The sequence below is a fragment of the Triturus cristatus genome, chromosome 7 (genome assembly GCF_964204655.1).
Source record: "Triturus cristatus chromosome 7, aTriCri1.1, whole genome shotgun sequence".
Lineage (NCBI taxonomy): Eukaryota > Metazoa > Chordata > Amphibia > Caudata > Salamandridae > Triturus > Triturus cristatus.
Window position 1 is genome coordinate 1,646,043,347 of NC_140590.1, and position 72,089 is coordinate 1,646,115,435.

The following is a 72,089-nucleotide window of genomic DNA, read 5'->3' on the forward strand; positions in this document are numbered from 1 at the left end:
AAATGCAGAATTAACGCCTGTACTGCTCAATGTGAATGTGCTGGAAGGTTGATTTCAGATGAATATTAGGCCTGGGATAAATTTTAATTACATCGGAGTAATTTCAGTAATTACGCATTACTCTTGTGATGTAAAAATACCAAGTTATGCAATTAGCCCAGCTTGAGTAATTAAGAGTAATTTGCAGGAAAAATCCTATGACAGGAGGACAGGAACAATGAACTAGGAGAGAGCGAGCGGATGCTGGCTACTGCTGGTCATGTCCTGTAGCATTTAATGCTATTTTCTTAGCGCAAAATGCATCATCGGGCCCTTTTGGATGTGAGGGTGCATTTGGCACTAAGGAAATTGCACTGACTGCTGGATTACGCTTCTCATGTAATTACAATTTGTGAAAATTACGAGTATTTACGCTAGCGAGAATTACGCCAGTTACGCCCACCCCTAAAGAATATTTATTTTTATTTTTTTGGAACAGTTGTACAACATTTGCTGACAATTAAATCCTAGCTATCATGCTGTGAGCTTTGATTGGCTATCATGGCACATAACAAAGAAGGGTTTAATTAAGTGTGGGATAAATAAATATTCATCACATATGTTACTGTTTCTTTGCATGCTGGCTATCCTGAGCTGTGAGGTGGTTGCAATGTTATAAGAGAGTCTGTTTTATACTGCAAATAGGTACAACATGTTCTTTTTCTGGGTATTTTCAGTTATGGTGCAAATAAATAGGTCTTTCAGTGCAATTTTCTAATATTTCATTAGGGTCATAAGGCCACATGTATGACCATCAGAATTTGTGACTTGCAAATTGTGATTTTTAGCAACTCACACTTTGTGAGTCACAAAATCTGATGTACGCACAAAACTGGGGCAATATTTTTTACTTTTCTAATGAGTACCATCGCAATACCGAAATCGCTATTAGCGAGTTGGCATCCGGTTGCACTTTGCACCCGTGGTCGCACTTTGGGATTGTGATTGCAAATTGTGAATGCAAGGTTTGAAAAATGTCTTTTCACTTCCTGATACAGGTGAAGGACCCCAAAGACAGGAAGTGGTGACCCTAGAGAAGCCTGGAGAGCAGTCAGAGTGCAGTGTATAGTCCTGCAGCGTACATCAACTAAGCATCCAACCTCCAACCCAACCTCTGTAATGGCCAGACGACAGTCTGAGAAGGCAGCAGGGGAGAGACGCAAGAAACTGACGTTCCCTTAGAGGGAACTGGAAATCGAATGCTGCAACAACCATGAACAGCTATTCGGTCGTGCCTCCATGACTGCTCCTGAGTCAGAAAAAAAGGAAGATATGGAGGAACATGCAGCAGCGCATCAATGCCCTGGGAGTGGCCAACCGTTCCATTGAGGAAATCAAGAAGCGCAGATATGACCTGTGCTCTCAGGCCAAAGAGGGGGGTGGTAGCATGCCTGCGGGACTTTCAAGGGGATGGAGGTGGTCCTTCAAACGTAGCCCCACCCTTAACAGCAGAGGCTATGGTTGAGACAACCCTTGAGCCTGAGGAAGTGGCTGGATTTGGATCCCTCGACATGTCTGCCCTCCACCAACACCAGGTAAGTGCAATATTACTGCTACTATGCCGGCATTCATGCTCATAAACCTAGTGTCTACATGCATGCAACACACCCGTACCCGGATATATCTGTATGGTCCATGAAGATGATTAAAAAGTAATAACTGGTGTATTATTGGAACTGTAGTTGTGTCCATAAACAGTGCAATTACTTTCCGACATTAGCTGAATAATGCTCTACGACCAATGAGATAGTGTTTCACACACAAATTTTACCATCTCCCCATTTGCACATATGGAAGTAAAGGAATAGGCTGCAGATGAGAGAGAAGACCAGGCACAGATGGAAGAAGGGCAGAGTGAGGTGCCTGTGACTCTCCCAAGTACGTTGCATGGCCAAGCCAGTACTGCGTTCAGCTCCAGACAGCCAGCTGCAGTTGATGTGCAGGATTTCCAACAGCCAGCCACTCCTAGATGCAATCCAGTCACCAGGGTCCAGCAGCAGCTCACCACTCAACAGGCATGTAGGCACCAGCAGACAGGGCAGGCATCTCGATCTAGGTGGCATTCAACAACCAGGAGGTGTTGTGCAGGTAGGAGGAGGCAATGCTGCAGGTTCAGCACCTGCAGCAGAAACACATGCAGTTGATCAACTGAAAACTCATGCAGGGATTTAACACTTTGACCCAGCAGTTGACTGACAGCCAGGCCCTCCTGGACTCTAAATGATGCCCTTACAGGTGCCATTGGTCAACTGTGCACTGAGCTGGCTGACAAGAGCCTGCAAAGGTGCAGGGAGAGAAGCCGAGGCATCAGGTTGGAGACCATGACATGGGCCTTAGGGAGGCTTACGCAGGCAACTACAAGTTTTCCTAGCGCACCATGGCCTTACAGGTTGAGATGGGTCACTACAGTGGTGATGTGTCACGGGGCCTGGCACAGATCAAAGCAGCCGTGGAGTCAATTCAAACAGCCCACATTGCTAGTGGGGTCAGTGGTGAGGCACCGGACAGGGAGGTATCAAGCCTCAGTAGTGTGTCAGCCTCAGATGCAGGTGTGCTGCAAAGGAGTAGCAGCCGCTAACCTGCTCCTACGCATCTCAACACATCCCATGCAGGACACACCTCTAAAAAATGAGTGCACAGTGACAGTCTGGCATTGTGTTTTATTTAGTATATTTCCTATTTGTGGAGATGTAACAGCACACCATGTGCAGCCAAAGAAGTTATGTTTTGTCTGATGGGCAGGCTATCAATGTGTTTGTGAACCCTGCCAGTAAAGGAAGCATATTTTGAGCATTCAAAAACTTGTTGTGTCATTTTGTGTGAGCATTGTGCAAATGGAGATGTCATACTCTGCAAAGTAATGTCTGGCTATGTGGTCCCTGCTCCTTCTCCCCTCTGCTGCTCTGCTTTCCTTGATTGTCTTCTGTCCAGGTGGGCCAGGGCCTTCATCCTCCAAGCTGAGCTGGTCACATCTATGGGTAAGCCTCTCCTGCAGACAATGTTGTGGAGTATGGCACAGGTTGCCCCAATCTTTTGCGCAGTCCCGGGCGCATACTGCAAGGCTCCCCCACTCTTGTGAAGGCACCTGAAGTGCGACTTGAGGAGGCCAAATGTGCGCTCAGTCACCGACCTAGTGCGCTTATGTGCAGTGTTGTAGTGCCTTTCACGTGGGTTTAGGGAGATAGGTAGGGTGTGAGGATCCATTGCCTCAGTACATGTGCACTGTCACCTGGTAAAGCAAGTATAAGTGTGAGACAACATACAGGGAGTAATGAACATGAAAATACATTAAAATTTTGACAGTACATTCCAGTACCTAGTAGGCAACCTACAACAAAACTCTTTCTAGTTCCTGGCATATGCCACTGTGCCTGAACGTGTAGAAGTAATGGCTGCTCCTTGGATATTTGGCCATAATGTCTGAGATGCTATTGTGTGCATTGCACACAACTTGGATGTTCAGGGAATGGGTGTTCCTGCGGTTCCTGAATATGTATTCCAGACGGGATGGGGGACATATTCGCACATGGGTCCCATATATGCACCTGATGACCTGTGGGAATCTGGCTAGAATTTCATTTTCAAATTTTGCATTTCCACTTCATTCCTGGGCAGGAGGATGTGCTGGTGTATGTAGAGGAGCATGGCATCTAGGAAATTGTGGAAAAAAATGCAAAAAAGTGCACTCTGCGATACCCCTCCGGCCACTGCGACCTCATTTTGGCAACTTCCACTGGCCAATAGGTGGAGGAAACACAACACCTGGTCATAGGTAGGCATTGCATTGCTGCACTGCATACTGTTTTTAAGGTGTGGCTTTGAGGTCGCTATTAGCTCCAAGATCACATTGCTACTCAGCCTGTATTGTTCATATATTTCTTCCTCTGTCTTCTCAAACATGGTCAGCCTGACTCAAAATATCCTCTCCTGTCTCCGCCTCTTCTGCTGAGCAGCCAGCATGTGCATCCTCCTCGCTATCATGCACAGGGAAGCCATTGTGGAACTCCCTGATGCATTCTGGGGCTGTTTTATAGTTTGGGCCCTTTTATCATCTGTTTGGAATTGGTGTTAAATAGCATGTGAAAACGGGCCATTTTACGACTATTCGCAATTTGTGATCGCTTGTACATGCTGTTTGCGACTGGCAATTAGGGAGTCCCTAATTGTGACTCTCAAAATCCGGTCACTATTGTTTGCGAGTCTCCAATCGGTCGTATCTCTATTTTATCTATTTTACTTTTGAGAATGCTTGTCGTACATCGTGCATGGCTGTTTTTGCAATTGCAAAACAGTTTGCGACCAATTTGCGACTCGCAAATCCATTGTACATCTGGCCCAAAGTTCTGCAATATGATTTCCTGAAACTTCTTCAAAATCTAAGGCAAGTGATGCAATTCCCATTAAAGACCCTGTCATCTGAATCCTAAATATGCCATCACTGGTAATGATATCAGCTGGGATATTTAATAACTCTGAAACCTAAAAGAACAGGTCTCTTTGATACTGAAGAATAATAAACAGTGCCACCATGACACCATGTAATGAAAAAACAATAACAATATCGTTTTCTTTTCCCCTGGGTTAACCATAAAGAAGAACCCATTAATAACACTGACTAATGTTAAAATGATGGCATAAATCCTAACCAAACTCTATCCCTAATCCAGATGTTAAACCTAGCTCTAACCCAAACATTAACCTACCCACACCCAATACAAAATCTAACCCTAATTTTAAGGTATAATCAATCTCTGAATTCATTCCAGACCTCTTTTTAATTAAAATTACATTGTGGGTTTTCAGATATTAAAATAATGGAAAGATTATAACCTGCAGCACTTGGAATGCCATTGATGGGACATCCATAACCTGAAGCACTTGGAATACCATTGGTGGGACATCCATTAAGTTTATGATGGAGTATCCTGTCTCCTAAACTTTAAATAAGTAAGTAAAATCACTTGTAAGTCACAAGATGACAATAATAATATGTGCAGCCCCGGCATGGATGTACCTTGTAAAGATGGAAATCATGATTGAGGTGAATTGTGGGCCAGAAGAACTCTTGCAAGAAAAATGTAACATACCTGATCATTGCTGTGTGTTTCCAGAGATGGAGTAAACAGATAGGCTGGCACTGTAGATTTGGTGTCCATTTTGAGTGGGCAGAGTTTGATAAAGGTATCTTGTCAGAGCTATATGTAAATCAAATGTAGAAAATTAGAGTGGTGTTAATTAGTGATGAAAAATAGAGGGGACTGGCTGTATTCTCGTTTTGGTACCTATTTTTTTTTTAACTGTACGAGGGTTCAATGCCAACCCCAGTGAATTTTCCAACACCACCAGGACACAGGCAGAGGGACCCACAATCCTCACAATCAGTCAGTGTGTGTGTGTGTGTGTCTGTGTGAGATCAGAGGTCTATACAATAGGGGACATAGCAGTCTCTCATTCCTCTCCAGCTACTCCCCCAGCTGCAATTACACACTTCAAGGACAGGCAGTAATTTATGTTGTTTTAATCATGTCCTGACTGAGAGGAGATTTTCCCCAGATTCCTCACCTCATCATCACAAAGACAGACTCAGCACTGTCACTTCAGAAGATAAAAGATAAACTGCAATCTGAAAGTGTTTATGACTTTCCCAACTTCTGTATCTAAGAAAGATAGAAACATCTCTGGGTTTCCTATTGGAAATTCACACGGTTGTGTTAAAACACTAAAGATAGCCATATATAAAGTACACAAAACAAACTAAATGGTTTTGTGGCACTTACTAATTAGCGTTTATTACTCTTCAGCAGAACCCATTTTATCAAACGTAGGATAAGGAAAAACAGAGTTCAAACGTAAAAGTATTCAAACGTATGTCTTGCAGATTACATGCAGCTACGTGGTGCTGGTGCATTAGACCCTCGGCGATTTTGGCTTCATCATTTGACCTTTGGGTTACACAGACTCCCTGCCACAAACTTATTAACCCACAAAGGTATGTTGCATAAGCATCTAATCCGAGAATTTATTTTTCAGAAGGCAGCTCAGTTTTTATGCTATTTTATTAAGCTTTCAGTTTATTACACACACAGGTATCTACAACACATGTATTTACCACATCAGTTATACTGGAGGTTTTGTAGCACAAACATGTCTGCGGTATATGTGTAAAGCCTCAAAGTCATAAAATGCCTCGAATATATCCAATCAGTAAGCTAGAAATGTTTATATCATTTTCATTATTACCAACTGCTTTGGTTGTAGAGTTTGTAAAAAAAAAAAAGTACAGCATGTCTACTGGCAGACAGTAGGCAAACTTGTAAACTTTCATTCACCTGCAACAAGCCATGATACAGCAGTGTCATACTTCGGCCACATGACTCCACCATTTATGCTTCTACACCTTTTTTCTCCCTCTTCCCTCCACCAACTAGTCTGTGAGATCCAAGGGCAATTTATTTCCATTCCCAGCACTAGTTGGAAGCAGTGCTTAATTTGAGCCGGTGGTTGCAGGTGGAGCCCTCAAGCACTCATTTGTGGGGACCAGAACTTATTTTTCATCATCAGGCTTTGATCCAGAACAAGAAATTCAGAAAAGAGTTAAAGACAGAAAAACAGTGACACATAGATAAAGCAGGGGGGAAAAGGTATCTTCCAGAGAGAGATTAATTTGGAGGGAGTGTCTAGCGTTTGACAAAAAGAGGCATGAGGTTGAATCAAAATTAAACAGCCATGGTAGTCATCACCCTGACATGGGCTTCTGAGCAAAACTTTGGACCCTGGCACTTACTATTCTACAAATTATGCTGGGTGATTGACTGATTGTGAGCCCACCAAGTGAAGCAACTTTTGGGATACACAGTACAGGTCCAAGGAGTCATGCTAAAACACATTTCCTCTAAATGATCTGCTTTGCCCTTTTTTTCTTAATACGATCCAATTTCTTCTACCGGAAATTGATTAGTGAACTCCTTCCTCCTTTGGCTGCAGAAATTGTGCTGCATCTTTTCACATCCATTTATTAATGTCACTTTATCTGGCACCTAATTGCCTAAAATTCTACCTCATCAGTCCTCATGATGCCAACAAACGGCGTCCTGCCACATGCATTTTATTACAAGACTGCCCTCCTTCTGTGTGTTAACTAGGGGTGGACATAACTGGTGTAATTCTCTCTAGCGTAATTACTCATAATAACTGCAATATTACTTATAATGATGCGCAATCATCTGAGAAGGGTAATCCAGCATTTAGTGATAGTTTCTTAGTGCAAAATTCACCCTTGTGTCCAAAATGGGCCAGAGGATGCATTTTGAGCTAGCAAAATAACACTAAAGGCCAGGGGCGTAACACAGGCACCCGCAGCCACCGCGGGGCGGCCCCAAGCTCCAGGGGTCCCCCTCAGCACAGCACTCTGGCTGCAGAGCTCCTGATTGAGCCCAGAGGGGGCCCCTCCAGGTGCCTTGCAGTGAGGCCCCCTCAAGTTTCGTTACGCCAGTGCTAAATGCTACAGGACACAAACAGCAGTAGCCAGCAGTCATTCCCTCTCTCTTAGTGTGTTGTCCCTGTGCTCCTGCTGTAGGATTTGTGCCCCAAATTACCCTTAATTACTCAAGCTGGCATAATCGCTTAGTTTCAGTAAAATTCAGTAACAAGAGGTCAAGGCGGCAAGGTGTATAAATCCATCATTTCCAGGTCAGACATTCTAGCAAGCCTAGAGGGGTCATAATGCGTTCTTGGACTCACGCCTACTCTCTAATAGGAAATATATGGATATGCCAGACAAAACATGCTGAGATATTTATTTCTTTAATCTGTTTTGAATAATTGTCACCTTCATATCACTTTTGGAAGCCTTAAGCTAACAGAAGTTCATACCCACAGTGGCACAGCTTTGTAAATAGAATGTTCCACGGGTTGCAAGATAGTTGCAAGTTTCTAAGGGCTTGGGTTAGACCAGTTCATAAGTGTTAAAAATCTGTGAGATAGTTTTCTCCAGTAAAGTATTAAGTTTCTATTTAAACTAAAGTGGTGTTATTGTACCACTAATACAATAGTATCACTTTATTGCACAGAAATACCATACCCATCAGAGGTCAACATATTGAGGACAGAAATATCGACCTAAGAATGTTCACAGTCCAAAATATTCACTAACACTATATCTTCTAGGTAAGCCTACATAGGAAAGTATAGATTTAGTAGTCTAACATCACATCGACTTACACTCACGATGTACTGTGAGTAGAGACTGTAGGGTTGATATAGGTACGGTTCAAGATTAAAACACTATATTTTGTTGCCACACAGTCCACCACCACCAGCACAAAGCTGTAAGGCAACACGTGAAAATACAATTTCTGCATTTTATTACCTAATGAAAGTTAAAAGTGCACAAACATCCTAATTACTATATGCGATGTTTCATTCAATTTATATTTTTTTGCAGTTATTGGAGTTCTGTCAACCTTAATTAAGTGTTCACCATTTGAGCGAAGGAGGAAGGGTATTGAATATTGAGTGGGGACCTTACTGTGCACCCATCACTGCCCTTCCAGCAATGGAATGGGCGGTGTCAAAAACAGAGGGAGGGGCTTCACTCTTGAGGCCTGGGAGGGCCTTAGGTGACTGCCCCCCATGAAACTTAAACTGATGTCCTGGGGAGGTTGAAGCAATGCAGTACCTCAGTTTGGCCTGGGACTTCTAGCTCACCCTGCCTTTAACTGTGTGATATTAGTTCTTCACTGTGGGACCGTGTGAAGAGAGTCGATATCATGTGACACACAGGAGCACTACGTTAGCTGAGTTGGAAGGTCTGATATTTATACATAATAATTTTGTAGCCTTCCTCATGGACAGTTAAGGGCTGAACATGGAGAGGATGTGGTCTAACGGCTAGGGCAGTTGATCATAAATCTGGGGAACTGGGTTCGAGTCTCGGCAACGACGCTCAACATCCTGTGATTCTGGGCAAATCACTTAATCTCCCTGTGCCTAACAACAACAAAAAATAAAAATTAACGTGTTCTTGTGTAACGCAACTGGTGCTCATGTAAAGCGCTCTGATACCTTCGGGTCAAGTTCATGCTATATACAACTCCGGAAAAACAAACATAGAATCAGATTATGTAACTTACTTATAAGGAGAGCGAGAGATGCAGGCATGTTTACAAAAGGAACTAAGAACAAATAAGACACCCAAATACGGAAGAAAGTCTGTAACACTGATATGGGATGCTACCACAAAAAAATACCATGTCTAAATGAGGGCGTCCGTGTACTCCAGGTCACTCCTCACTATGCAAGGGTAATGTAGGGATAGTAGGTATTGTAATTACAGCTACAGTAATCTTAAGTGATATGACCTGTACAAACTCAGAATGGGAGTGGACCAAAGAAGAGCTGTGGGAGGTTCGATGGCAAAGCTGTTGTGGGTAGAAAAGGGATGGATTGTAAGGAGTGGTGGAGGCACATAATGGCAGGGACAGATTTGAGAAGGGCAGACAGAGGAAGAGATGGAAGAGAGTCTGCCTTCTTCCCAGGTCCCACTATTACGCAGGTTACCAATCAATAAGGTAATGTTTGAAGGCAGGTTCTAAGTTTCTTTCTGAACTGGAGGGAGGAAACCTTGTGGGATGGCGTTCCATTTTCTAAGCACATAAGCAGCACAATAATAATTTTGCCCAATCTCAACAAGGAGGAGAAATGAAGCAAGAAGTGAAAGAAAATTAGAGTTAATAAGGAGCATTCTTATGAAAAAGAAAAAAAAAACAGACAAAGAATTGGCATTGAGACAACGGTCCAGACAGAGGACTGTGTTTCAAGTGCCCACCAATAGAAGCTATCTTCTTTTTTCAGTGTGGTACAGGTACAAATGACATGTATGGGCCCAGAGCAGATGAACTTTGAGTTTGTACACAGCTCCCAGACATAAGCATATTTTACACAGAGAATAGAAGAACGTCCTAGTTCCTAGCACCTGTCCCAGCACATTGTTGCCCCAATGGTGTAACACAAAATGACCGGGCACCCTACAGAATGTGATGAGGCCCCCCTGAGTGTCCCCATATCTTACAGATGGCCTTGGGCTCAATGGGGCCCCCTGAAGTGTTGGAGGCCCCTGTGCGTTGCAAGGGCTGCAGTGGCCTGAGTTACACCAATGACCAATGTACTAAAGATCAAGTGCCATATTATATAAAACTTCAATGAGATGTTAGAACAATTCAAAATAGTATTTGAAATATATCTTTCATAAAAATAAACTTAAGTATGTGAAGGAGTTCTTAACAAAGAATACCTAAATACAGACTAAAGTCAGTGAAAGTGGAGCTCACTGTTTTTTCTGTTTCTGCTACTTATATATATATGAAGCAGTGGAGCAAAGTGATTTTGAACTATTTTAATGATTATGCATTAACAAATGTGGCAAAATGGTTTTGTGCTATCTTTGAATTGGAGAAAACAAATTTACATCAGCATTAATCACATCATGCACAGCTGAAAAGTGTAGGAAATGTTTTGAGGAGTATTTAGTATGAGAACACAGCAAAACAGCGCCAAAAGTGCTAGCTCTATTCTTGCCATTTGTTAGAAACACAGGCCTGATTCCTGAACTATGCATCCATCAGACTTTCCTAACACTTCACTATGGTTAAAGAAGAAGCGGCTGCTCTCGGGAATCAATGGAAGATTGATAAGTATGCCAGACCACCCTGAAAAAGGCGGGGTCCTAGTTGACAACTCCAGAAGCCCATCGAATATAATAATGAACAGAGTGTTCCAAGAAATTATTTTGCAAGCAATCCAAGCAACTCAGAACTCTCTACAAGATAAAATAGGTGGGGTAGTCGTCATGGTGTCATTGCTCTGGCAGGATAGGCAAAATCTTGTAGATTTAACCAAAGAAGCAAAGGCTTGGATATCCACAGCAGAAGACAAATTCTGATTGATCACAAAAGAATGCAAACATTTTAAAAACACAAATTTACAATTGGAACTCAAGGTAAAAGATGCTGAAGGTAGATCAAAAAGGAATAATTTGCTATGAGTAGGAATTCCAGAGAGTGTGGAGGGCCCTAAACCTACCCAATTCATGCTGACCGGTTCATAAGTTGGATCCCTGAAAAGACTTTGTCTTCTTCTTTCTTCTTGGAGTCTTAGAGGGTGGCCACTTTTCACTAATACCTAGACCCCCACCTGGTAACCCCCCAACCAATGGTAGTCAGGGTTTTGAACCATGCCAAACATGATGCAATCCTAAAGGCTGCATTGCAAAATAAAGAGATGTGGTAGGACTCAACCAATATATTAATCTTGCATATTATACTAACAAGGTGCAACAACAGTGTAAGTCCTTCAATGAGGCCAATCAAAAATGTCATGCTATTCAATTGCAAAGTTATTATACCCAACCAACCTTAACGTATTTCACTAAGGAAAGTGACACTTCTTGGCACACCTGAAAGAGAATGAAGCTGGGAGGAGGAGCATATTCGCACCTGTAAAATGACTGTGGTCCAAGTTCCTCAAGGACTCTATCCAGTTGAGGGCGCTAGTCCCCCCTGCCCAAAGGAGAGACACCTGTGGCGTAGACACAAAGATTGTAGGCGCTCAAAGAGTGAAAAAACAATCAGATCCAGGAATTATCATCTTTCAGCTCCAGCAAAGATGAGGATCATGGAGTGGATGTGGGAACTAAATCCTTGTGGAACACAAAACCAGGTCATTCTCCCAACAGAAATGCTTAGATCATAGAGACTGTTAACATATGCAATAGGGAGCAGCACTAGACCCTTGCCTGTCAACAAGTGACTTATTGACTTGAATCCAAACAGCATATATGATTTAGCAGGCAGGTATGCAGCCTAACTGCATGGGGATCCTCAATTGTTTTGTTAAGGTTGACAGATGCTTTATGTTGGGAAGTATGGAGTGGGGAGGAGTTAGGAGTGGGGTTTGGTTATTTAATTTTAATTTAAATGTCCTGCACAGACAGGGCTTAAAATGGGCAATAGGTACAAGCATAAGTATCTTACAACTTGGATAGTATGGGGAAACTTGAAGGAACTATTATCATCTCATGGAAAGTTAACAAATTGACCAATAAAATAAAAATATAAGCTGTTCCTACAACTTCCACGGGGACAAGCACCAAGCCTGTTTTTTCTTCAGGTAGAACATTTATTAGGCACACGGTGCACTTCCAGGACTTTTACAGCTTTACCAGAGTCTATCACCCAGTATATACTAGGGGGTGACAATATGAATACACAAATCACTTCTTTTGGCTGTAACAGAAGTCTAACAAGATATCTTGTGACTAAATATGTGTTGATGTCAGTTAGTTAAATGGTACACTTTGGCCATTCATGAGCATTTATGTCCCACCAAATCTGATGAACAGTAAATTACAAATACTAATGGACCTGGCCCTATCTGTGCCCACAGGTAGATTGTTTTTCAGAGGTAACTTCAATTAGGTGATGAATCACTAGGGGTTTGGGGTCCGCACTACGGCAAACACCCACCTTCGCTGTGCCACCTAACTAGGATTGAGTGATTATTGGCAGGAAAAGCATGCAGTGGCTTGGGAAAAGACATTTATTCTGGGGCACAGTAGTCACATTCTAGGTTTTATCATTTCTTTGTACCAGCAGTGGAGTTACTAATGATCTGTGGATCAAAGATTCTGCCTAGATGTTTGTCGGATCACTCCCTAATTGAGATTTGTAAGAACGTAGAGTATTGGTTAAGGGGTGTGAGAACCCATCTCAAATATTAATTCAAGTCCTTATCAGGGTGAACCACAAAAGTCACTAAGTAAGCCCATGCCTAAGCCTCTGGCAGATTAGGCACAAAGCAGTCCAGCTTAACTTAGAAGCCACTGATAAAGTGCATTTTTTTTTTTAAAACAGGGTAAAGTTTAGTCAATTAAATGGCACCAAAATGACAGAAAACTTTTCTGGAAGTCTGATCTCCTTCAGCGGCACCAATCAGCAAGCTGAGGCCAACCGGCAATTCAACATCGATGGCTACAGCTTTGACAAATAGTGTGGTCTCCGTCGGTTTTACAGGCAGAAAAGTGGCAAAAAATGATGGCCACAGTCCACATTTTAAGGCTGACTACTGAAAACCAATCATTAATAAATCTGGATCAAAATAGATTCTTGCCACACAGAGAAACCAGACATTTCTTTAGGAGACTTCATGTTAATCTTGCTAATTTAGACAAAATCACGGAAACCACCATCCTGGTTCTAGCTGATTTTTTATAAAGCTTTTGATTTGTTTTTTCATTCATTTCTCCACCAATTACTGGAGATATTAACTTTTGACATAGGTTCCGGGCCTATGTGAGGTTACTCTATTCATCCCCCTGGGCATGGGTCCATATCAATGGCGTACTGTTGCAGCATGTTCCGATAAAGATAGGGACCCAACATGGTTGCCCTCGTCTTCCCTTCTGTTTCTGTTACTTAAGAAGCCACTGGTGAATGTGATTAAGGGAGATGTTCAGATCTGAGGAATTGATTATGGGAGAGGCTTGGAAGACTAAATTGAGCTATATGCTGATGATGTAATACTCAGTATGCAAAAACCCCAGCTCTCCATCCCTAGAATCATTCAAATTCTAAAAGTCTTTGGAGATGCATCTGGACTCCGAGATAATTGGCACAAATCTACTGTAGTGCCATTGACTGGTTATTAGATACCACTTCCTTCACGATCTCGTGAGATCATTTTAAATATTTAGGGTACTCATCTCACAGATCCTGGAGGAGAGCTGGTAGTTGAACATCATCCCTTTGCTCAAAAAAATGTACTGTCCGAAGGAGGCCTGGGGAATGATCCCAAATACTATAATGGGCAAAGGAACATTATACAAAATGATATCGCTGCCACAGATTCTTTATACTCTTCAGAATTACCTATACGATTTGCCCCCCGATATTACAGTCTACTGTGACATTCTTCCTTTGGGGTGGGGACATATGCAGCATTGTTGTAGTTTTGAGGTCGAGTGTCAGTGCACATGTGCTGTCTGCAAGACCTGTTGAAATGTAGTTCCTATAAATCTATATAGGATCTACGCGTTTAGACAACATAAACTGCAGGATCAGTCTCCAGACTGATTCCAGACACCCCCACCGGATATGTTCGCCTGTATACCAGCTAGCTCACAGTGCCACAATGAACCCCTCTAACCAAGGAGAGAATAGTTTCTGGCAACTATTTGAACATGACACCCCTGACCCCTGAGGGGTCGGGGAAGCAGTACAGTACTTTTTGCTCAATCAATCGTGCTCACTTTGTCTCAGAGAGATACACAGAATAAACGATGGGGACGTTTTCAATAAGCGTTTATTGAGCCGACAGCATCCTTCTAGTGTAAAATATGTGTGCTGTAACAACCATAAGACAGAAGCAGATATAAACGGTTAAAAGCACCAGAAGAGTAAATTAATGGTAGATATCTACCATAGTGCTAATACAATAGAGTATATGTAAGCATATATACACATGACAGTAATAATGCGCACTCCAACGATGCTAACCCTAACTAGATGTACCTAAATGTACCTAGCATGTATGTTAGTGTAGCCAAGAATCCCCCTAGGATGAAGCCAACCCCATTACCTGAAGTGAGAAACTGTAGGACCCCGTCTTGGTCTCTAGATGGACACCCCGCGAGGGATGTCGGACAACTGCATGCTGGAGTGTCTGCATGCAAGAGCTTCAGCGTCTCGCGTCCGTATGTCAACATGGAAGTCTTTCTCCTCTGCTGCCCCAGCAAAGATATGGTGTTTATATACCCAAAAAGGTACACTCAGGGTTTCTACCTTGCTGTGTCATGTTGGTCGAGGATGACGAAAGGGATGACCCTTATACATAGTTATTATACAGAAGAGTCCTGCTGTGATTCTGAGAAATCCTCATGCATAATAAATAGGGCTAGTTTTCAGAGAAAACCACACAACATTTATGCAGCACCTAACTAGGTAAAAGGTCAGTACCAAAGCGGTTATGTAGTAAAATGGAAGGAAAATGCAGGTGAAAGGTTGAGTGACTACCTTAGCCTATATTGGGGTACGTTTACGAATTATAACACTATGTTATTCAATAAAGCCACTTTATTCCCGCCGGCTACTTACCATTTGTTCCCTCCTCCGTTGCTCTTCTTTTCTGCCTCCTAAGTCGTTCACACAGCGACACATCACTTCCGGTCAAAGCTGAGAAGTTTTGTTTTACAGAACTTTTTTTAAAAAATTTTGCTTACAGCATTTGCAATATAAATGCCACGCTGCTGGACACCATTTTGATTTAATTTGCTACATTGCTGTCTTCCGGCCATCGCAGTTTGTTCTCATTTGTCCGGGTGTGGTTTTTGCCCTTCCACCCGTCGCAGTTTGTTTTGATTGCGCCGCCCTCATTGCACTCCCTCTTTTAGAATGTCGGTACCACTTTACACAGGCAGAGCTATGACTGTGCCACTGCATCTCCTCTGCTGGAGTCTGCAGCTCTCTCGCCAGGGAAGGGTCCACCCAGGGCTTTAAGTTGGCTGGGACCGGCCAGTGCTGAGCACCGTCAGTTCTAAAAAGCAGGTGCCGAAGCGGGCCCTTTCTGCCTCTCTTTTATTCACTGCTGTGCCCTCACAGATCCTCAAAAATCACAATTCAGCTCAATGTCACTGTCACAGTGCATGCTCCTTCCTGCATGGGGCTGCCCATCCCCATTAACCTGGCTAGTGTCATCCCAGCACATCTCGAACCGTAGAAGACATGGATCAAAAGACAAGAGAACACAGGCATGCCTGCCCATGGTCGTCAAGAGCCAACCCGCGCTAGAGATGTAGCACAACATAGCAAGGTTGGGGACACGACCAGAGCACCCCAACAGCATTCCACTCCATTATTTTTTATCATAAAACTCCTTTGCTGGAATTCAAATAAACCACAAGAAGCTAACATTTCCTGGATGAAGTACTTGCTGCTGCGCTAAAATGGTTAACCACCTTATTCAACTCAGCGCGAGCTCTACTCGAAGGTACAGAGGTCTCCACATGGGCACCAGTTACATCACACAACAATTTGTAACTGGGTAGAAATCCTGCACCCAGATATTGCCATGTGTAGGAACCATATCTGAATACTGGACATTAGGAGCCAACAGGCAGTGGGGTCAAACCTGTGGACTTACAAGTGAAAATCTCCTCCAACACTGCAGCAAATAAATATAAACAGAATATCCCAACATGTTGAGAGCATACTCGAACCCTCACCCTGTTGGCATCTCATTCAGCAAGAGACGGCACTGACGCTGCCCCAAACTGGCGTTACTCGTTTAGTAGGTGAAAACCACTGGCCCAGGTGTCGGAACATGAAAATGCGCACAAGTATTGAGCCCTTAACTTTATGAATGAGGGTCTATAATCTTAATGACCAAGCCATGCATGGCTCTTCCTGCAGAGGCAGAACACACCACGGCTACAACAATTGCAGCCCCCCCCCCGCAACCCTCCATCTACCAGACTCACCTTAACGAGTGTCCTGGAGCGAGCAGGCAAAGTCTGGTGCCAATCGCAAAATGCGATTTTTTAAGGATCGCAAGTTACAATTCAGTAAACTATACAATAGTACATCTGGCCCTGTGTCCCTATCCTTTGAGGAGCCTCCCTCATGAGGGGTTAACTGTGTTTCAAGCCCGTACACACCATGTCGAGATGCCTGCGTTGGCTCTGTTGGTCCTTTCAAATGTGTTAATTTCTTGGGGCTAGAGAGGGCAGGCAAAGGAGGGAAGCCCAGGCCTAATGTCCATGTGGGACTAGAACCTCTTGGCACACTAACACTCCCTAGTGGCTGGGAGTATTCGTCCTCTCAAACGTATCTCCTTAAATGTGAGGGAGCTCAATTCACCAAGGAAAAGACGTCTGATTTGGAGCTATTTATCAAGCAGAAGAGTCCTGCCAAGTACCACGCATCAGGCATTAGAGTAACGCATTTTAGTCTAGTGGTCTGCATCACCGCACTAAAATGTATTAGTCACGCATGATAGCGCCTTGACATCTCCTGCGCACTGTGAAGGAGAAGCTGTGAGTGACCGCAAGTGTCACTGAGGAGCTGCATTAACAGCAGCGCGGCCAGTGTGCGCTGTGCAGACTTGTACTGGCCTTATTCAATCAGGTCTGTGTGTAAAATGTCACTTTGAACATTAGCATCCTGCTCTCATCTCCGGCCGGAGTGTTGCGAGTTGGGCTCAGCTGACTGCATTTACATGTAAAGAGCTGAGACTTGCAGCAGCTGCCTCAGACCCGGCACAATGTGCCATCCTGCTTGCGCCAGTGAGTGTAGCCAGCCTTTAAGTGAATCCAGGGGTGGACCCACCCCACCCCCGTTAGTGCTACCGACACCTTCTGGTGGCCACGGGCTGCATTATATGCAGATGATCATGGGCAGTGACTGATTTTAGGTCTCGCCTTTAGGTCTCAGATTTGCAAGAGTTTAAGCTATTGGCATTGTACATGGCAATGCCTTTTGTTTATGTTTTAAAAACCAACACGTAAATAAAAGGCATTGTCATTTACAATGCCATTAGCACAAACGCTTGCAAATGTGACACATTGCATTGCAAATGCTTGTTTTATATTACAGTCTCTCTAACTCTCCCTCGGATAGGTGATGAAGCAGGCCCGATTGCTGTTTTTGAAATGTTGTGTATCAGTGCAGAAAAGTTCTTGCTCATTAGCTTTCATGCTTTGCTTACTGCAAGGTGATTACCTATGATTCAGCACAGAGTTCGACCTGCAGCCTTGCCTTCTGCCAGGGTCATTTGGGGTGAAATGCTGGATCGGCCAGCACTGGGAACATCCTTGGTAGCCTGAGGGTTAGGAAGCAAACGCCACCATTCATCGCTCCTACGAATAACTGTAGGCCCCTGCACACGTTTTTGACAAATTAGACTCCAGAGCATAGGGGACAGCAGGCATTGCAGAGAGCCGGAGGCAGGGGATCATGGATGCTGAGGGGAGGGACAAAGGACCAGACTGGCTGCTCTGGCATCCTCGGGATAGGCTGCAGGCTGCTTTCAGAGCTGGAGAGGCTGCAATAACAGAACATGTGTATTTGCAAAGCACATGCTCACCAGTAGGCATCTTGGCGCTGAATAACAGAAGTTTATTGTTACCCAACTCAATGGCATTCATTTTATCGACCTCAGAAGGATGATAGGCTGAGTGGACCAGTCGGGATTTGAGCATGTGACAATGAAGGCGGGCACAGGCCCCTGCAGGGGACGACTCATTAGTCTACTGAGCCAAATATGTACTGACCCAGCCACGAGAACCTCCATAGCACATAGTCCTGCAGTCAGGGCCTGACTTGCTGCAGTGGGCACTGGGCGTTTACCCGGTGGTCCAGAGGGGTGGGGGCCGGTTTTGTAGACGTGGGGGCCGGTTTTGCAGCAGTGCTGCAATATCGGCCCCCTGTAACAAAATAAATGCGGCAGCGGTGCTCGCAGCTAGAGCTTCTCAGTGCCACTTCCCCCCCCCCCCCCCCTCGTCCCCATCGGGGGCAGGTCGAGTCTAGTGGAGTTGCCGGGGAGGGTTTCTCTTTCAAGGCCGGCAGTGTCTGCAGTGTGGGGCTAATTTGAACATCTTGGGATTCTAGTCTGGCCCGGGGGAACCAAACGCCATTTTGCTGTCAGTGCGTATGAGGTCGGGTTAAAGGTAAGGGTGATGACCCCGGAACTGCTGACAGGGGAGAGGAGGGGGGGGGGGGGGGATGGTAGGACAAGAACAGGTATTGCTGACAGTGCCTATGAGGGCAGCGAGATAGGGAGAATGGCAGCTTAGAGCGTAACATCATGTTTACAAATTGCTGTTTAAATGGCATATTTGCTCAAACACTTTCTGCTCTGTGACTCGAGACCTGGCTCTTTCCGACAGTTTTTTTAGGGCAGGTACTGAAGCTGCGTCGCTAATTTCGCTGACATCGGGGGATTTCTCAGGCAAGTGCCGGAACTGCTGCCGAGTGCGGAAAAAAGGCTCTTTGCTTGCTCTGCAATTAATACAAACATAAATCAGCACGGAAATTACATTTCTTGAACTTGGTTCGCTTAGTAATTTTGGCATCAAATTCTCTTTTACTAACTCTGCGTGAAGTTTCGTCGCAGTTATTGATCTCTCTCCCTCTCAATTTACGAACCACTAAAATTGGCTGTAAAGACAGTGTTGGTGGCCTGCAAGGAATAGCAGACCACCACGCCTGTCATTGCATTTCCAAAGTGAAAACCTTTTTTTAAGCAGCTCAATTTCTTTAAAGGCAACAAGCCTTTAAAAAAACACACCCACAAACGTTTTCAACATTTTAGTGAGGGTAGGCAGAGGACCCCTTCACTTTTGTGAATGAGTTACCAATCAAACCTTTGAGTCTGTAATTTATGATTCATCACAAACCCTTGAAAGATAGCCTACCTAATAACAATTTGGGGCACTCTAAACATGCTCTTCCAAATTGTGCATTATTGTACGTTTCTACACCCATTTAGTGATTCGAGAAAAACTTTTCTGAATTGAAAAATGGATTTAGTGCATAAGAAAAAGGGTTTCAGAAGTTGCAGACCCTCTCATTTACTGAGTCACAGGGGTTTGCATATGCTAAAATCCTTCGTATATATGGTACTTCGTGTACAATGCACAATGTGTGAGGCCCTTTTCACCAGAGGCAATCCTACACTGTCTTCCTCCTGTAACTTCCTGCCACTTTACAGGCCCCCACCTAGCAATGCAACATTCTCGGACACACTTCTAGACACGGTTTCAAACCTGATAACACTACACTCCAACCTATGCATTCTGGGTGACCTCAACATTTGGTTTGACAAACCCAATATGCTCCATCCAAAAATGATCACCGCTGGCCTAGGCGCACTGAACCTGCATCAGGTCGTCCACAAACCCACGATCATCAGCCAAACAGACATGCGCATTTAAAAGGGCCTACCACTCCTCCCCCTGCCATGCCTATCAAACAGGATTGCCTGGCCTGCCCCACTGAAGACTTGCATCATCAGCTGTTAGATGGCAAAATTAAAATGATAATAAAATGCTTTTATTATCATTTTATTTTTCCTCTTTTATCAGGTGGGCGGCGCTCCTCCGCCATTATAGAGGAGTCGCCGCTGATAGTGAGGCCTGTCAACATACCCAATAGGGACCCTGGATGACGTAGTGTCCTGGGGCCCTGAACCTGGAAGCTTCCATGGCTAAAGCACTAGAGACCATAAAAGGAATAAAAAAGGGTAGGGCTGCACTCAGAATGCCGAAGCAATCGGACAATGAGTGGCCTTACCCCATAAATCCCGGTTGCTGCTTTGATGGTTGGGCGGTTCATGATGATGATGTGGGCAGCCTCCCAACAAGAAAGTGTTTCTGCTGACAGGTTCCCACCTTTGGGGCTGGTAGTTACAGGTAGCCTGAGGAAGAGGTGAGAAACAGCAGGGACACGTCTGAATACAGAAATTGCTGCAAAAATCTCATTTGCAATAATCCAGTACAAGAAATGTTTGGGCCTGTGGTCCGTCAATCAGTATGCATCTTGGAGGTGGTCCACCTGGGGGAAAGCAAGGTAGATTCTGTAGTAAGTCTTCCTTGGTATGGGTAGGAGCACATGAATGATCTGGAGACCTGCTTCAGGATGCAAGCAGAAGGTCGTGGCAGTAGGTTACAGTAGCAAAGGGTGGATAAAAAGGCAATCAACTCTTGCCATCAAGCATTAGAAAGAGCAGTGCAATACAGTCCCTCAATATATTACCAAGGTCCTTTTTAGGCCCTGGTGAAATTTCTGTGACACTCGCATGATCTTACAAAATGTTGTCAATTTTACATTACACTTGAACATTCGTGAAATTATGCCATTACGTCATGTTAGCACAGGAACAATGTGAATGACCAGAACATGCGTGGGTGCTCTTCATGGAAATTGTGTTTTTGTTTCATTTTTAGCTATAAAGGCTTCCTTGTGCCCAAAATGGATGTGAGAACACATTTTATGCTAAAATATAATGCTAAATCACGATTTGTATTTTGCTATCTTTTTGAAGAATTTGAGATATTTACGCATAAGCGTATTACCCATATTTCACAAAAGTCTAGTCCTTTCTAAATCAGGCTCCCTCAATGTCTGTGGTGGCAGGCAGAGGTTGGCAGAGGTTGGCAGGGAGTAAGCCAGATGATCGAGTTACAAAGAAACCACATTCTTTACATGACAGTGATAAGTAGAATGAGACACAGTTAATTACAGAAATGGTAAGTTATAAAAGCGCAGCTTCAGAGATAGTGAAAGTGGAAGAGAAAGGAAGGGTAGCCTGGCAAGAGTCGAGAGAGGAATGAAGAACGAGAGCGAAAGTAAGACAACGAGCAGAGGTAAAAAAAAGTATGTGGGAGAGCAAAGAATTAGCACTAATCAACTGTTCACAAGCATGATTTATTATTTATATGAAACTAATGCAAGACATTAAAATAACCAAAGGGATCTCTGAATACTGAAAATCTATAATGCAGCACCCAGTAGAGAATGGGTAGGGGATGGGTGAGAGTGGAGAGGCAACGTGGGCTCGTCTTCAAGTGACTAGGTCTCAGCTTATGTATTTCAGCGTGATCCTGAGCAACTCACTAGGTTTGTCTACCAGTGGCGGCTGTCACGGAATAGTGCGGGTGGAGTGGGAGGATTAGAAAGAAAAAGAAAAATTCACCTACCTGTCGACCGCAACCTCTACTCCGTCCTCTTCAGTCGACCCAACGAAGTACACAGGTTCCCAGATTCCCCTAAGCCAATTGCAACACTATTTCCAGCATGACAGCAGCGACGTGATTGGTCTGAGCAGCCTAGTTCACTGCACAGACAGGGACTGGGTGCCTGGGACTGTTCTCCCGGCTGTGCAACACAGTCAGGTGGAGAAATGCTAAGTGTGCATGTCTGTTTGGCCTGCCCAAGATGGCTGGCCAAACCGTCATGCGCACTTAGAGAGTGCCCACCTCTCCTCCTCCTGCTCTGGACAGTCCAGCCCCGCCTTGCCCGCACCTAAAATGAAAACAAACTGAGCCAGTTCGGAAAAATAAAATCATAATAACATTGTGTTATTATCATTTTATTTTTTCCTTTTTGCACTGCTCAGAGAGCAGTGGGGAGGCGCTCCTCCATCTTATCGGAGGAGCCACCACTGTGCTCTATGTATGTTCAGTCAGTCATGTAACAGTAATAGAGTTACCCGGGGAAAGGCCTTCTCTGAAGGCCTCAGATTGTCAGGTCAGTGTGACCTCTGAGATGACTCTGATGCCTGAACATGTAGAATGTCTCTGCAATCTAAGGCCTGGCAGCCTGATTCACAAAGGTACACTTGCACTTTCATGTAAGTTTAAGATTATTTCCTATTCCTGACGGGAATTACAAGTAGTATATGTATGAGTGCGAAGTCGCCGCATAAAAAAGGACCTATCTTTTTATGTGCGGAGATTCCCCACTTGTAAAGATAGTACTTGTAAATGTATATGTGGATAGCAAGCATACATAAACTTACAAGAAAGAGTACGTTTACCTTTGTGAATCCTGAGCCTTTTCAGTTGTTAGTCACCTCATTGCTTTACTATCAGAGGCCTTATCTGTATCCTCCATGCAGACCGAGAAATATCTCTGCACGTGCGAAGCCTGAGCTGTAAGTTCTTAGTCATCTGAAGAATATCCTTTGTGTGTGGTGAGTGAGCCTGAAAGTTCAGTGTCTGACACCTAAGATCCGAGGCTGTTAGATCTGTGTAACCTAAAGAGACATCTCTGCTAGCCAAGATCTACATTTGTGAGAGAGCTCTGAGCTCTGAAGCCTAAGGACCTCATTACGAGTTTGGCGGTGTGGGAGCAGGACTGCCCCACTCCCGCACCACCAAACCCATATACAAACCACCCACCAGATCAGGAGTTTTCTCCTGGGCTAGTAAGCAGTTCTTTGGTGTTCCCAGGGCAATGCCTAAAAAATAGGCACAGCAATGGAAACATTAAAGGCAGTACCTGCACGGCATGGACTGCTGCAGGCCATGCCGTGCATGTACTGGGGTGCATGCACACCGGGGGGGCACATGTAGTGCCCCCCTGTGTGCATCAACCTAGTATAAGGCACCAGGGGTCCTGTAGGGTGCACTTCTGTGAAAACCGTGGCGGAGAGGAAACTCGTAATATGCTTGGCAGGACTGCGGCAATCCCGCCAAATATATTGTGGCCTCAGGACCGCCGCGCAACCACCAGGGAACTCCCTTCCCTGGCAGTTGCAGCTGTTGCAGTGGCCCCAGGTTGACCCGACTGCCCTGGTCATAATAGGGCGGTTGGAAGACCTTCATTGTGAATCTGGCAGTCTGTGGACCGCTAGACTTATAATAAGGCCCCTAGCTTGCAAGTTGTGTAAATCTAGAGGAATAACACCACTAAGACCAGAACCAGTAAATCCTGTGAAGACAAACAGACAGCTCTCAACACTCCTGTCAAAGCCCTTAATGTCTTTGTCACCAGAGAGATAGCTCTGCTGTCTAAACAACACCTATGAGATCTGTGCAATGAGAGATTATGTCTGCTGTTTGAAGCTGTAGTCTGTATATTTGTTTTGTGCACAGGATAGCCTTTGGGTGTGAGGGTTGTAAGGCTTGTTACACATGAGATATAGGCTATTTGTCTCAAATCTGATGACTGTGCAACCGGTGTAAAACGAGGAATGGCTCAGCTGTGTGAGGCCTGTAAAGTATTTGTCTCCTAAATAATTTTTTCTCTGTAGAAGCAAATTATGTATGTGCCTTTATGAGGCTTATGTGCCTGTTAATCATAGACTGTAAGGGGGGCAAACATGTGCAAACTGAGTAGTAGTCTTCCCTAGGGTGCAGACTCCATGGGAGTACTGTCTGCGTTTGTTGGAATCCTGGGTGTTGAGCATGTAAAACCCACCACCCGTGGGCCACTTGTCTTATGTACCTTATTTACGTGTCCACTTACCTTAAAGAATGTCTTTACTTGAATGTGCCTACCTCCAGTCATTCATCCAACAGCCACAAAAGGACTTCACCACACAGCCTCTAACTAATACACTATGCTGTACTGGAAGCATCTTCAATAAAAAGCAAGAAGCTGTAGCCTGGATTGCCAGCACATAATTGCACCAGCCTTCCTGTGTCAATAACTGATCAAAACTCATGCGTCAGACGTTAAAATACCATAGCAATAGATATGATTATACGTATAAGAGGATAAAGTCAATTATATGATGTGGTATCCTAGGTTATAGACCTATTCCATGGAGCCGTTCTGTAACCTAGGAGATTGTGGCGGTTGAGGCAGACTGGACTGAGGACTGCGAGCCCAGCAGCTACTTCGAGGTGTAGTCTTGTGGATGGGGTCTAATCTTACTTGAACGTAAATAAACATCTTCACATCTACCATTTTATGTGGTATCTTCGTTATTACACTGGCGACGAGGATGGGATCCAAACCCACACGTGCAAAGCACAATGGATTAAGAGTATTGTGAAGAGAATGACAACAGACCTCAACACGGAAACCTGAACTCGAACAAACAGCAAGTACTTCATCGTATGTGACATTATTAATATTTAATTTGGATTAATTCAAGTTTAACTCACATTCTAAGCTCGCGCTCCGGCCACTCTTCTCATACTCACGCTTCGCGTCCTCGCGTCGGATGACTTCACCTGACCTCACTTGATTGGATGTGATCTTTGAAACGCAACGTTTCAGGTTGCGTGATCACGTTGGCGGCCATCTTAGTAAAGTAAAACTTCATCTACTGAATAATGTGAAGCGCGAAAGCGGAAAGTGAAGGTATGCGGTAATGCGCACATCTGATTGATGGACAGTGCAAACACGCTTAAAGAAAGGAGCGCGGTGACGCGCACACCACTTAAATCTTCGGAATCACGGGTATATTAAAAACAACAGCGTGGTGACGCGCACATCAAATACAAAGTCATACACGTTGGCACGCACATCTGCATAATTTTTAGTACCAAGTCAAGCTATGATGCACCATTCTTCTGCCATTTAGGTACTCCCTGTTTACGTGGATATTAAAAACAACAGCTGTGACGCACACACCAAATAAAAGTCATACGTGTTGGCACGCACATCTGTATAATATCTAGTACCAAGTTAAGCTGTGATGCACCATTCTTCTGCCATTTAAGTACTCCCTGTTTATGACATGGTGATGTACATACCATTTTAAGAATTATTATTATTTTTGTTTTCTCTTTAATAATTTCGTATTTTTGATTGTCACCATGGCTATGCAAAATGTTCCTACACCTTAATTTTTCCTAAATTCACTGAGTGATCCACCATTAAAATGGTCGAAATGGAAGAAGGTGTTCGCTCATTTTAAGTGTGGAGAGAAAAACATCTCTTTTGTTACATTGTCTTGGTTCTGAAGGTCAAGAGGTGTATGAGCATCTACCAGAACTAACAGAGGATATTGTGGCTGATTTAAATGAATATGAAATTGCTATAAAAAGCTGGATATTCATTATTTGCCTAAGTTAAGCATGGTTTTAGAAAGATATCACTTTGGAAGAAGGATGCAAAATGAAGGTGAGACTGTTGAACAATATATTACTATTCTTCGTAAATTGGCTTCTACGTGCAACTTTGGAGCTTCCTGTGACGAACGTCTTCGAGATCAGTTCATGTTAGGATGTAATTTGGAAAAAGCTAAAGAATCTATGTGGGAGAAGAATGATCCATCTTTACATGAGGTTTTAACTATGGCCAAAACTTCTGAACATTCAAAGGCTTGTGTAGAAGTGATAAAGAAAGATGCCTTAGCTACAAATAAAGATGCTGATGGAAGTATAAAAGTAGTAGAAAAAGACAAGGACAAGGATAAATTTCAAAAACCTACTTCATCTAATGCAAAGTATAGTTCTCAAAACAAGTCTGCAAATAAAAACTTTGTAGGGAAGTGTTTTCGGTGTGGAGATACAGGACACTTGGCCAATAACAAATTGTGTCCTGGATGGAAAGCTACGTGCAAAGTCTGTGGGAGGAAAGGTCATGCTTCTAAATGTTGTAGTTCGACTACATTGAGCAAGAACAAAGTCAGAGAAGTTGAATGTGATGATGAAGATGAGTTGGAAGAAATTATTATTCTAGAAAACTGCGTTGAGAAACTTGATGGTCCAATTGAAAAAGTATTAGTGAATGAAAAAGAAGTTCTTATGCTTTTTGACTCTGGTGCTAAGATTACTTTGATACCATTTACATTTTATGAAAAAGAACTTAAGAATTGTGTAAAGTTGCTAAAACCTGATATAAAACCTAGAGGATATGGTGGTGAACCAATAAAACTAGCTGGATATTTTTGGGGTTCCATAGAATTTAAGGACAGGATCATCTCTGGAAAAATGTATGTTTCAATCAAAGGAGACTCGTTGATAAGTTGGTCACATCAACAAGATCTTTTTGTTTTTTTAGATCCTAATGCTGAACCTATGGTTTGTTTAAAAGATAGACCCTATGTCAATTCAGTTGGAATTGATTGTAACAACTTACTGGATACATTTACAGAAGTATTTAAGAATGAGCTTGGGTGCCTAAAGAACTATGTTCATGAGGTTAGGTTGAAAGAAAATGTCATACCTAAAGCTGCCAAAGTAAGAAATGTTCCCATGGTCATTAGAGATAATATGAAAATAGAATTAGACAAACTTGTTGCCAATGGAATAATTGAAGAAGTGGAAGCTTCTCTATGGGTCTCTCCAGTTGTGATGGCCCGTAAGGCCAGTGGGGAGGCTCGTCTGCGCATAGATTTGAGGGAGCTAAATAAAGCAGTAGTTGTTGATCACTATCCCTTACCCAATATCAGTGAAATGCTGAGCATGCTAAATGGCACCAAATATTTTTTTTCCTTGATCTTAGTTCAGCATACCACCAAATTAAACTTACTGAAAAGTCTCAAGAATTGACAACTTTTACCACACCCTTTGGTACTTTTAAGTTTTTAAGGATGCCATTTGGGCTTATTTCGGCTGCTTCAGTTTTTCAGCGGGCAATGGAAAGAATATTAAAGGTTGTAGTCGGGGTGAAGATCTATCAAGACGATATCTTGGTCTTTGGGTCAAATGAATTAGAACACAACACTAGACTTTGTCAGGTTTTAGATATCTTATTGAAATCTGGTTTGACTTTAAAAAGGGCTAAATGCAAGTTTGGTGTTCAAGAGATTGAGTACTTGGGACATCTTGTCACAAGCAAAGGAATACAACCCAAAAAAATGTTGGTGGACACAATAGAGAATTTACCTTCTCCGAAGAATAGAGAGGAGTTAGTTACATTTTTAGGAATGGCGGAGTTTTATAACAAATTTATCCCCAAGTTTGCTCAAAGGTCATTATCTTTAAGGTGTTTGTTAAAGAAGAACACACAATTTGTTTGGTCAAATTGTTGCGAAAAAGAATTCTTGCACATCAAATCCAGTTTGAAGAATGCGTCTGACCTTGGGAGTTTTGATGTTGGTGATGATGTGATTGTGATGACTGATGCCAGTTCTAGAGGTTTAGGGGGTGTATTATTGCAAAGATCAAGAGGCGTGTATAGAACGTTTGCTTTTAGTTCTAGAAGTTTGCGTGGTGCTGAAATTGGTTATTCAGTCATCGAAAAGGAAGCTTTAGGTGTTTTCTGGGCAGTAAGGAAACTAAGAAAATTTCTTTGGGGGCGAAGTTTTGAAATAAAAACGGACCATAAGCCACTTAAGGAGGTTTTTTCAAAGAAGGGTGTAGATCAGATAGCAGGTCGCATACGTAGGTGGGTCATTGCCTTGCAAGAGTTTGATTTCCAGATAAACTATATTCCTGGTGCTAGTAATCTACAGGCAGATTGTCTTTCAAGATTGGTTGATGAATCTGTATGTGATATAGACTCTTTAGAGGAAAACTTTGGGGGTGAAGAGTTTGAAGAAGACTTTAAAGTGTGTTTTGTTACTGAAGGGATAATACAAGAGACACAGTGGAAAGTTTCTTTGGAAAAGGATGTGTGTTTGCAAAAGGTCATGAAAATGGTTCTAGAGGGTTGGACGGTAAAAAATAAAGTTGAGGCGGTCCTAATGAGTTTTTGGGAAGTTCGCAATGAACTCTCTATTACTGATGATTTACTCATGAGAGGGAGTAAAATTGTTCCTCCGGAAGATCTGAGGTTAATTTTGATAAAAAAGCACATTCCAGTCATATGGGCATTTCTAAAACTAAAGAGAGGATAAGGGAAAATTTCTGGTGGCCTTCGATGGATTTAATGATAGAAAGGGAAGTTAGAGAGTGTTTGGATTGTACGACAAGTGACAAGGTGTTAAAGTGCAGAACACAACCCATGGTTGTCAGAGAGAGGGCGGCTGGTCCGTGGGTTGATATTTCAATGGATATTTTAGGTCCTGTAAAAGTCAGTTCAGTGGACAGATATGTGATTGTTTGTTTTGACATGTTTTCACGCTGGCCAGAAATAAAAGTAGTGAATTCAATTGAGTCTGGTGATGTGATAAGATTTTTAGAAGAGTTGTTTGAGAGAGAAGGGTTTCCCTCCACTCTCCTTACGGATAATGGGGTGCAGTTTACTTCTAAAGAAGTTGAAGAGTTTCTTAAGGAGAGAGGTGTAAGGCATAAAAAGGCTTTTCTCTATCATCCGGAGTCTAATGGTGTTGTTGAACGCTTTATTAAGGTTTTAAAGGAAAGTCTTCAGTTGTCTATAAATTGTGAATCTAACTGGGTGGAAGGATTGAGAAAGAAGGTGAGGGAATACAGGTTGACTCCTCACTCTAGCACAGGGGTCTCACCTTTCTGTTTGTTTAAAGGAAGATTACCTTGTTGTGAGGTGAGTCCTGGTTGGCTCATCGAGAAAAGGTTAAAAATTGATAAGGAAGTTTGTGTCCCCATAGGTTGGGAAACCAAAGAGGAAGAGAAAAAGTTGAAATCCAAGATAGCGTATTATGTGAGAAAGGCAGCTAAAGAAACTAAGATTGAAATAGGAGATTGGGTAAGAATCAAATCTCCAAGAAAAGGTGTAATGTATTCAAAATTTAGCATGCCTTGTCAAGTTAAGAGGTTATTTAAAAATGCTGTCAAGACTGATGACAATAGAATTTGGATTTTAAATAGAATTTCTAAATGTCCTTATGAGCCTGAAGCTGTTCCTTCGTGTTCAAAGATTAAACCGGCGTCTGGTTTCACTACTTTGAAGACTAAGAAATCTGGGTCTGAGAAACTGCAGATCAGACCCAAACGTGAAATATGTAAACCTATTTGTTTTAAAGATTATGTTTAATATAATGAGTTAAGTTTGTTGATTAACGTGAAGCTATTCGTTCTGATGTATGCTTGTATTTTTTTTAATTTTTATTGTTTATTTTATTTTATTCAAATTGTTGTTTATTATAAGTAAGGAGGTGATGTGGTATCCTAGGTTATAGAACTATTCCATGGAACGGTTCTGTAACCTAGGAGATTGTGGCGGTTGAGGCAGACTGGACTGAGGACTGCGAGCCCATCAGCTGCTTCGAGGTGTAGTCTTGTGGATGGGGTCTAATCTTACTTGAACGTAAATAAACATCTTCACATCTACCATTATATGTGGTATCTTCGTTATTACATATGGTCTTCCTCTATTTGAGGCCACTGCTAATAATGTGATGCTAGACGTGCTAGACTGCTAAGGGTTTTGATCACATCTGTCAGATTTCTCATTATTTTCACCACTTAAGGGTGATGGCTAATCCTCGAATGGGCCGTGGTCGTTTACTATTCTAGGATGCTGGTCACTGTGCCCGGGATAATATTTAGGGCCACGGGCTAGTCCAGATTATCTATTACCTTCAAGTTTCTGGGTTTCTAGTCTAAGTTTCAGACAGATGTATCAACTTGTTACAGATGCTGTCATGATGCCAGAGTCCACATTGCCTTTGAATGCCAAGTACACTCTGCACTGGCAGTTGCCCATTCGCTCTCAGCCTTTGACATACAATTGCCATGCTACTATACACACTTTCCTACTGCAAGTGAAGCTCCTGTATTATAGCTTCCTTAGCACCATTTGAAGTATTGTTGCCCCTCCACTATCCACAGAATCACAGGAACATTGAAAGTATCCTTTTGCTATTCCAGTGTCCAGAACACCTAGCAGTATGTAAAGCACTATTTCTATAACAGCCACATTCCTCCTGCAGTATTAAAAGCACAATTGCCATTCCAGTAACTGCGACCCCAGTACCATGTAAAGCAGCAGCGCCATTCCACCACACACAACCGAACAGCAAGTAAAGCACCAGTCCATATTCACTGACATTTCATTATGAAGAGCACCACACCAGCATCTAATCCACCATTGCTGTTTCAGCATTGAGAGCTCCCAGCAACATGCAACGCGCCCTTAGCATTTCGGTGTCCGTTTGCCCCCAAGTAAGATCCCTCGTTTGCACTGCTTTGAGAGGGATGCTCTCCCATGTTCACCACTTCTGCAAGCCCATTTCACCCATTGCCACTAGTTTGTCTCCCCCAGTGGGATCCCTGCCCTATGAAAGGACAAGCATGCTGTGGAGCCATGTAATTTGAACCCACCACTGAACTACTGGTCACACTGGACATAGAATTGCTATATACCAATATCCCGTAAAAAGGAGGTATTCATGTGATAACCGATCATCTGAATTGCAGACCAACCCCTGTACTGGTTCCAACTGATTTCATAATTTCCCTTCTAGAAATAGCCCTAACCAAAAACAATTTTCTCTTTGAGGGTAAATACTACAGTCAACACAAGGGAGAGGTTTTTGCTCCGAATTTTGACATACTGTTTGTGACAACATGGAGACAAAATACACCTTAAGCATTACCAATCCATTTTTATCCAAAATATGCCTATGGAAAAGATACATAGACAATTTTTTTTATCTGGTCTGGCAATGTAAGGTAATTGACACATTTTTGCAAATGGCTGAACAATTGCCAACCTATCCTGCGATTCACTCACCATCACAGTAACACCCACATTGATTATCTGGATGTCACAGTAAAACAATTAGAGAACCTACACTACCCTGTTCCGCATGCGCACTGAGAGGAACACATTGCTTTAATACTATAGCTCCCATCCACGTGCCCTCAAAGATGGCCTCCCCTATGGGCAATTCTTGCCCATTTGCCACAATTGCAAACTCATGGAAGATTTTTACCGCAGCTGGGACACTAGCCAATAAAATGATGCACAGGGGCTACCCATGAAGGCTTGTAAAACGTTCACTATAATGGGCCTGGTACTCACATAGGGAATTACTGCCACAATCTAAATACATAAAAACTATTAATAAAATGACCTGTATTACCACCATTTGCTTCATCGGCAACACATTGACTAGGAGTATTAACAAAACACTGGAACAGTTTATCCATGAACAATATATTATTAGAACCACCTCTGTTCTCATTCAGACAAGGTCGCAACATGGGAGACCACCTTGTTAGGGCACACAAACCCAAATGAGTTGACAATACTCTGGATTTTCTACTAAACCTTCCCCCACTACAGGGACACTACAAAACGTGGAAACTTTGTAACCATAATTTGACTACCTACAGGAAAATCTTCCAGCATAAAAACATTCATCAGGATCTCAACTTCTTTTCAAACTGTAACTCCAGTAATATCATTTACTGTATCTGTTGCCCTTGTAACCTGATCTACATTGCTCAAAAAACAGAGAAAGTTGAAGCAAGGATTTCCCAACCCAAAAGCAGAATCTGATGCAAAGTCACCACAGCACCTCTGGTGGAACATTTCCTTCTACAAGGGCACACCGAGGAAGACTACTTGTGGCAAGTGATTGACATCATTAAACCTTAACTCAGTGATGGTGACACTCAACACCTGCTCAACAGATTGGAATGTAAATGGATTTTCAAATGCCAGTCAGTATCTAATGGACTAAACACACAAAATGAATTGAACAATATCTTCCCGTGAACTTCCCTACTTAATATAACACCTTGATGAACAATGAAGCTTAATTTATCTATGTGTGTAGGTGACTCTCCGTTTGTAGTCCAATCATTATTTATTTATTTGTGTCTTTATCTTACATTTTTTGGGTATTTTTGGGGGTCAATTTACATTTGTTTTATCCTGCTCTGGTTAATTTATATATTATTCAATTATGAGCTCCTTTATTTAATATTATTTTTTATTTTCTTATTCTTTCTTTAAATATTCATTACCATTTACTTGTTTCTATTATGTATTTGGGAGGTCCTACTGTGTTTTTCATACACTGAACAGTTCCTTGTGCATGTGTGGGTATCTGTCTCTATCAATATGAATATATTTTCTATACCATCATGTCTAACATAATTCCGCACCCCAGCATGCCCCTCTACCTCAGTACTAGGGCCCCCTTTCTCTGCGGCTAAGTGCCGCCTCATCCCCAACCCCTGGTGGCAGCGTGGTAAATCCCACTACCACTTTCTTTTCATTCAGCTTTAAGCAGGGCTTTAAGTGGGATAAAAAACGGGGGTCTCTCATAGGGGCATGGCCAATGCAATTAAGGGAGTGGCTTAAAAACACGTAAGCTAAAAATCTGTGCTTTGCATTGTGTGCCGCCCAACTTGTATTTTGCTGTTTCTGTCATTGCATCCAGATATGTGATACAACAAGTAACATCATACCTACAACAAGCCAGGACTATTGGTTTTGTCAATAGTTCTTAGTTGCATAAGATAAATAAGCAGCATGTATGGTTTGTATATAATATTTAAAAAGCTTTCACTTAAATCCCTGGTGACAACAGGACAATATTGCTGCTCCTGAGTTTCAAAAAGAGAATGGAAATCCAGGGAGAAAATGGCTCTCTTTAAAGGATTTCCCTTCCCCTACAACACTCACCTGGCATGATGTCATGCAGTAACTTTTCTACTAGACCCGTTTTGAGCCCTCCTTTAAAAAACTGCCGGTGCTCAGACCCGATGAGACCCGGCCCTCTTAAAGCCCTGGATTTAAGCCAATTTTAGGCTCACTTGGGAGTCAATGGTTATCATTGAACTGTTTTCCGACAGTGAAATCACTCCTGTGCATGAGCCCTCGATGCCACACATCTAAGTCAGCTGTGCAGCCTTCGCTGCTCTCGTTAACTAGCGGTTGCTTGCTACCTATCAGATGCGCAGCCTTGAGCAGGCGCACTGTCCGATTTCGAGTTTCCTTTAACACAGCCCGTCTTCCGGCAGGCAACACGCCTGGACTTGGGTCTACAAACCTGCTAAACTAGTCACTGTTTCCACCCTCTACTGGCACACCATTCACTGTCATGCTCTACAGGTGAGTCCTCTACTCCACTGGACCCAGACTTCAATTGGGGTCACTAGACCTCCCATTGATTTAGGAACCTTTTTTTTTACACAGAAACTGCCTATGTAAGCCCTAATTCCTGCAGGCTCTCCTGTTCACAGAGCGCCTCGACTCACTAAATTACAATGATACAGATCCTTACCCACACAAGCCTTCATTGCTTCAGGCTCCCTCTGTCAGCGCAGTGGTTCCCAGGGATTAACCACAGCTCAGTACTATTCGCTTTCTCTGGGCTCCTAGCGTGCTCATCCTCACAATTTTCTCTGTTTATTCAGGGCCACTCTGAATGCCCCTGAATCTCTCTCCCATCCTATAGACGGGTCCATCCTGGCCGGGATTGACACCTTCTACTTCTGTTGCCCCAGGCAAGTCCCCATTCCAATTAACTTGATATTAACTTGAGAAGGCCCATTTGCGCTCTCCCTTGATTCCAATTTGTAGGTTTCAATTCCAGATACCGGGTGCTCCTGTCCCGTCCTGATGGTAACCTCACAATGCCGGAGGTAGAAACGTCATCGGCAATAGACCCATAGACTCCGTTCCCTATATTGCAACAAATAGTTTAAAGGAGTCATATATCTTTTTATGTGTGATGCACGTTTTTTTTGCCTTACTATCACTCATCACTGCACCTCTCTTCACTTAAGTGTAACACTGGACCTTCTTTACGTAAAACAAAAAATGTATATTAATAAAAAGTTATGTAATGATTGAATAAATTGCTATACGGTATTGATTTTCTGCCTTCTACTTTCTGGCCTTGGGCAGTTGTTGTTGGTATGTCTCCAATCATCGAAAACATAATGTTCTTTTATTGTGATTAATGTCCCAGCGAACCACTATTTTTCTATATACATGGTTTATAATTACTGGGCATCGTGCATAGTCATGAAGGAGGGCAGTTTGCACTTTCAGCACCCCCATAAAAGGTGCACTTATCAGATTGTGGTCATTACGGAGGACCAGTAAGTCGTAAGGGCAGGGCACTTCCAGAGCAGATGAACGATGTTTTCTCCATTGAGCCGCATCTCCAGCATGTTGCAGGAGGAAGTAGTGAACAATTATGAATCCTTAGAGGTGTCCAGTGCCACCAATGCAGCATCTAATACAGAAAGGAAACATTATGCTACATGTGACAGTTCTGGGGCAGTATGCCACTTGGAGTATGTGGGAATTACAATGAAAAAAGAGGGTGCTCGTTGGCTTTTAGATTAAAATATTGGTGGGTGCTAGAGAGTGGTTTATTCCATTTTAGAAATACATGCAAGCAGTTCACTGCACTTTGACAGACACTGGGCATATACAGTTGTTTGTTGTAGGACTTGGCCCTTTTTGGTAAAGTTTCCTAAATTTTTGCTTTTCTCCCAGACCTTTTTCCTGACATGGTGTTGCCAGCTGAGATGCTTTGGGCCCTTTGCCACTGCTGATCTGAAAGAAACACGTTAGTTAGATTCCTCACCTTAGAATATCCCCAGGCGTCAGACTGGATCCGGAAGATTTTTCGTCAGCAATACCCCTTGCGCGTCGCTAGGCGTCGTCTGCGGCTCCGCGTCCGTCGTCGGCGTCGTGCGCCGGGATGACGTCGTCGAAGTACTTAGACGCCGCCCTCGCGCGCTGACATCAGTTCTTCTTTTTTCCGCTACCCGCTAGATCCGGGAGAGCTACCCCTTTTAGTCTTTTTTGACTAAGTTTTTTTATCCTTTTTGATCTTGTCTCGACTCCGGTGCCGGTAGGATGCCTGGTTTCAAAGCCTGTACTGACTGTAACCGCTTGATGTCGGTTACGGATCATCACCGCCGGTGACTTTACTGTTTGGGCCTCGACCACGACGCGGAGTCGTGTTCGGACTGCAAGGCCCTGACCTCGAAGGCTAGACGGGAGCGGTCCCGTAAGCTCCTCGAGATTCGCCACTCGGCTCCGCGCCTCTCTTGATCCCGGTCCAGGAGGAGGTCCAAGGATCGGTCGCGGAGCCGCAGCCGACGTCATCATCGCTCGTCTGGCTCCAAGTCTTCGGGTAAGTCGAAGCACTCCAAGAAGTCCAAGAGGCGACACCGCTCTTCGGACTCCCCTCGCCGGTCGCGCGACTCGGCCCAGGGTCAGGGTGGTTCCACCCCCGCGGCTCCAGCGGAGCCGCAGGCACCGCGCAAGTCCTGATACCCGCCGGTCCCTGGGACTGACGCGACGCCGGCAGAAGTCAGTGCCTTCCTCTTGGCCATGAGGAGCCTGGCTCCACCGTCGACGCCCGCTGGCGCGCCTTCGGGCCCTGCGGACCTGACTGGGCAACCTTGCATGGCGGCGGCTCCGGCCCCGGCGCCGTCGCCGGCTCCGGCCTCGACGCCGCAGGTCCCCGAGGGACTCACCCCCGAGTCCCTGTCGACGCCGGTCGACCTCGTCACGCCTCCTCCGCCGGCGTCGACACCAGTTCCACCTCCGACGCCGACTCCGCTCGGCGTCGAGCCCCAGTTCAGCCCCGCTCCGGATCCGGCGCCGTTGTGGCGTCGATGGACGCCACGTACGGCGCAGTTAGAGACACATTATGTCTATCGTCCGGCTCCGATCCTTCCTCCTGTTTACCAGGAATCGGATGACGGGGGCGAATGGGAGGGGTCCGAGGATCCTATGGCCGTTCAGGCTCAGCTCTCACAGGACTGGGCAGATGAACTGGGGAGGCCAGTGGTCTGGATACCTCACCAGACACTGGATTCATCTCTCCTCCGACTGTGGCTTCGTAGGAGGGTGCTGCTTTCTCTGTGGTGCTGCGCAAGGCGGCCGCAGCCCTTGGGCTCGAGCTGCCTGCCGTGGCCGTGAGGACTAACGTCCTCACCGAGGTGCTTCAGTCTGCAGCAAGCTCCACTGAGCCTCTGCTGCAATTCAATGAGGCCCTCATTGACGTTCTGCAGGGCACCTGGTCCAAGCCCTCCACAGTTCCTCCTGTGGACAGGAACGTTGCCAGGTGCCACCGCCCTGCCCCGGGCGACCCCAGTTTTCTGTCCCAACACCCCACCCCGAGAGCCTGGTTATCCAGGCTTCTACCTCCCAATCCTCCTTCCCGACCGCCCCGCCGGACCGGGATTCCAAGAGACTGGAACAGTTTGGCAAAAAGCTGTTCTCCTCCCTTAGTTTGGGTCTGCGGTCTTTAAACACCGCTTGTCTTTTGGACCGTTATTCCCACTCTCTGTGGGATACGGTGGAGGACGTGCTGCCCCTGTGCTCGGAGGAGGCCCGAACACGACTTACCCAGGCTCTGGCCAATGGGAGGGATGCAGCACGACATGCAATCCGATGTGGGCTTGACACGACGGACTTGCTGGGTAGGGCGATTTCTACCACGGTGGCGCTTAGACGTCACGCCTGGCTGCGGTCCACGTCTTTTTCGGGGGATGTCCAGAGCACTCTCATGGACATGCCCTTTGATGGCACTCGCCTTTTTGGTGAGAAAGCGGACAGTGCGCTTAATCGCTTTAAGGACTCCCGGGCTACGGCCAAGTCCTTGGGCCTCTCGGCCCCGCGATCGCAAACTTCCGCTTTTCGCCCCTTTCGTGGCCAAGGAAGGGGCGCCTCCTCACGTCCGCCTAGCCACCAGCCGCAGACCCAACCTGCGCGCGGTCGCGGACGTGGTTTCCGCCGAGGTGGTTCTGGAGGCCGACGCGGTCAGCCCACATCCACCCCGGCAGCATCCGCCTCCAAGCCTTCCTAGTCCGAGCTTTCCGGCCCATTCCTCGCCAGTGGGCGGCAGAGTTCGCCATCACCTGCTCCACTGGCGTACCATCACTTCGGACAGGTGGGTGCTGCAAATCGTCCGAAGGGGCTACTCCCTCCCCTTCGAGACGACCCCTCCAGCCATGCCACCGCAGCACCACCGTATCTCGGAGGATCATTTGAATCTTCTGCGAGAGGAAGTTTCGGCCCTCTTGGCCAAAGAGGCCGTCGAGCGCGTTCCGAGCCCAGAAGTAGGTCGTGGTTGTTATTCCCACTACTTTCTGGTTCCCAAGAAGGGCAAAGGGGGCCTACGCCCTATCTTGGACCTCAGGAACGTCAATGCCTTCCTCCGCAAGGAACGGTTCAAGATGTTGACTTTGGCTCAAGTTCTAGCTGCCCTCGACCCTGGAGACTGGATGGTAGCGTTGGACTTGCAGGACGCATATTTCCACATCCCCGTCCTGCCGGCCAACCGGCGTTACCTGCGGTTCACGGTGGGCCAGGAGCATTTTCAGTTCACCGTGCTCCCCTTCGGCCTCACCAGTGCCCCTCGGGTGTTCACGAAAGTGATGGCGGTGGTCGCAGCTCATCTGCGCAGATCAGGGGTTCCAGTCTTCCCCTATCTCGACGACTGGTTGTTGAAGGCAGGCTCGCCCCAGGCAGTCGTCTCCCACCTCCAGACTACGGCGGATCTCCTGCATTTGCGGGGTTTTCCATCAACGTGCCGAAGTCCCACCTGAGTCCCTCTCAGAAGCTCCTCTTCATCGGAGCGGTTCTCGATTCGGCGCAGTTCCGGGTCTATCCGCCGGAACAGCGGGTCCGGGATATTCAGGCCCTGATTCCCATCTTTCGGCCTCTATCCTGGGTTTCGGTCAGGCTTGTGTTGCGGCTTCTGGGGCTGATGGCCTCCTGCATCCTACTAGTGCATCACGCCAGGCGGCACATGCGGGCTCTGCAGTGGGACCTGAAGTTTCAGTGGGCCCAGCATCACGGAAACCTGTCCGACCATGTCTTGATCTCGGAGGGCACTGCACAGCAGTTGCAGTGGTGGCTCACAGACCGCGATTGGGTCATGGGCAAGAGCCTCTCCCTTCCCCAACCGGAGCATGTCGTAGTGACGGATGCGTCCCTTCTGGGATGGGGTGGCCATATGGGAGAGGCGGAGATCAGAGGTCTCTGGTCTCCGGCGGAGTCTCGTCTCCATATCAACCTGTTGGAGTTGAGAGCGATCCAACTTGCACTGAAAGCCTTCCTTCCCTCTGTCAGGGGAAGTGTCGTGCAGGTGTTCACGGACAACACCACCACCATGTGGTATTGCAACAAACAGGGCGGGGTGGGGTCGTGGACCCTTTGTCAGGAGGCTCTGCGCCTCTGGACATGGCTGGAACACCAGGGCGTCACCCTAGTGGTTCAACATCTGGCGGGCTCTCTGAACGCCAGAGCAGACGAACTCAGCCGCCGGTGCATGATGGATCACGAATGGCGTCTGAACTCCGAAGTGGCACAAGGTCTCTTTCAGCAGTGGGGAGAGCCTTGGTTAGATCTATTCGCCACCGAAGAGAACGCGCAATGTCAGCAGTTCTGCGCGTTGGAATTTCCAAGGCGGCACTCGCTCGGCGACGCTTTTCGTCACGAGTGGAGTTACGGTCTGTTGTACGCCTTTCCGCCTATACCACATCTGCCCAGAGTGCTGAAGAAGATCAGGCGCGACCCGGCCCAAGTCATCTTGGTGGCTCCGGACTGGGCACGAAGGTACTGGTATCCCGAGCTACTCAGTATGTTGACCGATCCTCTGATACGTCTGCCCCTTCGGGAGGATCTTCTGTCGCAGCAGCAGGGGACAGTCCTCCACCCGAACCTGTCCAGCCTCCACCTCCATGCGTGGAGATTGAGCGGCGGCAGTTGATGCCATTTGACTTGCCTCCTGAAGTCTGTGATATCATTCTGGCAGCCAGGCGTCCCTCCACAAAGACGGTATACGCCTGCCGGTGGAACAAATTTGTGGCATGGTGCACAGCAAAGGCTGTGGATCCCCTTTCTGCCCCTCTTTCTGAGGTTCTCCTCTTTCTTCTTTCCTTGGCCCAGCAGGGCTCTGCCTTGGGCACCTTGAAAGGTTATCTTGCTGCCATCTCTGCCTTCTTAAGGCTTCCTGATCAGCCTTCTCTTTTCAAGTCCCCGGTAGTTACACGCTTTCTAAAAGGCATTACTCACACGTTCCCTCCTGTCCCTTTTGTAATGCCTCAGTGGGACTTGAATCTTGTTCTCACATTTCTAATGTGCGCTCTCTTTGAGCCTCTTCATAATTGTCCTCTTCGTCTGCTGACGCTTAAGACTGCTTTTCTGGTAGCCATCACCTCGGCTAGACGGGTGAGTGAGCTCCAGGCTTTGTCATCAAAGCCTCCTTTTCTATCTGTTCATCCGGACAAGGTTGTCCTTCGGCCTCGTCCCTCCTTTCTTCCGAAAGTGGTGACCCCCTTTCATCTTGGGCAATCTGTCACCTTGCCCACCTTCTTTCCGCCTCCGCATCCTTCCAAAGAGGAAGAGAGGCTCCACCGTCTGGACCCAAAACGTGCGCTCTCTTTTTATCTGGACCGCACAAAGCAGTTCCGGGTGGATGACCAACTTTTCATTGGATACGTGGGTGCTAAGAAGGGGAAAGCTGTGCACAAACGGACCATCTCTCGGTGGGTCGTTTTGTGCATCAAAATTTGTTATTCCTTGGCAAAAAAGGACCCTCCTGTTGGGCTGCGCGCCCATTCTACTCGGGCCACAGCGGCTACTGCTGCTTTGGGACGGGGTGTCCCTTTGCAGGACATCTGTCAGGCGGCTACGTGGGCTTCGCTCCACACATTTGCCAGGCATTATTGCCTTGACAGCCAAGTCCGGAGGGATGGCTTCTTTGGCCGTTCTGTCTTCCAGGACTTTCTGGTGTGATCTTGGTTCGCAGACCCACCACCGGGGTTGGTATTGCTTGGGTATCTATTCTAAGGTGAGGAATCTAACTAACGTGTTTCTTTCAGATGAACAAGTTACTTACCTTCGGTAACGATGTATCTGTAAGAAACATTAGTTAGTTAGATTCCTTACCGACCCACCCATCCTCCCCGTTCTGCGAACTGACATCTAGGGTTAAGGTTATCCTTTTCAGGCCCCTAGATTTTATTTTTGGCACCAGTGTCGGTCTCTTGCATGGCTCTGCGTTCCTGGCGCGGAAAGCTATGTACAAGAACTGACGTCAGCGCGCGAGGGCGGCGTCTAAGTACTCCGACGACGTCATCCCGGCGCACGACGCCGACGACGGACGCGGAGACGCAGACGACGCCTAGCGACGCGCAAGGGGTATTGCTGACGAAAAAATCTTCCGGATCCAGTCTGACGCCTGGGGATATTCTAAGGTGAGGAATCTAACTAACTAATGTTTCTTACAGATACATCGTTACCGAAGGTAAGTAACTTGTTCATCAGTGTCAAAGTGCAGGTGCTTCCTGTGTAAAGTATAATGGTAATTGGTTGTCCATGAGTGGTATGTTTGCCTTACTAGTAAAGTCCCTACTAAAGTGCACTTTGTGTGCCAGGGCTGGTAATGCAAATGCTACTAGTAGGCCTGCAGCACTAATTGTGCCACCCACACCAGTAGTCTTAAAAAGGGAACTCAGACCTGCCATTGCAGTGCCTGCGGGCAGTTTGTTAAACTGCCATGTTGTTCTGACAAGTGCACTCACTTGCCAGACCTTACCCATCCCTTTCTATGCACATCAGACACCCCTAGGGTAGGTCTAATGTACCCCCTGGGCAGGGTGCAGTGCATGTCAAAGGCAGGCCATGTGCTAAGGTGTGTACCATGTCCTGACAGTGAAATAATCTCCATTTCGTTTTTCACTGCTGAAAGGCCATCTTGCCCATAGGACACAATGGGGAGGCTGTGTAATATGTTTTCCAGCCTATCTTCCCAAAGGCTTAAGATGGAGTGGTGAAGTTTAGTATGCCTAAACTCAAAATGTAATACATCTTTTTATGAAGGTGTTTTTTGCATTGTGTGTTTAGAAGCCACTCTTTTAGAAGTGTCTGTGTTTCTGTGCTCTAAACATTTCTGTGTGTCTCTGCCTGGTTGTGGATTGACTGTCTGGATGTGAAAGCCATAGGATCTGGGGAATGTCTTGAGCCAGGGGAGGAGGTGAGACAGCAACAGGCTGACCTGCATCTGGAGTGTAGGGGGAGGAGTAACCCCTAGAGGTGAAGAGGCCTGGGTTGCAGCCATAAAGCAATGGTCCCATCTCCTGCTGAGTGATTGAGAATCCAGAACCCTACTAATCAAAGGAAGAAGGTGTCACTGGCAAGGAGGCACCCAGAATTGGTTTGAACAGGGGTCAGTGCCCCTTGAACACAAAGACTTCAAAGACATTGAGGGGGTATAACTATGAGAGCTGAAGCTCCTGAACTTTGGAGAATGGATTCATCAAGAATGAACAGACTGAAGGAAAGGACTGACCCTTGGTGTGTGTTTTGGGACTGGCCTGCAGTTTGCTGTTTTAACCAAGGAAAGGCTAAAGGGACTTTGCTGTGTGCTGTGTCCCCCTGCTTGAAAGGACTTTTGCTTTGCTGTGTCCTGAAGTAACTTATCCCCAAGGGCCCGAGGTGAGCTGGCTCCCTGTTGCGGAAACTCAGGAACACAAATATTTCCAGGAGAATCTCAGCGAGGCTGTGTGCATGTACTTTTTGCAGCCTGAGACCCTCGTAAGGAGTGCCCTGTGATAGGAAGCACCTGGAGTCCAAGCGAGTCTCAGTGATGCTGTGTGTGTGTGCTTGGTGCAGCCTGAGACCTTTGTGAGGATTGCCTTGTTATCGTGCATCCGGAATCCAAGTGAGTCTCAGCGACGCTGTGTGCGTGTGCTTGGTGCAGCCTGAGAGCTTCATGAGGATTGCCTTGTTATTGTGCACCTGGAGTTAAAGTGAGTCTAAGCAACGCTGTGTGCGTGTTCATCTTGCAGCCTGAGACCTCCGTGAGGAGTGCCCGGTGATCGTACACCTGAAGCTCAAGGGAGTCTCAGCGACACTGTGTGTGTGTGCCCTGTGGCAGCCTGAGATCTTCGTAGCAGTAGCGGCCCGGACTGGCAGCCCCGGAGGAGCTGAGCCGCTGGCCCGAGCCCGCCGTTGCCAATTCACAAAGATTGCATCGGACGCCCAAGTCGCTGGAAGAGGAGAGGAGAGTGAGGTCGTGCCCCCAGGTAACGTGTCAACGCCTGGGGTGGGGTGCGGGCTCGGAGGGAGATGCTCTCGGCCTCTCTCTCATTCCAGCAGCGCGAACCTCTGCTTCGGCTCGTATCGTGGCCCATACTGGCCAAGGGAGTGAAAGTACTGGGGCCGGAGTGTGGAGCTGCACTTTTTGTTCTACCATACCCATGTTGGGGGTAACTGTTGACGGTAGCTGACTGTGAGTCAGCACGAGTGGCGGAGAGAATGCTGAAGACACCGTGATCGGTGCTGGAGTGTATTACGCATTACCTTATGTTTGCATAATGGAGTACCTTATTGCCGTATTACACATTGCATCATTGCTGCATAACAAACTACCTGATTAGTGTATTACGCATGGCATTATTTCTGCATAACGAACTACCTGATTGTCGCATGACGCATTGCATTGTTTCTGCATAACGAACTACCTGATTAGTGTATTACGCATTGCATTAATCCTGCATAACGAACTACCTGATTAGTGTATTACACATTGCATTATTTCTGCATAACGAAGTACCTGGTTGTTGCATTACGCACTGCATTATTTCTACATTTCAAGGTGCCTGATTGTTGCATTACGCATTGCATTACTTTTCCACTGCAGAGTGCCTGATTCTAGCATTACGAACTGCATAACATGGTATTAGGACTACAGTGGAATGTTTAGAAGTGCTCATTAATATCGCCAGGACTTACAAGGACTGGCTGGCCTAACAACCAGCCATGAGGAATATTACCAAAACTCATATGTTGGATTTATATTGTGTGGTCTTATCGTATATCTTTTTATATAAAACTCGTGTGGAGTCCATTTGTGGTGTCATCATTGGGTTGCTGTGAGCATGGTTGCAAATACTTTACACATTTGCCTTGAAGATAAGCCTCGTTGCTAGGGCCAAGCTGCCAAGGGGGTGAGCGGGGGCTATCTCAGAATGTGTCCTTCTTTTCTCTGACATGGAAAACGCGGGTCCCTATTTGGCATAAGCTACCTACCTCAGCCAACCAGGGATCCCGGGTCTAACATTTGTGTGTTGTTGTGCTTTGATAGACACGGGCAGATACAGTTGCTTTAGTGTTTTTCCACACTGACAGACACTGGGCAGATGAAAATAAGGCACAATGTGATTTTGAAATTTCAAATTTCTCTAATGCAATGGATGATGAATTCCCCTGAATCATACAGAACAGGTAATGTACACGAAGCACATATGATCAAGTGGTACATATAGGCAGAAACTGCATTTTTGCATGAACAGTTGGCGCAGGTCCCAGTAGAAAATCCAGGGGTGGTGCTTGAGGTGCCTGAGACACAGGACTCCCCTGTGAAGTGGAACAAGTAGTTGTAGCAAGAAAGTTGGGGAATGTTACTGCAAAGCACAGTTACTGTGCATCATGTAGACGCTTACAGTCCCATAAATTTACTGAACAGACACCTCAATTTCCTCACAGATGAAAAGGCTAAAATCCATAGGGGCAGAGGTGACACCAAATAATTCTAAATTGGTGGCAATGACTAAGTTGTTACACCAGAAATATGGACACCTGAGAGAGAAAGACACTAACAGGTGGGCAGAGAATAAAGAGATGCATATTGCCCTAGACTTACTTAGAACTGTGATTCTTATTTGTCAGCATGCCTAGCATAGACCAGTCCCACAGGAGGTGAGGGGTCAGTTGAAGAAAGGAAAATTACCAGCACAGATAGGGCAGATGTACTGCCTTGGGATCATTCCAAATGATCAAGGATTTACTTAATCAGCGGGGTATGGAGAGATAGTCCGGAAGGGGACAGCCCCAGCCCTTCATTCTGAGCAAGGGGATGGAGGGTTTGGCTCCACTACCAAAACCCAGAGGCCAAAGTGTGAGTAAAACTCTCAGATAATTCCCAAGAACCAGTGGAAAACAATGCAGATGGAAGGATAAAACGTTGTCATTATACCCAAAACTGAAAAAGGAGAAGATACATTTTTTGAAAAATATTTTTTTTGCAAGAAGAGTGACGATTGTTTCTTTTCTAGATCATACTGCAAAGTGTTGGTGTACCTGATGTCCCTGACCTGCCTGAGGGAACCTGTGTCTGAGTGGGGCCATGAGGCTGTGGGAGCCCCCAACCCCAAAGTGACCACCTGACAGCTAAGACCGACGCCTTGGCTGATGCTTTCCGCCCTTCGCTGAAACCAATGAGATGATATAGCACAAACTGTTTTTGAATGTGCTCAAATGAGACTATATTGAACTGATTCTGAAAATGAAAAATTATGATTCCAAGCGTATTTTTAAATAACAAATGTGAAACGGTATTGATTTAAATATAGCGGGAGAGCTGTGTACATTCACAGAGTTGAAACTGATGTTGGAGAATATTTTGATTCAATCCAGCATTGCATATCCAGAGCGTTACAGGAGAAACCTTTCAGCTGGATGAAAATCATTTTGAAGTTCCAGGATTAGATATTTATAACACTAGAAGCATTAATAAGTTAACAAGTTTGATTCTGTTTGTATATTCATCACACATTTATTTATGTAGCTGAGTTATTATTGGATTTACATGAATTATTTTAGATGAAACCCTTATTGCACGGGTACTCATAGTACGGCCCGCGGGCTGCCTGCGGCCCGGCAAACCTTCCTTGGCGGCCCGCGGCCCGCGGACCTTTCAGACATCGTAACTGTGTTTTAAAAATAATAAATTAATGAGTATTCCCAAACACTGCCAGTCGCACCAGCGCGACTCTGACTCTCCTCTGTGGGGGCCTGGCGGTTCCAGGGATAGTCAGAGTGGAGCTGCGGGGCCTAAGAAGAGGTGAAATACAACAAAGCCTCATTAACATGAAAATGGTCTTTTAAAGACCTGTGAAGTACTCCGGTGCGTTGTTTTTGTGCCTGGGAAGCTGGCACACGCAGGGTGAGATGACAGAGGGAGGTAGAGGGAGGGAGACAGAGGGAGGGAGACAGACTGAGTGAGAGGGAGACAGAGACAGAGTGAGAGGGAGACAGAGTGAGACAGTCAGAGGGAGGGAGAGGGAGTGAGTCAGTCAGAGTGAGGGAGACCGAATGAGGGAGACCCAGGGAGGGAGACCGAGTGAGGGAGACCGAGGGAGGGAGACCGAGGGAGGGATACCGAGGGAGGGAGACAGACTGAGTGAGAGGGAGACAGAGACTGAGTGAGAGGGAGACAGTCAGAGTGAGAGGGAGACAGAGTGAGAGGGAGACGGAGGGAGACAGTCAGAGGGAGGGAGAGGGAGTGAGACAGTCAGAGTCAGGGAGACCGAATGAGGGAGACCGAGTGAGGGAGACCGAGTGAGGGAGACCGAGGGAGGGAGACCGAGAGAGGGAGACAGAGGGAGGGGGACAGACTAAGTGAGAGGGAGACAGAGACAGAGTGAGAAGGAGGCGGAGTGAGACAGTCAGAGGGAGGGAGAGGGAATGAGACAGTCAGAGGGAGGGAGAGGGAATGAGACAGTCAGAGTGAGGGAGACCAAATAAGGGAGACCGAGGGAGGGAGACCGAGTGAGGGAGACCGAGGGAGGGAGACCGAGGGAGGGAGACAGACTGAGTGAGAGGGAGACAGAGACAGAGTGAGAGGGAGACGGAGTGAGACAGTCAGAGTGAGGGAGAGGGAGTGAGACAGTCAGAGTGAGGGAGACCGAATGAGGGAGACCGAGGGAGGGAGACCGAGGGTGGGAGACCGAGGGAGGGAGAACGAGGGAGACAGAGACTGAGTGAGAGGGAGACAGAGACTGAGTGAGAGGGAGATAGACTGAGTGAGAGGGAGACAGACAGAGTGAGAGGGAGACAGAGACAGAGTGAGAGGGAGACGGAGTGAGACAGTCAGAGGGAGGGAGAGGGAGTGAGTCAGTCAGAGTGAGGGAGACCGAATGAGGGAGACCCAGGGAGGGAGACCGAGTGAGGGAGACCGAGGGAGGGAGACGGACGGAGGGAGGGATACCGAGGGAGGGAGACAGACTGAGTGAGAGGGAGACAGAGACTGAGTGAGAGGGAGACAGTCAGAGTGAGAGGGAGACAGAGTGAGAGGGAGACGGAGGGAGACAGTCAGAGGGAGGGAGAGGGAGTGAGACAGTCAGAGTCAGGGAGACCGAATGAGGGAGACCGAGTGAGGGAGACCGAGTGAGGGAGACCGAGGGAGGGAGACCGAGAGAGGGAGACAGAGGGAGGGGGACAGACTAAGTGAGAGGGAGACAGAGACAGAGTGAGAAGGAGGCGGAGTGAGACAGTCAGAGGGAGGGAGAGGGAATGAGACAGTCAGAGGGAGGGAGAGGGAATGAGACAGTCAGAGTGAGGGAGACCAAATAAGGGAGACCGAGGGAGGGAGACCGAGTGAGGGAGACCGAGGGAGGGAGACAGACTGAGTGAGAGGGAGACAGAGACAGAGTGAGAGGGAGACGGAGTGAGACAGTCAGAGTGAGGGAGAGGGAGTGAGACAGTCAGAGTGAGGGAGACCGAATAAGGGAGACCGAGGGAGGAAGACCGAGGGAGGGAAACCGAGGGAGGGAGACAGACTGAGTGACAGGGAGACAGAGTGAGAGGGAGACGGAGTGAGACAGTCAGAGGGAGGGAGAGGGAGTGAGACAGTCAGAGTGAGGGAGACCGAATGAGGGAGACCGAGGGAGGGAGACCGAGGGTGGGAGACCGAGGGAGGGAGAACGAGGGAGACAGAGACTGAGTGAGAGGGAGACAGAGACTGAGTGAGAGGGAGATAGACTGAGTGAGAGGGAGACAGACAGAGTGAGAGGGAGACAGAGTGAGAGGGAGACGGAGTGAGACAGTCAGAGGGAGGGAGAGGGAGTGAGACAGTCAGAGTGAGGGAGACCGAGTGAGGGAGACGGAGGGAGGGAGACGGAGGGAGGGAGACGGACGGAGGGAGGGAGACGGACGGAGGGAGGGAGACAGACGGAGGGAGGGAGACAGACAGAGGGAGGGAGACAGACAGAGGGAGGGAGGGAGAGAGAGAGAGAGATGTGTGTATGCCGGGTCTGGTGGCTCAGTGGACGAAGGCGTCCGCTGCAGGGACCTGTGTTCAACCTCATGGTCACAGTTTTTTTGTGGCTCTAGCCCCGCCCCCCCCCCCCACTGACCCCGCCCCCACCAGTGTGGCCCTCTGCCACAAACCACACTGTGAATTTGGCCTCCGAGAAAAAGTTTGTGAGTACCCATGCTTTATAGTAATATGTGTCATGATTTTATAATATCACTGTTTTAATGTGTGCTTCATTTTATATTTGTGCTTTCACTCAAAAAGTTTATTTTAGGTATGTATGTTATGATAGTCAAAGGTCATGGGGTGGAATGTAGTGCTATAGGCACTCCAATGTATTGGGACCACATGATGACCTTTGACTACCATTGTATTAATTGACTTTATGTGTTTTAATTTATTGTATCTTGAATGTATGACATCATTTTTTCAGCACATGCATTTTGCCTTGTGATTTCATTTTGTGTCTCCTTAATGCTGCAGAGTGGAAGTGTTTCACAGAGTAGAACTTCCTTGCCAGGAACAGAACGAGTGGGTTGTGTGTTTGAAAGCATGAGAGAGAGAAATGTATGGGATATACTTCTCGGTCTTGTAGTGTAGTGTTATAGTGTTATATACCATATAGGTGCCCCAATATAGGCTCAGGTAACATCGTAACCTTTCACCTATACTCTTCCCTACATTACACACATGACAGTTCCTGGGGACTGACCTTTTACCTAGATATGACACTGCACACAGAACGCTGGATTTTCCCTGGTAAAAGCCTCATACAGTATGCATGAGGATTCGTGGAGACTCAGCAGGACTACCATCTCCTGTATAATAACTATGTATAAAGTTCATTCCCAACGTCATCCTAAGTCCGACAAGTGGCACAGCAAAGTAGAACCCCTGGGGAGAACTTTGGGTATATAAACATCACATCTTGCTGAGACAGAGAGAGGAGATCTTGACTTCCCTGCCGACACACTGACACTGAGGTTCCTGCATGCAGATACTCCAGCTCACAGTGGTCTAACATCCCTTGCGGGGTGTCCAACTCGAGACCAAGACAGCGTCCCACAGTCTCTCACTACAGGTAATGGAGTTGACTTTATCCTAGAGAGATTCTTGGCTTAACACCCATATACATGCTAGGTACAGTTAGGTACATCTAGTTAGGGTAGCATCGTAGGAGTACGCATTATACTGTCATGTCTTTTATATACTTGCCCATATTGATGGTTATATCAAAATGGTAGAAATCCACCATCCTTTTACTTTCTTAGTACTTCTAATCATTTATATCTCTTACTGTCTAAGGATTGTTTCAGCGCATTTATTTTACACCCGAATAACGACTGTTCAATAAATGCCTATTGAAAAACCTCCCCACCGTTTTTTCTGCGTATCTCTCTGAGACTAAGTGAGCACAAGTGGCTGAGCGAAAAGTAGTACACTGTTTCCACGGTCTTGAGGGATCAGGGTTGTCGCGTTCGAAAGTTGCCAAGAACTATTCTCTCCCTGAAAAGAGGAGTTTCTAATGGCACTGTGAGCTAGCTGGTACACAGGCCAACATACCCATTAGGGGTGTCTAGAATCAGCCTGGCACCAATCCTACAGTGTATGTTGTCTAAACGCTCAGATCCTATATAGGTTTTAAAGGAACTACATGACATGGCGCCGCCAAATTTGGTTGGGTACTTATTTAACAGTGAAATCAGAGTAGTTCAGGCATGCTATTCTCAGAGCCCCTACTCACATTTCCCCAGAGACATCTGGAGTGGGAGGGTACAAAAATACGCCAGAGCTGAGTAGACAAAAATCCTATTTATTGACTGTTGGTTAATCAAGCTTAAAGCACACCTTGTTCCTATTTGTGCATAACAACTTATCTTGGTTCCATTGGAAAACTCTTCTTACTAAAACAATGACTGAACTAGTGGATAACGATGTACATGAGCTAAATCTCTCAGCCAAAGAAGAAGATGCACACGCAATACCAATTACAGAAAGTGCTAGAAATGCCATCACGCTAAAACTAGCTTCATATGGTTTAACAGCTAGGGGTGGGCAGTAACCTTCGTGATTGAGGCACACAAATCATTTAGAACAGAGGTATTCTTTTCATGGGTTACATTCCCACAGGCACAATGAAAAACATTCCATTTCTACACAGAAGATGACATACCAAACGAATATGTCCATATGAGGACATTGAAGTTCCACTCACTTACCAGGAGCATTTATACTGGTTTAAAGGTGCCCTTCCCCAAACAAGAAATAAAGTAAGACTCGGTCCGCTAGGAAGAGACTGAGCAACATGGCCAATACTGGCGGCCTACACACCACATCCTGACATTGAAACAATGCCGGAAGGCGACTTACTTACACTTCATAAAGAATTAATAAAAATTTACAGAAATATGGCACAGTTCGTGATGAGGACACTCACAGTTAAGCCAGCAATGGTTACACCAACAGTTCCAACTCAAACATCAACAACTAAATTAACATCACAAACATTACACGCAGTAATGGGTAAAATGCCCACTAAACGTGAACAAATGCCATTATGGGTGGCTCAAAAAATAACACAGATAGAGGCGGTATTTCGAACACCAGCCCACATGAAAAACACAGAATGTTAAAAATGTACTTGCCCATGGGGATACCACGCCAGATAGAGGATTGTACCTCTTGGGATACAGTTTTCGCTGCCATATATACCAGGACTCATGGTATCCCGTCATTAGCTATAATACCAGATGTATTAAGACAAATACAGTACGAGTATGGAGCAGAACATGCTCTGAATTTAGGGATGAAATTAATAGGTAATTTCACCCAGGTATCAGCTATGATATAAGCAAATAATAAAGGGGAAGCAGCATCGGTGGCAATATGCCAACGCATGTGGGAGTTCACTCCTTTACAACAGGAACATGAATTACCTAAAATAATTGAAACTGCTTATGCAGAATTAGGTAGCGACAGTTTGGGAGCAAGAGCAATAAAACCACAACTGATGGGTAGTCCTGAAAAGGATACCTTTAAGCAAGCACCTGCTTCTTCAAAGATGAAATGGGATAATAACAAACAACAAAAGAATAAAGAGACTAAATCTCAATTCAGAGGTAGGTCTCCTCAACAGGAGCCCTCCGAAAGGAGGTATAACCTTAGGAATAGGGACAACATTAGAAAACCTGACAGGTATCAGGACATTGATACACGTTCCTCTTGTTCCTTTCAGGGTTCATTGAAAATCTCCAAGAGGAAAGGACGGTCAGAACACAGACAAGAAAAGCGTACAAAGTCCAGAGACGCACAACGCACTTCAGACTACACTTCCAAAAAAGAAGAAAAGCCTAAATCAAAACCTAAATTCAAAAAGAAGAAAGTAGTAGGTCTAAAAATCAGACATGCCCAGAATTCTGAGGACTCAACTACTGAATGGGGAATGGTGTCTGACGATGCTAGACAGTGCAGCAGAAGTAACAATAGCTCGCCAGAATCTAATGGAATTTCTGGTGACAGAAGAGCTGAGTGAACATATCACGGTGGAAACGCCTGATACTAGGGTAAGTTTCACACATAGGTTATGTTAAATAACACTCCAAATGGAGGGGGACAAGCCCAGGAATATTAAAAGTTTCTTTTGGGAGAACCTGACTTTTGGCTATGACATTATTTTAGCTGAAAGAGATTGGCCGCCTGCTATTGTTATGGATTGGCCAAAGGGAGAATGAGTCATTTTTCCAGCCTTTTCAGACCTTGTTCCTAACCACTTAAAACACAAATACCTGCAGGAGTGGGTGGTAGTCCTTGCATCTGCATTATATCGCAACCATGCTGGATGTAGATTCAACCCACCACGAGATACCACTAAAGTTTACTCCGTCTCCACAGAGGGAGTATACAATTAAGCAAAAAGCTAAAAAAACAGGTCAGGGAGATCTTAGATCAACTTGAATACCAGGGGGTGATTGAAACTTGCACCTTTTCAATGAATAATCCTTTATTTCCCGTAATGAAACTTGACAACTCATATCGTCTAGTTTTAGATTACAGACATCTAAACTCATGCACAAAAACATTTGTAGTACAAAACCCACATAGTGCTGCATTAATTAATAACATTGAGCGGAAAAAATACAAAACAACACTAGATATCTCAAGTTGATTTTTCTGCCAGAATATAGCGCCTGAGAGCTGATATTTGACAGCATTCTGGGCGTTATGGTCCCAGATTCAATTTTGTCGACTCCCCCAGGGGTAAAAGAACAGCCTGCGGTTGTTCTCAGCTAGAGTAACTGAGCTACTCCAGAATCTGGATGGAGAGGCATTGTCCTATGTAGATGATATTTATCTGATGGATGATGACCGGGAGGAACACTTGACCAGGGTGAGCACCATAATTTTGGGATTCGCTTCTGAGGGCTACAAATTCATCTTTGAAAAATCAAAAATAGCCCACCTCAATGTCCTATTTTTGGGATATGAGCTCTCAAGTGAAGGGAAAAGCGTGGCAGCTAACTTTTTAGAAAAGTGTGCACTGCTCCAACCTCCAAAATCATTGAAAAATTTACAATCCATACTAGGATTCCTGAATTTTGATAGGACATACATTTTGGATTAGTCAGAAAGGGTTAAACCTTTCTACAACCTCATAAGACCTGATTTTTCAGTTAGGCAGTGGACACAGGGACACGCAGACATCCTTCGTTCCCTACAAGCTGACATGCTATCATCTAAACACTTACAAACACGCGTAAATGTCCACAACCTCGTGATCCGTATAGTTGCGGGTCAATCTGGGTACACCTACCTAACATACAATGAAGGTGAAACAGTACCCACAGCATACAAATCACACTTAAATACGAATGCTGCGATGCGTTTTGCATCCACAGAAAAAATTCTGACAGCAGTACAGACTGTTGTAGTGAGAGAGAGAGCACTGGCTCAGGGGAAACGAATAATTGTCGTGACTCCAGTACCGGCTTCAGAGGCTGCTTAAAAGGCTAGCGTTCCAAATGCTAAAGCTCTACATCCAAGATGGATACAATGGGCGAATTCTCTCACGGCATCAGATGTAGAATACAGATACGACCCAAATCTAAAAACACAAGCATTTTTGCTTAATGAGCAAGAATATCCTCTACCGAATGAAATAATGCCTCTGGATCAGTATGAATACATAATTTACACTGATGGATCTAGTCAGCCGGCCATTGGAAGTAAACAGCAATACAGCGCCACCTGTGTGATTGTAAAAGGTCGTATGCAGGACGGAAAGTTCCATCCAAGCTGTACAAAAACACTGTCTCTAGGAGACTGCACAGCTCAGCTGGCAGAATTTAAAGCTCCCCACACTAATCGTGTGTGATTCTTTTTACTGTTTACAGTCATACAATGACTGGGGTCAGAATGGGTTTAAGGACTGAAAAGGTGGCACAATTAAGCACAAAATGCTATGGAACATGTAGCTGAGTTGAAAAACGAACTACCAAGAGCTCACGTGATACACACACTGAGTCATCAACCTGATGGAATTCACATTGAAGGGAATTCATTGGCTGATAAAGCCACAAAAGGGTCTGCACGTACAGCTTCCGTAGCTGCAATCACTCGTTCAAAAACAAGAATTGACAGAGACATTATGGTTGCTGTCATTGCTACACGCAATAACTCAGTGGTACCGAAAAGATTTCCACTCAAGTACTCCAACAAGTTAGATGCAAACAAAGTTCTATTTGTTCAGATTCCCGGAATGGGGGATAGAGTAATACCAAACATGGATCGCAGATTGGGATTAATATTAGCTGCACACGAGGGTCTGGACATGTAGGAGTTACAGAAACTCTTTCTTTACTAAAACAATGCATGCTACTGGTGGCAAGGCCAAACAAAGCAGACAAAAGATTATGTCTTAAAATGTGACATTTGTCAGCAGATGAAGGGCTCCACCATAACACATCCAGTGTATACACAATTGCTAATATCAGACAGACCACTCGCGTGTGTATATATTTGGACCACTGTTGCCCATTACAATCTGAAGGGGCTTACAAGTTCAACATGGTTGCATTGGATTCTTGCTCAAGATTGCTATGGGCATGGCCTCAGGGCTCGGCTGACGCTCGAACTGTTATAAAACATTTCCGAGTCTTTATAGGGACATATGCAGTTGGCACATTACATTCTGACCATGGCCCCACGTTTAGCTCTAAAGCTTACAAGGAAGCCATGGAAAGTTTGGGTGTTGCACTGCGGTACTCCTGTCCTTACCATCCTGAGGGAAATTTGGTTGTGGAGAGAAAAAAACGGGACTTAAAGCAATCATTAAAACCTAGAGTATTAGGCATGGGTGGCAGTTGTGTCAATCATTTATATGGGGTACAGCAGGCCTTGAATAACATGCCAAGAAGCTCTCAAGGGGGTGTAACTCCTTATGAGGTCCTTTTGGGAAGAGGATGTGGGTACCTGATCTCGATTGTGAAGGCATAGTGGCGGATGAAAAAGCTTTTGACATCAATAAACGTTTGACTGTTTTAAAAGATCTGAATGAAGCCAGGGCACCAGAGACTAATGTGCAGGTAAAGCGGACCGCAACTGGGGAAGTCAAGTCAGTCACGGCAAGATCTGTCTGGATTCCTAAAGTAGGGTATCTGGCCAGGGAAAAATTAGTGGACAAAAAAGAATTTGGACCATCATACAGAAAGCCTGTAACTGTACTGGCTGTCGAAGTAACAAGAACTGTACTTCTGCCACCTCTTGCCGGAAAGAAGGAGAAGAGATTTGTCTCCATTGATCTGATCAAACCACACTATGTGACCGATACTGAATAGTAGACCTAGTGGGCTCCTGAGTAGCCGACACCCTCCTCTCACTACTATTCAGGAAGTTCAAACAGAAAGGGTCATCACGTTTCAAGAGTCTCCTGTACAAAATTATGGACTGTGCAACAATGCCATGGAACTTGTTCCTCTTGAAACTGCAATTCAAAATCAAAATGAAAGACAAATTTCAATTCGACCTGACACTGATGTCTACATTAATATGCCTCAACAAGAGCCATCTACAAGTTCAACAAAACCTTATGAGCTACCTAAGATAGATCGAACTGCATCTGGCTATTTCATCGACTTTGATAACTTTTCATTGGATCCAAGTGAACCTGAAACAACGCCAGCCCCAATATCTTGTCAACAACAAATCGAATATTCCTTAACTTTTCTGAAAAAGACATACCTGGTGTCACCTTGGCTAAAACATTGGATGATCACCGGTATACTGTTCTTTCTTTTCTGGATAGGCTTAGTGACTGTTTTCTGCTTACTTATTAACTGAAGTTATTTGCTCCAAAGCTCAGCAGCATCAAAAGTGAATTTGATCCTAAAACCTCATGTTTTGTCACATCGTGAACAAAGAGACTTGTCATCAGTGAACATTACAGCGGTTCCTATACCTGATGGTATAGTATAGGAAAAGGTTGATTATGATATATTTGGTCCCACCAAACTTTTAAAAATACCACCTTTATTTAAAATTTTCTTAATCGATATCATTACCTCCAGTACATTTTCCGATGATTGGGATTTTGAAACTGTGAATAATATTTTGTCTGAATTAGAACAATCTGCCGCATTTTCTAATAACTAAATGTTAGAAGACACTTCAGATTTTAACACCATGTATTGTTATCAACATTATGGTCATCATTTTCTACACAAATCCAGTAACCCTAGGAATGTTTTCACATATCACCAATGGGAACATTACCCTACACCACAGAAAAGTAGTTTGAAAACCTTTGCACAAACATGTTCATATTTTTCAGGGTTTAACATTTCTGACCCGACTTCATACTATTATAAGGTTGCACGAACATCTGCACGGAAAAATATGCTGACCAACACCAAACAGATTTACTCTGCTTCTTTCATTACCCATCTGTCTGAACAGGTTTTCGACTTATGGAAAGACAATATAGACTTAAAATCAGTCTGGGGTTCTAGAGAATGGCAAGTCCAGAGAACAGAAGCACTATTTAGAGCATGCCTCATTCCTCAGCAGATGATTTTTCTAAACAATACTGTGCAACAGACTTCCTGTCTTGGAATAGCCAAGAATAAGGATTTGAACACTCCTCGGATTCCAACACCATCACAAACAGAAGGTAACTTTTACATCACAAGAAGGGATTACTTTAGATGACATTGTACAATACGGTAGATCAGACCCCAATTGGAAGGGATGGTTGGTTTTGCCCACAGACAGTAATATATGTCAGGAAAGATTCAGGGGTATAACTGAAGGGTTTAGTATCCATAGGCCAGACCCACGCTATGTGCAAAGAGAACATCCAAGGGTGGTGACATAATTTAGTGTAGGGAAGTTATGCCTTGATTGGATAAAAACCTCAACAATAACACAGGTGAAACAGCACTTATCCTTACTTACAGAGGATGTGGACCTACGGGATTTTTTATTGGGTCCCAGAAAGCCATGTCAGAAACATTTCTAATATGCTGTCTATAATGAAGTTTGGAAAGTCTCCCAACAAGAAGCACCGGAGAGAATACGAGAAATAGATGGGATCAATTTGGAAAAGGCGTCAGCGGTAGTTGACAATGGTATGACTACGTTAACATCCTGGATTTATTTACTGGGCAACATTGTATCTTCTGCTATTGATGTACTAGAACAGGACTTGTCCATACTACAACATGGGCAATCACAATTACGTTCTATTATGTTATTGAGCTGCACGCCGCAATCATTGCGCGCAGGTTATGTGCCCGTCACTGTTTTCGGCATACAATCTAATGGAAAAACAGATTAAAATGGCACCAAGGGGAGTAAAATTTAAAATGTTGCGTATTGAAAAACTGGATAGATTACCTTTTACTGTGGCAGAATCACCGTCCACAGAATGGTTGATCCATGGCCATATAACATTACCGGTCACAAATTTCCAGCTTCAGCATTTGCCTAGAACAGCAACAGGCAGACACATATGAAGAAATGGGTAGGGAACTCATCAAGGAATCTTGGGAATTACCGTACAGATTTTGATGCAGGAGTGGGGATCTGGAAGTATTCCTAGACGGTACAAACTGTGAGAACGCTTTAAGTGGATCTCTCATATGGAGTAGCGGCTGCTGGAGGGAGTTCGGTGGGGCAGTGAGGCGCGGCGGGGATGGGCAGGGTGGGGAAATGTAAACACCAGAATATGGATGAACGGAAGTAAGTACACATTTAAATTAATAAAACGAATTTCGTTGCGCGCGCTGCATCGCAAAATGCGATGCAGCGCGCGCAAAGGAATTCATTTTATTAATTTAAATGTGTACTTACCTCCATTCATCCATATTCCGGTGTTTACATTTCCCCACCCTGCCCCTACCCCTCCCCGCCTCACTGCCCCACCGAACTCCCTCCGTGAACCGCTACTGCTCATATGCCAGGATATTATGCTGCACAGGCCTGCAATGGCTCAGTAGCGAACCTTCCCTGTCACTTGAGGGGTACCCCAGCAGCTGTGATTACCCCGGTATTCAAGGCACTTTCAAATGGGAGTTACTTGATGCTGAACTATCAAGGTTGTTGTGGGATGCTTGCGAGCATCGCATATCTCGTCACCGTGAGATCCAGGGTTACTTGCTGTATGCAGATATTGTTTCCACCAACACACACAGTCAGGGAGGCGCCGTTATGGCCTTTGTTGAATGTTTCCTTTATACGGTTTGATACTCTGAGCAGAATGAAAGACATCCTTCTACAGAAACCGTGCCCTTAACCTCCGCCCGGGAGACTTTTGATACTCCAGATCGCAAGGTCCTCGGCCGAGAAGATACAGGCACTCATAGACTCTCAATTACGGGCTAAAAGTGTAAAGTGAAACCAGAAAACTGTGGATAAATCAGGGCTTTCCAACTTAAATTGCGTGATCTTAGGCACATTTCGTATCACCACTACTCTTCAGAGTACAAAAACCGTGAATATGATCAAAGTATTTTCAAATATGTGCCTTCAGAATGGCAGTTATACAAAAACCAATATTGATTGTAATTTCAATTAGGTGCGTGAATGCCAGTTGTACAAAAACCATTAGCTGTGTCTTTGGGTTGAGTTCTCGCAGTTGCTATTTAAAACTGCAGACAAATGCATGAAGAGGTAAAAACCAAAGTGCACACAATTGCTGATTAAAACTTTTTCAGGGACAGATGGAGCCATAAAATATAAACCACTCACCTTGTGATCCACATGGTTGGGAATCTACAGGGCACCATTTGGGCTCTGCAAGCTAGTGACGCAGGCCAGAGTCACAGACAACTGCAGTCTGCACCTGCACCACCTTCCCTCCATGCCGCCAGCAGGTCCAGGGGTCTGTTCCTCAGCCGCAGACAAAACACCGCTGTGTAGTGCCATACACGTGTGATGCACCAATACACTGGAGCTAATGTCCCTTGCAAAGTGCAGCACGGGAAGCAGACACCTCGAGTCTGGGCAGTATATCTTCAAGAGTCCTGATGACAAAATGTGCAGACTTGATGTCTCGACTTTCCGCCTGCCTGCAGCCTCTCCCCCACCCTTTGCCAACTCGTCACAGCATGGGACCAGCCCCCGATGAAGAGCCTTGCTCTCTACTCCCTGAGTGACGTGAAACCCCAGCACTATAGGGCTTCAAACTAAAGCACCCGGGGCTATCTTCACCCCCACATCATCAGAGGGTGGAGACTGGTCCTTTGGGTTATGTGTTTGCCGAGCTGATGACCACACAGGCCTCAGGACTGTGAGCTCGTCATCCCGGCAAATAGTTCGCCCAGCATCACTCAGCATCATTGACTGAGTGGTAGACTGGCAGTGTGCAGCACTTCTGGCTCCAGCGGGGAAAAAATAATGATGTGTTTACATGAGTGCAGCCTGTGTTTTTAAAAACTTTAGCAACCACCTTTGGTTTTATTTTGGAGATGGTGATGGAGGTGAAAGTAAAGAGGGCGGAGCCCTTATGCCCTGGATGAGAAACCGCCACTGTATTCAAGCCCTGCAGTACTGAGTTTAGGCGGCTGTTATCGGTTTCCATGCACAGGAGGAATCTGTGTGTGGTAATTCACAGAGAGACACCAGGTGCACATCAGAAATCAGTGAACTCAGAAAGAAGGCAGGGCGGTATCTTCCATGGTGATACGGCTCTGGGAGAGGATGTTCAAGTCCAGACTGTTTGCTACCGGTCTCTTGAGACGCAAACTGCACCTCCCTGATGAAGCCCAGGGAGGTTGAAACACATCTATGTATGTTAGCTCGCTGGTGAATAAGGCATGTGGAATGAAGTGCTTCTGTGGCTGGAGGCCAGAGGCAATTGCATTAGGTTGGTCCTCACACAGATAAGATAAAACAGAGATGGAAATGATGACGTTATTTATAAAATCCACACAGCAGCCAAAGCCAGCAGCATGACGTACACTTGGTTTCATGCGTGACAATACACAGTCTGAGTGCTTGATGAAATGTAGGTGTGAGTGGCTTGGCTGTGTAGGGGAGAAAGGGGTTTGCATACAGGAATTGAAGAAATGTAGAGAGGTGTAAGGAGCATATAGTGAGACATATATAAAGTATACAAAGGGTGAGAGAGAGGTGGGTAGAAAGTGATCAAAGTCGAGAAACGAAAAAAGAGAGAGAAGAAGCAAGAAAGAATGAGAAGAAAGAAGAAAAAGTTTTTTAAAAAACTAACTTTGCACTTACTATTCTTCAAGAAGGTGTAGAGTGGGATGAAGTTTCCAGCTGCCTAAGACAATGGCCATGCATGTGAACTCATGTGATAGGAAGTTTCAATGTCTTGTGACATCATTAATTATGTAGCGCTGTTTGACAGGTTAGCTTAAGCCGCTGGAATCAGGGTGACAGGCATAGATTGATTCACCACCTTTTAGAAATAGCCCACTGGCCAAGTGAGGCCTTGTGCATTGTTATCTAAAAATACAGCATCACCCTCGGTGTGACCAGTCACCTTCAACACTGACATGATACAACAGGCCAGCATCTTTGAAAACTAAAAATGTGCATTGCACATGCACGAGGAACACAAAAGCTTCACCTCAACCTAAAGAAGCAATAAGGCTGGCTTAGCACTAGCACTCACACAATGCTAAAATTAGGTGCACGACAAAAAGTCATGCACATGGCAATAGAAATTACCTTATGTGTTCAACAGCTACTTTGTGACAAAATTGTCCAAAAACACCTGGAGCTGCCCAGGACAAACTCCCTGGATATGTATCCAAAATGGACCGAACGAGGAGGGTCCTGCTCAAAAGGAATTACATTTGATGCAAAGCCAATCAAATAAATTTGCATGACCAGGCTTAGCATGAAATACTAGGGTGAAAATAAACTAGGTGGAGATAATTTACAAGTGTGTTGTGGTATGATATTCCTAAACACAACAGGAGAAATCACACATTTTACAACACCGGTCCCAATACCTCAACCAACGAATCTCTTTGTATGCCACCAAGAGAAATCTGTGCTCTGCTGACCTAGCCCAGGCTGAAATCCCCCACATCCACAGAGCCAGAATGGGAGGCAGATCCTTCTCCTGCATCGCGGTCAAGACCTGGAACGAACTACCCCTCAACATCAGACAAAGCCCCACACTGCAAGCATTCAGGAAGAGCCTCAAGACCTAGCTCTTCAGATAATCAGAACTGCCCAACCCCCCCCCCCACCCCAGTGCCTTGAGAACCTCACGGGTGAGTAGTGTGCTCTACAAATCCCTGATTAATTGATGGATTGGGTGAAGAATTCTGCTCTGCCGGCAGAGTTTGCGGAGTTTGGCCCACTCCGCGCAGAGTTCTGAAAAACTTCAAGAAGCGGAGTTATTTTTTTCTTGAGTGGGTCCCCAACATTATGTTGGTGAGCGCTCATGGGAAAAATTTGCACCCTAGATCTCCTCCAGGCAAGATTTCTCAATGCGGGCGATCGCAGCAGGTCGCGACCGCTCGTGTCAAGAAATCTGCTGCTCGTGTTGAGGAAGCAGTCGCTCGAGTAGAATGTCTACTCGAATGGCAGGCAGCAGCAGTGCCCTCTAGCGCAACACGTAGTGCCATTTGCACTAATCTTACAGCGCGGTACAAACTCCCAGCGCTAAAAATCAGAGCGAGCAGTGTGACTTAGCAGACTCTGGGGCAGGTGTAACTCCAGGGAGCACGGGGTAATTTTTCCAACACTTTACGGAGTTCCGCTGAGTAAAACTCCGCCCAGGCCTAAGCTCCATGCAGGATACTGCCACCTCTCTCATGAACTGTAGAATGTTTAGCGTCATGCTAGCGTGGCATGTGGTGTGTGAGTTCTACAGATAACCTCATTGGCTCCCAACTGTTTGTAGGTTTGAGTGCACATTTTACTCACTTGAGCAATACAGCACTGCAATTTTTACACATCTCTCTGTTGTCAGAACAATAGTAAATCTAGGGGCAGATTTACGAGGACTGGCGCATCCCTGCATATCAGCAGGGATGCGCCAGGTAAGATGCGTTACGCAAGTTTACCCTTGCGCCACCACAGGTGCGCCGCATTTACAGTGCGGCGCATCATGGCGCAAGGATAAACAGATGCGTGACGCATCTGATGGCGTAAGGGCAGCGCATTGCTGGAGTCGTGTCGCAAGGGCGACGCAACTCCAGCAATGCTCAGGGGCTGCCCATACCTAACATGCTGCATCACGCCTTACCCCTGCTTCAAGCAGGCGCAGGGTTTTGACGCAGCGGCGTCGGAAAAGTGACTCAGTAAAATCTTGTAGATTTCACTGGGTCACTTTTCCGAGGCTTTTTCCGACGGAACGCCCACCCTGCATACATTAAACCTGACGCAGGTTTAATGTGGCGCAGGGCTTTACAACGTGACGCATCTCCCTAGATGCGTCACGTTGTAAATAAGGTGCAACATGGCGCATGGTTTACGCCACCGCTGCATCACAAAAGTGACGCAACGGCGGCGTAAATGTGTCGCAAGGGGCTTGTAAATCTGCCCCTAGTCTTTAATATACCAAAGGCCAAAATACTGCACATTATCCTAGTCGGCCTTTCCTTTCAACTGACACTCTAGGTCACTTTAACAGAAGGAAAGAACCTTGGGATTCTAATCATTTGTGACTTCCCCTTCATCCCCAGCCAAGTAGAATAAGTCATCAAAAAGGAACCCCACCCTTCTAAATGGGTTATCCGCTGCTACAAAGGTTTTCATTATAATCTTCAGGATCCCCAAAGGAGTGGTGCCTCGTAGCACCGCTCATTGATTGCAGATGAACCAAGGATTCGATTGATCAGATTGACATATTTCCACGGTATGCTTCCTTCTCTCTTGCAAAAGCACTTCCGAAGCAAAAGGATACACATATTAATGAATCTTTTCACCGATACATAAATAATGGCTAGTGTACATTTTCGACCCACCATTCTATGACTAAAATAGAATACAGTCATAGCATGAATTTCTCTGGAGAGGGTTGGCTGCTAATAACCTGAGTAGGCTCAATCTTGGGCCAGTCATGTGCAATGTGTATTGTCTGCTATAGAGTTGATCATATGCCTGTTTAGGGCTTACAGGTGTTCACATTCCTTTATTAGCATCACTAAAGGTTACCTGGGACCGTATTACGCATTGGCATTGTTTGCGCCTGGCGCACCTTTCAAATGATGCGCCGGGTGCAAACAATGCCAATACACCCTATTACTCATGCTACCCTGGGGGCAAAGCATTCCAGTGAAAACACGGAGCAGCCGCTCCGTGTTTTCACAGTGCAGGCGGCACCCGCCTGCAGTAGTGCCACCTGCACTTTCATAGGGGATTAGAGATCCCCTAGCAGAGGGGTGCAGTCAGTGACTGCACCCGCCTGCAAGGGGATGTCTGGGTGGTCCATGGGACCCCCTTTACCCCCTGCAGAGGGCTGCTGTCAGGAGGCGCACTGACAGTGCGTCACCTTTTAAATGGCGTACTGTCAGTGCGCCTCCTGAGTGCTTCTTTGACTTAGCGCCCGCGTCTGTAATATGGCGTGGGTGCAGAGTCAAAGGAATTGCCTCATTTGCATAGGACACGCCCCTGTGCAAATGAGGGAACACCCTCTGAAGGTAGCGCTGGCGCATTAAGTGCACCAGCGCTATCGGTATTATAGAAGGGGACACACAAGCGTCTGCACTCCCTTCTATAATACCAAAGTGCCCCGGGGCGCGCAAAGCGGGCGCAAATGCCCGTTGCGCCCCAGACATCTTCTGTAATACGGCCCCTGATCAACCACACTTTCCTTGCCGCAGGGCTTCTCTCCTGGCCACCATCTTATTAAACACTGTGCCCTCACACGCACTTCTGGATAACGTATGAAGACAGTGTGCACTGCTGAACAAAAACGTGGAACCTGTGTTACTTAAGAAGTCCCAACGCACTCAAATTTATGGGCAATCTATAAAGCCAAGTCTCGCCAAGCCTGGGATGACACATTCTAGCATTAAAGACGCCGACTCGTGGCCCACAAGCCTTCACACCGATTTAGCGAGCCTATCTTTGGGAAGGCGGTTGCCATAGCTCCCCCTGCCTTGTCAGGCCTCGTGCCCCCACCCATTCGAGGCCCTCTGACAGGTCGTCACTGCCATTCCTCTTTAGTGTCATCGACTTTGATGGAAATGTTTTCCCCACAGAGTAATAGGATTCCTGTGCCGGTAGCTGCGATGATTAAAGGCCATTGTGTGCAATCTAATAAGCGGAGTGCGTGTAGCGGGGCTACGGTATTCACGCGACGGCCCATCTGCGCGAGAACATAGCTTCAGGGATGAGAGGGGACGTTTGTCTGCGTCTGTGCGTGTACGGAGTGCGCAAGAGCACGCGCTAAGTCTCTTGGAAAGGCTCTCGCGCAATAAGAACACAGTGCAGCGAAGGCATGCTATGTATGGTCCTACCTTCAGCGGAAAGGGGCAGAGTTTACAGAGACATTTGTAAACGCAGCTCACTCTGCTTTGGTGCACAAATGACTTGAATTACAAATACAAATGCACTTTTTCAACTCACAAAAGTTGAACGTTTAGTCCTAATTTTTTAACATTAACCCGGCATGGTGTACTAGGGAGAGAAATCTGGCTTCACAGGTGTTTCGGGTGACAAAAACTATTAACAAATGTAGGCATACATCTGTGAGTTGTGATCGGATTTCTTTTAGAATCTAACCAAAATTCCCCTTCACCTTTGTTTCATTCCTCCCAATCGGCTTTAAACATCTTGGGGCTGATTCTTAATCTTAACACAGTTCATAAGTAGTCACCTGCAGAATCTACATGTCCATTAATAGGTCAGATACATCTCAGCCCATAACTGTGTGCGATGTGTAAGTACAGGCAGATCCACAGAGCCTTCTGTCCCATACAGTCGGGTGTGTGTGCATAGATAGATTTGTGTAGACAATCGTGCTTAAGAATTTGGGTGTGCATATATTTGCTCTTTGTAGTTGTCTCTCAAATTAAATGCATGTGTCTGCAGATGGATCTGAGTAGAAAGCAGTTTTTTTTTTCTTTTAAAATAGAGACTGTGTTTTATGCCTCTGCGTGCCTTTGTTTAGAGCGTGTCTGACGACCAACAGTTCAGTTAAGGCTAGATTGCATTTTCCATACTGAATACACTAACATATTTTTTTCGTGTAACTTTGGCGTCTGTTGATTAAACTCCAACAGATATCAGATGGTCTCCTGAACATCACATGTTCTTCAATATAAGTACATTTCTCAAAGATTTCATAGTTTTAAAGAAGTTTTTGAAGTCTCATTTGAGCATTTTGGGTTCCGGAGTACCATGCTGATGGCTAAAAAGCGCTTCAACACCTCATCAGGGGTAGCAAGCGCTATATATATGCAAACCATTCCCTCTTCTATCCCGCCAATATCCTTTTAAATCCAAATAACAGACTAACATGTCTACCACTCAAATTAAGTTCATTTTCACTATACTAATTCACCACTAATCTTTTTTGGGCTCTGGAGTATCATGCTACTCGCCGAAAAAGTGCTTAGACGCCTCGTCAGGGGTAGTAAGTGCTATATAAACAATTACAATACAATACATACATCATCAAATTCGCTAACCTTTTCCTGAAATACAATGCTACTTTAAGGTTTTTAGGAGTGCTTATTTTAAAAGTTTTTAGGCCATAATAACAAGAACGGCGCAAACATTATCGCCGCTTTAACGGCAGCAAACTGCCGCTAAAGTGGCGATAAGGGGCTTGATAATATGCCCGATAGAATTCCAAGAGAAGCCCAGGTTCTGGAGTCAAGGACATCAAACCTGGGCTTCTATTGGAGTTCTATTGAGCATATTATCAAGGCCCTTATCGCCACTTTAGTGGCAGTTTCCTGCCACTAAAGCGGCGATAAAGTTTGCACTGTTCTCGATAATATGGCCCTTTGAGTCCTATTTGTTCATCTGTGAGGGAAGTTCCAGCTGTGTAATTATACATTATATAAGCTTGTGAAAACGTCTTCCAAGAATACAAACACACTTTTTAACATGTTTTCCCGTTAATGGAAAACATTTTCCTCAGTTGAGATACCCTTTCTTTTACACCAAAACTAATATTTGGAGATTCTCCTGCCCATCCTTGAAAGGAATTTAGCCCTGCCTTTTGGCATAAATACATTTATAACCATTTCCAGGGCAGCTGGTGAATGTCCAAAAATAAGTAAATTATTGGTTGTTTGCAAATCTCCATGGCATCACGGCCCTGGAACACTCACTATGTTCCCATTAGAGCCATGTAGTTCAATTTAATATTAAACCTTACATATTATGAAAGCAGTTTGAAATACAGGAAGAGAACATTTCCAGAAATCCTCAATGTGCAACGGAATTTATTACTGTATGCTTATCCTCATCAAGAATGTATTTATTTTCTCTTTAAAGTGGTTCCTCTTTAGGCATGGCAACTGCTCCACAAAATAACTACATGAACACCTTGAGAAAAACACTGCTCTTCATTATGAAGAGACTGGATTCAGACCAAGAAGTAGAATGCAAACCTCCGTAATCACTGTAAGAGGACAGCTCCTCATCACCATGGAAGTACAATAGGAAGCCCCCCTCAGGCTCCCCAAACCCTGAGTGCCTCATAATACAGTGAACCACACTATTCTTCTCAAGAGACTTAATCAATCAGTGATCTTATATTTCACAACTCAGGGTGGGGGACTCTGTGGTTCAGTCAAAGAGCCAGGTCTTGAGGTCCTTCCTGAATTGCGGCAGAAATGGTGATTGTCTGAGGTGCAGATGCAGGGAGTGCCAGACTTTCGCAGCGAGGTAAGAGAAGGATCTTCCTCCAGCTGTGGTCTTGCGGATCTATGGGATGGTGGCCAGGGCCCGTTGGGCGGAGCGGAAATGTTTGGTGGGAGTGTAGAAAGAGAGGTGGTGGTTGAGGTATTAAGGTCTGGCATTATGGAGCCAGCAGTTAGTGTAGGTCTCTCAGGTGGCCGTTGATGTGGTTGCACCGTGGGATGTTCAGGATGAGTGTGGCAGTAGCGTTCTGGACGTTCTGCAGTTTCTTTTGGAGTTTCTAGGTGGTACCGGCATAGAGTATATTGCTGTAGTCAAGTCTGATGCTGATGAGTGCATTTGTGACCGTTTTCCTGGCCTCAGTGGGGATCCACTTGAGGATCTTGTGAAGCAGGCAGAGCGTGTGGCAGCAGGAGGAAGAAACAGCGTTTATTTAGCAGTTCATTGAGAACGAGGAGTCCAGGATGATGCCAAGGTTTCGTGCGTGGTCCATGGGTGTGGAGGGTTTCCAAACGCTGTGGACCACCAAGAGTCATCCCAAATGGAGGGGGAGGAGCCCAGGATGAGGATTTCAGTCTTTTCTGAGTAAAGCTTGAATCAGCTGTCCTTCATCCAGGTGGCGACTGCCTTTATCCCATTGTGAAAGTTGCTCTTGGCGGCTGTGGGTTTGTCTGTGAGGGAGAGAATCAGCTGGGTGTTGTTGGCGTTGGAGACGATGTTGAGTTCTGTGGCTTCTGAAAATGCCTGAAAATGGGACCATGTAGATGTTGAAGAGGGTGGGGCCCAGGGAGGATCCCTGAGGCACTCCGCAGCTGATCTCTGTGGGTTCTGAGTTGAATGGCGTAAGTCTGACTCTCTGCTCTTGGCCTGTGAGGAGAGAACGGATCCATTCTAGGGCTTTGTCGCAGATTCCGGCGTTGTGGAGTCTTGCACAGAGGGTGTGGTGGGAGACGGTGTTGAAGGTGGCTGAGAGGTCTAGGAGGATGAGGGCAGGAGTCTCTCCTCAGTCGTGGAGGGTGCGGATGTTGTGTGTCGCAGTAAGGAGAGCGGTCTAGGTGCTGTGGTTGCTCTTGAAGGCTGATTGGGAGAGGTCCAGGATGTTGTTAGTTTTGATGAACTCGGAGAGTTGGGCATTGATGACTTTCTCGATGACTATGTCTGGGAAGGGGAGCAGGGAGATGGGTCTGTAGTTCTTGAGGTCTGTCGGGTCGCCAGAGGGTTTCTTCAGCAGGGGTTTGATCCCTGCTTGCTTCTAGTCTTCCAGCAAATTTGCAAACTCGATGGAGCTGTTGATGGTGCAGCAGAGTTCAGGTGCAATGGAGGTGCCAGCTCTCTTGAAGATATGTTGAGGGCAGGGAGCCAAGGGGGCTTCGGAATGGATGCTCTTTATGATCCTCATGGTGTCCTCAGAGGTCAGGGTGGTCCAGATGGTCGAGGTCTACTGGGGTTTGGAGCCATTGGGCGCAGTGGTTGTAGGTGGGTGGGTCTTGGGTTGCGAAGCTGTCATAGATCTCCTTGATCTTGCGGTAGAAGAATGTGGTGACGTCGTCACAGAGGTCTTGAGACGGGAGAATATCTGCCATCTCAGTGCTAAGTTTAGCGAATTCTTTGACCACGGTGAAGAGTTCTCTGCTGTTGTGTGTGTTGATGTTGATGCATTCCTGGATAGCTGCTTTCTTTGTTGTCCTGATGAGGCGGTGGGGTGCAGTGACGGCGAATTTGAAGGCTGCATGGTCTCCCGTGATCTTTCTGCTCCTCCATCTTTTCTCAAGCTGTCTGCAGGTGTGCCTGGACTCTTGGAGGGTGGGGGAGAACCAGCTGGCTATCTTGGAGGACTGCTTGCCTGAGGGTTTCCTGAAGGGCCAGTTTGTTGGCACAGTCGATGCTCCAGTGGTGTAGGTTGCATGCTAAGGTGTTGGCATCCGTGGATGTCAGTGGTGGGGTCTTGCTGAGGGAGTTGGTAAGCTGATCTTCGGTGACATTGCTCTAACTTCTGTGAGGATCATGGTGAGTGTGGTGGTATACGGTGTATTTGGTGAAGGAGAAGTGGATGCAGTGGTTGTTGGTTCAATGTGGCTCGGAGGTGTGGCTGATGGAGATGTAGCTGCTTGCGGAGAAGATGGAGTCGACCTTGTGTCCTGCTGAGTGGGTTGGCGTTGTGACCAGTTGTTTGAGTCCGATGTTGGCAAAGTTCTCCAGTAGGGATGAGGTGTTGTGGTCTTCGAGGTTGTCCAGGTGGAAATTGAGGTCACCAAGTAGGGTGTAGTCCGTTGAGGCGAGAGCGTGGTGAGCGATGAAGTCGGTTATGGCTTCGCTGAATGGCGGCAGGATCCGGTAGGTCTGTAGACAAGGGTACCTCGGAGGGTGGCATTCGGGTTTGTCTGGATCTGGAAGTGGAGGCGCTCCATGTCAGGTGAGGGGTCGTGGGAGCTGGTTGTGGCATAGGGTGTCTTTGTGTATGATGGCGATGCCTCCTCACAGCCGGTTGACGCAGTCCTTGTGGATGATTTCATAGCCGTCGGGGATTGCAGTTCCGATGTCCGGGGCTGAGCTGGAGTTCTTTCTGGTTTCTGTGAAGAATGCGACGCCAGGGAAGATGGAGTTGAGCAGGTCCCAGATTTCCACAGCGTGTTTTTTGAGGGAGCTGGTGTTGAGTAGGATGCATCTGAGGTGGTCGGTCCGGTTCTTGAGAGTCCTGCAGTCGGTGGGTCTGGTGTGAGGAGGCCGGCAAAGGTGCAGTTGCAGGTGTGGCAGTTGAACGGGCCTTGGGTGTTCTTCAGCAACGCGAGGTGGCAGGCGGTGCAATTAACTGGTGTTTAAAGCATGGAAGGCACTGGAGGCGTAGTGGTGGATGGTCTGGGGGCTAGAGCCAATGACGCTGGGTGGGGTCCAGGCACTTATGGGTGCAGACGGGCGTGCCTTTGGTGCGCCGTCGGTGTGGCGGCCATTAAATAGTGTTGAGGAGGGCTGGACAGCTTGGAGGTGGGAAGTGGGAAAATCGCACTGGAGGGGGAGCGGGGCTGTGGGGGACGAGCAGCGGCAAGAGAAAGGGAAAAAAGGCGCAATAAGGAGAAAAGAGAGAAAGTGACAAGAAAGCAGAAAATGAAAAAAAAGAAAGTGAAAAATTGAGCAAAGGAGCAGAAAAGGCAGAAAGAAGAAGACAGAGGGCAGAGCATCAGCAGAGCAAAAATGATCCCCACTGGATTACCAGGGATGAGGTGCAGGCGGGTGCCTGCAGGTGAAGGAGGGACTTGAACTACGGACCTTGAAGGGTCAGGGGGCAACAGCTACCAGTAGAGCAGTACAGCGAGAGAAGCAACTTAGTGACAAAGTCACTTAAAGAATCTTCAATGTGACTGCTGTTACCTTAAAATTGATCCACCTCTATTGGAGAGGTACTTGCTTCCATTGATGCAACTGGTTTCAGACAATTAGGTCTATTTTCAAATGCGCACATATGAATAAGCCTAGGCGGAGTTCATGGAGTTTTATTGCGTGGAACTCAGCGAAATGCCAGAAAAACTCTGGTGCGCTCCGCGGAGTTCTGCCAGCGGCGGAGTCTGTTAAGTCGCACTGCTCGCACTGATTTTTAGCGCCAGCAGTTTGCCCATGCTGTAAAATCAGCGCAAACAGCACTACACGTGAAGCAAGAGGGTGCTGCTACTTTCTACCGCTTGAGTAGACATTCTCAATGTGAGCAGTGGCAACCTGCCGCAACTGCCCGCGATGAAATATATCACCGGGAGGAGGTCTAGCGTGTGATTTTTTTCCCACGAGCTCTCGCCAACTTACCATTGGTGAGCTGATCGAGAAAAAAACACTCCGCTTTACGTCACTTCACGGAGTTTTTCAGAACTCCGCACGGAGCGCGGATTGGGCAAAACTCCGCAAACTCCACCGGTGAATGGAATTCTTCGCCCACCCCTATATATGAAACCAAATGTTCCCATATGTTCAGAGAAGAATTTGGGCAGTCAATCAATATGACCAAATGTCTTATATACATAATGGATGTAAATGGTTCTTTGCCTCAATGGATAAAAAAAGATCCTAAAATGTAGATGGAATCACACCAACAGAGAATCCCTTTGCTTGGTCTATTCTCTCTTGCACCACCAAAAGCTGCTCTAACAATGACTTCTCATTATCACCAAAGATTAACACAGAGTTTCTATCAAACCACGCTGGAGAAGATGTTCCCTTTTCTCCAAATCTAACTTTGGTAATGCCACATAATGGATGCAGTAATATCATACGCACTAGTCATACTAACAAACTTGCAAATAAGCGACAGACAGCCTCATGCATCAAGCCAAAATCCAGTCGGTAAAATACCGATTCCTTATTAGCTCCCGGTAGCGAGTCCCAAATACCCAATCCCAATGCATCAACCCAAAACGTGAGGAAATAACGAATCGCTAAAGAAATATCCGCTAAAATACCGAATCGGTAATACCAAATGCTAAGTTACCGAATCGCTAAATACCGAATTAGCAATTACCGAAATCACTATTAGCTCCCGGAAAGTGCCAATAGCAAATAACGAATCGCACCCCAATGCAACAAAACTCGCTAATAACGAAAATCCCAAAAATCGCTATTTTGCAAGAGCTAAATAAGGGGAATCAAAACCTGGAGGTAAAGTTACAAAAAAAAAAAAAGATGATGCAAAATTTTTTTCAACATGTGCTAATGATTGAGGCAATCACTAAACCATTAAATGTGGCCCAGGAGACCCTGTTGGCTCCCACAAAATGGCTGCCCTCTACGTGCTTGCAAGGAGGATGCGGATCAATGCAGCAGGACAGCGCAGGAGAAGGGTCCAGGAGCGAGTTTTCAGACTGCGCATAACCTTGCTCGGGCAGAATGAGGACGAGGTGTACCAGAAGTATCGCCTCAATCGCGCTATGATCATGCGCCTGATTGCAGACCGAGAACCATTACTGCAGCACCAGACACACCGGACAAATGCAATCCCTGCGCACGTTCAGGTCCTATGCAGCCTGCACCTACTGGCCTCAGGGAGTTTCCAGGGGGTAATTGCGGTGGCCGGAGGAGTTTCGCAAAGCGCACTGTCACGCTTCTTCAAGAAATTCCTGGATGCCATGCTGACAATGCTCCACACACACATCAGCTTCCCCACAACCCCACAGCAGTTGGACAGCACCAAACAGGCTTTCTACCAGGTGGCACAATTTCCACATGTGATTGGATGCATTGACTGCACGCATATCCCCATATGTCCTCCGGCAGCAAATGAGTACCTATTCCGGAACCGCAAGTCATACCACTCGATCAACGTGCAGGTTGTGTGCGATGCCAACAACATCATAACGGACCTAGTGGCACAATTCCCAGGGAGCACACACGACTCATACATCTTCCGCAACAGTGGAATGCACAGGCGACTAATGAATGGAGAATTTGGAGAGGGACTCCTGCTAGGTACGTAGAAATACGCTTCCCCACACCAACACCACACATGTATGTACATCACCAATGCTAAGTCTATGCTTCTATCTTCTAGGTGACAGTGCTTACGCCCTGCGGGAATACATACTCACCCCATACCTAAATCCAGCAACCCCGCAGGAACATCGCTACAACGCTGCACACATCAGCACGAGGAATGTGATAGAGCGGACTTTTGGGATTCTCAAGAGCCGCTTCCGTATCCTCCACAAGACTGGCGGCGCCATGCTATACCAACCAGAAACATGCTGTCGGATAATTGCTGTATGTGCAATGCTGCACAACATTGCCACCAGAAGGGGGATACCCATGGAGGTGGACAGGGATGACGACCACCGGGCTGACCAACCACCCGCCCAACAACGACAGGCACACATCCCAAACACAGCAGAGGGCCATAGGATGCGGACATACATAATGCAAAATCATTTTTGACCCTGGGTAAAATGAGACATTACAAGTTGGTTTGGGGTGCAACTGTTTAATGCACAGTAGCACTGAGGATTGTGCAACAAAACTAGCATTGTAAATCATGCTCCAATTGCATCATTGTAAATAAAAGGTGCCTTAAAGTCACGCCTGTGCATACACAGTGATTGGATGGCCATGGTTGCCCCACCATGGTCCTGCATGCATGTCCAACTGTCTAGTGGCGCTTCCCACGTACCCCAAGCCTCCGCTCAGGTGTATCCAAAGCCTCACCACGGCCTGTCCCCGCGGAGGCACGCGAACTGCGGCGCCTGGTGCTGGCCTCTGCCTGTGACACGCTGCTGACACTGGAGGCAGCCTCACTTGTGTCATCCCCTCCCAATGCAGCAGCACTGCATGTGCTGCTCTGAAGGTGTTCCACAGCAGTGGTGATGTGTCCTAGTGATTTTGCGACATCCCCGCAGAAGTGCCCAAGGTCCACCTGCAGGGCGACTGAGCGGCGTGCCAACACA